Below are 70993 nucleotides of genomic sequence, written 5' to 3' on the forward strand. Positions count from 1 at the left end.
CGGATTATAAGGCGCACTGTCGATGAACCGGTCCATTTTCATACATGAGGCGCAGGCGCATTAACTGAAAAAAAAAACAAAAAACAGTCAGATAAGTCAAACTTTGCTCAACTCATTCTTCTTGCTTCCTCCACTTCTGTACCACTGATTCATTAATGTTGAATTCTCTTGCAGCTGCTCTATTCCCATGTTGTTGCAGTATATTAATGACTAACCTTGTATGGATTATCTCAGTTGTTCTCCTGACTGACATTTGGTCCGTTTACAGCATCCTGCCATGCGATTGCATTTGTCCCTCACCCTTGGGAACCCTCGCGTTAACTTTTATTGTGTGGAAAAAAGTTAGCGTTCATCCTCCAGCTCCACTGTGTTTATGTTATGCTAACATAGCGACTAACGATCACGTAGCACATCATTATATGCCAGCTAGCCCAACTTCAGTAACCTTACAAATGTCACTGCTGTTTAGTTTCCTGACTTCATTTATGTCAGAAGTGATAGCAGAGCTGTACGTTTTAATTTTTTCAGAAATCTCTAAGTCAGAACATGGTATATCATGTTTAGTTGGAAACTAGCGAGCTAACTTCCTGCTAACTTCTCTGTTAAATTTAATAAATTCTGTTTTCATGGATGCCTGGATGTTAAACTTAATTGTTACACCTGGTAAAGCAGCAACGCTGATCATTTTATTAAAAATGAAAGAATTTAGACAGTTTTTAACTCTCAGTGACGCCGCAGTGTTCGTTTGACTTTGGGACCTGAAGCGGACAGTTTTGGCCCCAGGTTACTCTGCGAGGCTCCTGACTACAGCAGCCGTAATGCTCCGACAATCCATCAAGAGTAGTTTACCAAAGTCATACTAAGATGTTTTTTGACAGATTTTTGAGCGCTGTGTACCACATAAAATCAATTTGAGGTCAGTAAGCACAACCAGAATTCATACATAAGGCACACCGGATGCACTGTCAATTTTTGAGTAAATTAAAGGATTTTAAGTGCGCCTTATGGTATATAGTGGCACATTAGATGTTTTCTGGCCTTGGGGTCTACTATTTATTTTGGCCTGTGTAGGCTGACCATCTTTGGCTAAATTAACCTCTGATTGGTTCTTTGATTGAGTCAATGCCTCCGTCTTTTTTAAAAGACCGTTTCTTTTCTTTTAAATTTTTTAATGGCTCAGGTTAAATCACTGAGCTGCCATAAATATCTAAATTACCATATATAACAAAACTTAACGTTCATACATGCAAGCACAGGTCTTAAGTTTTTACCCCAAATTTAACAAACATATCTCTACTCTGGGCTACAGAAAGTGTTTCCTTTATTCTCTACAAAGAACGTGGGTTCATTTACCAGTGAGAATAAATTATTTGTAATTATCACCACAGGAGCATCGTGCCGAGAGAGAAAGAGAGGGAGATAAAATCTTGCGTGTTAATCAAGCCATGATGAATTGTCCATGTTCGTACAAACACAGCCTCTTCATGAGTCCCCTGTGCATTCTTCACACACACACGTAACCAGTACAACAGAGTGGGCGGAGAGGACAGAATTAATTCTATGAAGTGAACTGGCAAAGAGACAGTGTATGTAGATAAGTGGCAGGAGTGTAGACTGCGTGTATACGCTTCTATATGTGTGTTCAAATGCAAAGAAAGTAAGGGATTAACTGAGCTCTGAGTGTGTGTCTGTGTGCGAGTGGGGAGAATGCCAAGCAGAACTGTGGCTGTGGACGATATATTCGGCAATATGTTACGTTCGGTCTGTGACTGTGTGTGTGTCTGAGAACATAAGGAGATGTACTATTGTCATCCTGGTCGCGGTGGCAATGACATATCTTAATCTACTTAGTTAGCGGCCAGGGGTCTTTAGCTAACGGATTATCAGCCAGATTTGAGTAATAGACTCCTCATTTAGCTTTAATGCGTTTTGCATAGAGAGCAACCTTCCCTCATCACTCTTTAAGATGAATCGGCTTCCTGGCTACAAGATTAAGGAAAAAAAAAACTTCTAAAGATATTAGTCTGCCAGCAACTGCATAAATCATAACATTTTGCTAATGCAGACAAAGTTAAAACTCTTACATAGCTTTTGTAGTGTACAAGCAATACAATATGGGAATTTAGGTATTTCCCAACCATAGAGTTCTGCCCTTATATACAGTTAAATATAGCAGCAATGCTGGTTTTAAACTGTAATCTCTCTCTTAAGCTCTCACTGACCTTCCAGGTGAAAACCTCTCCAGAATCTAGCCTTCACTCCACAACTGTAATTATAAACTCTGAAATGAATAATTTGATATTTTTAGCTATATATATTTTTCCACTTTGATGCTCAGAAGATGCATATTAATTTGATATCTGTACAATTAATATACCGTAGGTCAAGGTTTAGCAGTAAGACTTCACCAAGGAGAAATAGCTAGCCTTACACTATCCTCTGTTTTTCCTTCATAGGAATCTACTGTAACGGAATTTTTTTAATTCTTTTTTTTAAATTGACAGCATTTTGTGCATTGAAAATATAAAATCTTAAGATTAAATGGCACAACTGGCAAAATAGTACTAAGCTAACAGGGGGTTTAATTCTGGCACCTTGTGTTGTGTTTGTCTTTTGAGGGGGATCGCCTGTGTTTCAGGGGAAAAACATGACTATGGCAATATTACACATATTAGAATCAAAGAAAAGAAACAAAATACAATATTCTTGTAAATGTTGTGATCACATGTTTAACTTTTGAGCTTGTTTAGCTGATGTTTCTGATAAATCTATTAATGATACACAGCAGGAATTCAGGCTTGAGAGCCTGTAGGACGACTCTGGTTCCTGAATTATTCTAAGCAGGGATGCTACAACATAAAATGCACTAATGTAACTCTTGATATGAAAAAGCACTATCAAAACTAGAATAAGAATAAAGAGAAACAGGAACACTACGATTCACTATAGTGAATTGGTCAAATTCATTTCAGTTGATTATCTTAAATAAATAGTCTAATTTTGGAGGATTTTTTTTTCTTCTTTTGATTATGTTTAGTCTTTGTGGGGTTAAACAGTATTTAATACTCCCAACACAAACACACACACACACACACAGCTGGACATCCGATAAATGATGAAGATTCCCCATATGACGGCGGTATATATATACATCTATGTCGACTGCCCACAGGAGAGAGGTTTCCTTTTTCTCATGATTTATCATCAGATACTCTTTTAGACTTCAGTAGGAGAGTTTTGAGTTCATACTTTTGCTTTCTTATGTTTTTCAGTTGGGCAAAATTTACAGACTGTAATGTAAGCATTACTGCTTATGTCCCATATGGAAAAAAAATATAAATATAAATCTTATAAAGTTTGTATCTGTCTTGTGTGAAACTTGTATGAAAAGCATACAAGAGTGAGAACAGATATAAGATCCCTTGAAAAATTACATAAATGAAACTTGTATGTTTTGGATTCAGATGAGTAAATCGTAAAAGCCTTATATGATATGAAGTAGGCCAAATCTTATGCAAGTCTTTTATCATTTTTTTCTATTTCTTTTCCACATGGGGTATCAAAAATAAACTGCTGGTTATTTATGCAAAACATCATCCTTTAGCAGCCTGAGGTCAAAATGTGTACACGTATTTTACACTCTAGTTTCATAGTATCGTATATATTTTTCTTTTTAGATACATCAGCATCCTCAACCGCAGTAAAGTATGTATGTATTTGTTTACTGCAAACAAGCAAAATATTTATGTAAAAAAAAAAAAAAAAACTACTGCAAAATCCCAGTCTTTCTTTCTCATGTATATGAACACACACACACACACACACACACACACACACACACACACACACACACACACACACACACACAGACTTTCACCCACCACACAGACAAACACAGACAAAGCAGCCCTAGGCCTACCACTGTCATCATACATGGGACTTGGCCTGTCTGTGTGAGACGCACAGTTTGTTTGGTAGTTTTAATTTGACAGGGCTCTGAATAGAGCCTCTGAAACACACACTAACGCTTGCACACACAGACCTACACACACACACCTTTAATTTGACAGCGCTCTAACAAGAGCCTGCTGCTTGTCAAATGTTCTCCAGTGGCAGCAGGGATGCGCAAAGCCGAGGGGTTTCTGTTCAAGGACATCTGTGAAGAAGCACACACACGCCTTCAGTAGCACACACTCGCTTTGAATAGGCTGAGAGAGGCAGCCCGCTGTACGGCGTGATGGGAGAGAGGCTGCACACACGCTGAGGGGTTTCTACACTGCTGTTCCTCTCACTCTCCATCTTCCTCTCCCTCTATGTCTCCCTGTCCTTTTTTTCCCTCTTTATCTAACATTCCATCGTTCTTTTTTTTTTTTTACTCTTTAGGTCTTAAGTAGAGGGCTGAGGAGCTGAGATAGACCAGGGGAGATTTTGATGACGGCTCCCCGTATGGTCCAACAACCGCTTCCCTTCTTTAACCACACGCACGCACTTACACACAGACACACACAATATTCTCTTCATTCTTCAATCCAAACACCATGAGACCTTTTAAAGTTACTCAAAGGCAGATGGGACTTTGGTCCTGATCCTCTGGATTTCATCCTATTGAAGGTGTTTGTTCGCACACATGACGCACTCCTTCTTGCCGTGTGCATGTGTGGGAGCTCCCATGCTGTCTCGGACTTGGCGTCCACAGGATGCTTTGCTCATTAGAGGGAAGAGAGGGTGACTTGAGTGACTTCTATTCGGCTCCCCCGCTCAACTTGATCACAAGGCTGGTCCCGCGGAGCGAGAGAAAAAAGCAAGGTTTCAGCACCACATGCGTTACACGGCGAAGACAGCACAACCCAGCGGAGAACGGTGTGAGGAAGATGCAATAATCACTGATCAAATTAATACAAAATCTGGCACAAGCTCCTATTAGTGGAAACATTTAACTTTCTCTTTGTGCTACTTCACTAAAAGGGAACACCACCCCCACCCCAGAGAATAAAAATCACTGTTATCAACTGGAAAGATAGTATGTCAGACGTAAAATCAAAATGTCAAACATTATATAAAATCAGTCCAAATCACCAGAGAGGAAGCCACAAAGATTTGCCATTAGATGATATCTCAAACAACGTGTATCTGTGGGTGTACGTGTTCCTGTCAGATAAAATACTGCACATCCCCATCCAATGATCTAGAAAGCGGGTTCACAGGGTTGCATCCAAAATGTCAACATGTACATAAATACAAACATTTCCTTTCGATTCAGAGTGACATTAAACGGATGGGAAATTGTTGCCGAGAATAAACCGAATCACCGAGACAAAGTTCAATGTTTGGCTTTGCATGATAACCAGCAATCCAAAGTGCAGAAGGGAAGCATTCGATTGCATTTTCTGATAAAACCGGCACTAATGTGACTCCATACCGGAGATGCTCGCAGGTTTTTTTCCAATGATGAAAAGCCGCTAGGATTATTTGAATCCTGTAAATCACAGCTAAAAGTCAACGTGTAAAGCCAAGGTCTATGAAACTATCAGCCCAGAATAGAGAACACAGACGATATGTTACCGCATTGCCAAGTGCTACCACTTAATACCATTAATCTTGGTGCTCTCCCCCTCATCTCTCACTTCATTTCTGCGTTGGAGTGCTCGACGTCCTCTAAAAGTATGGATCTTGACCGCAGCCATTTTCCTCGGAAGAAGGAAAGGCTAAAGAGAAAGCGCTGACCCCTCTTCACTGCAATTTTCCCCTCATCAACTTGTGAGACTTCATTAACTTCCTTGGGGTAATTTCGTCTTTCAGTGCGTTTCTGAAAGGGTAGCATGACGTTTTCCTCTCACCCTCTAGCTATTCTCTTTTCTTGCTTTTATCTTCCACCCTTACCACAAGCGATTTCTCTTGAGAGTCAATTGTAATCTCTGAAAAAATTTAGAAAAGAAAGGGGGTAGTAGTGTTTCAGGGATCTGATGTTGCCGTTCACCTGCAGAGGTCATTCCAGCACCAACAGTATCCACTTTTATTCAACTCAAAGCAGTCCCAACATGAACTGAAGTAGCTTCTGAAGATAATGTTCCCCTCAGGAACCAAGAATAATATATCCACTGTACTCTAGTTGGCTTAGTGCAAAATTCAGGCTTTACTGAGAAGCTGCAGCATGGAAATTGTGAGACAATGCTGCCCTCTTCAGGAATATTTGTGTCACTCCATGGAACAAAAGGCCTGCAGGTTTGCCTTATGAATATTGCGAGTTTCCAATTGTCATTAATGCATCATTTACATTCTGTTGATATTTTTTTTTGTTAGTTTTTATTTTTATACTAAAACAAATGCTAATCTTAACCTCAGCTAATCAGTATATGCCATGTTTCCTTTTATTAAATTGTTCTACTAATACCAAGCAGTGGTGGTTTATGTTGGTAAATGTCATTTTAAAATTGGTATGAAGATTCTTAACTGCCAATGTGGTGGCTGACAGCAGCTGTGGTTATTCATGTTAGGAAGGTTTAGACTGCTATGATAGCACAGAAGAGTTGGAAATAAAGGCAAATACTCCCTTGGTTTTTTTTTTTTTTCTTAAACCAAAGGGGGTATAAGCATGCCATGAAAATTATTTTTTCTTATATTTTTATGCCATCCAGTAAGAAGGTTATGTCACAGATGGCTCAAAAAGTTATGAGTGGGTTTGTGGGTTCAATTGTGGATTCTTTACCATTAAAAAACTGGGACATTTTTTAACGTGTCAAGTCATATCCTCACAATTACATAACAGAAAAAAATGGTCCACATTATCCTGACATTCTCAAGAAAGTATCTCAAACTAATCTTATAGTATATTGTTGCTAAATGGCTAAAAAAAAAAAAGTTAAAAAAAAGAGTAATAATAAGACAGCATCCTCCTTGCAACTTGTCATCAGAGTAGAGGTTAAGCATGCAAGACCCTCAACCTCAAGCAAGCACTTTCAATTTCCTGGTGAGAGGCCACCTGTTTCCAAACAACTGTGGTTTGACTCCAACTGACTTCAATCACTCTCAGACAGACTCATTTGCAAATACATGCTGTCTAATTTTTGAAGGCAGGCAGATTGCCAATAGGTTGCAATCAGTTTGAGTCAGTCTGCACCACTGAGCGCAACTCATCTGCGCTATGTCTCTTTGTAATATCGGACTCGACTGGTTGTCTTCTATACTTTTATATAAAAGCATTGCTGCTGAGCCCCAGTTTCATTTTGCAGTTAAATTGCTGGCCTGCAGCAACTACATCACTATTTTGGAAGGATTATCTTTTCACATCTATAAGATTTTGGCTGAACGCTGAATGTAAATAGTTCATGTTAATTTTTATCAATGTAGATGTCATTCAATTTGCAGTTTTTGCAGATTTATTATATTTAAATGCTATATTAACACAAACAGATTATAAGTAATGTCCAACTTAACCCAGGTCAGTTGCGAACTGATAGTCGACTAATTGTGTCTTATTGCAGTCTTGATGCATCAAAGTTGTTTAAAGGTGGCGACTGACTGTGAGTGGTTGTGGACCAGGTCTCTGTCTTTAAGACAACCAATTTAAAGGCAACGAGATTGCCAGTTTAATGCACATGGTTGCATTCTTTTTGGAATCGGTACTATCAGAATAGCTCTACCATTCTCAAATCTTCTTGTCAATGTTTCTGAGGTCATAGAAATACAGTCTACGACTGGTGTTGATGTAACTTTGAGAAAGAGAAAGTGAAAATTAAATATCACAGCATTTTGACTCAGAGTTATCGAGGCAGCCATTGCAGGACATCAGAGAGAGACTAACAGCGGATCAGAGCGGCCTGTCTCACAACGTGCACTCCAGTAAGCGATGTTCATCTGTCTGTGCCGATATGTAAACTTTCCTCTTTCTCCCTTTCCTCCAAGCAGTTCTTCATGATACATGAAGTGCCAGAGCCTGGCCTGGCGCAGAGACAAATGCCAGCCACTTGCTCTTTCAAATGTCAAATCTGACATGTCGTAGACATTCAATAACCATCCCTGCCGGACCATTTCAGAGCCGTGCTCTTCAAACAGGCCCTGATGTCTCGTGACAGCAGTGCAGGTGAAATGGTTGGATTGCATCTGATGTCCTCCCTTCAGTAAGCCCTGCTGATAAAGTTTATTAAAGTAGGTTATCTGTTCTTCACCAAGTACAAGAGGTGAAGGAATCTGCAACTGACATAAGACAGCCATCTGAACCACTCAAAGAACGGTTTCTCCAAATTAAAATCCCCTATAATAATCAGTTTTGATAACACTGCGATTAGGATAACATTTTACATGAATAATTCAATCAGAGGATGTGATTTATAGGTGACAGGAAGGACTCATCGAGGGCCTGGGTGCAGACAAAAAAGCCGACCACCTTCCTGTAGAGGACTAAAACACAGAGTGTAAAATGACCACTGACCATGCAGCTGTGGTGTGTGTAGCCATTTCATGTTTCCAGTTAGGGGCCTTGCAGATTCTTTGGATCTCTTTGTTTTATATTCAGCCACTTTTCTTGCCCAGTGCCTTCTCTTTATTCAATGCTTTCCTAAAAAGTGGCCATGCCACAGAGAAGTATTCAGGCTGGTGGTGAATTTCTGTACATTTAAATTGGATTTATATTCCTCAATTTGGGCTGGTGCTCTAGAGGGCCAACATTGAACGTCGTTAACCCATCAGCAGAACCATTATCTGCTCCTTTGTGCAAAGAGGAACTGGATGAGCACTGTCAGAGCTACAAAATGACCTCCAGCAGGACACTGGTGTTAATGTCTCTGACCAAACAATTAGTAACAGTCATGAGGGGGGCCTCAGGGCCCAACATCCTCTAGTAGGCCCTGTGCTCACTGCCCAGATTCAAATTATTGATTCAAATTCAAATTATTATTATAGAAGAGAGAGAGAGAGGGAGAGAGAGAGAGAGAGAGAGAGAGAGAGAGAGAGAGAGAGAGAGTGTGTGTGTGTGTGTGTGTGTGTGTGTGTGTGTGTGTGTGTGTGTGTGTGTGTGTGTGTGTGTGTGTGTGTGTGTGTGTGTGTGTGTCAAACAGGAAGTCTGAATACAGCTGGTGAGCTGGTGACAGACGTTGCAACATGAAAACAGAGGAATTAGAGACTGAATGTCTTAGAAAGTAACAAAATGATATTAATTACATGTTTTAGTGTGTCAATACAGGTGGACTCTTCTCAACCTAAAAACATGAGTGCAGTGGCAAAAGGATAGATTAACAGAATTGGGAGGAGAAACAGGCCAGGCTTTGGCTTGAAATTTTACAGCTTGACCTCTCGTTCTGTCCTTATCCTGAGAAGAAGCTTAAAGGACAGTCGATCTCCTGATGAAGACAGAAGACAGACAGAACATCGTGGACTTGAAGAGTTGGCAACTGACCTAAAATTTCAAATTCAAATTTTATTTGTCACATACACAGTCATACACAGTACGATATGCAGTGAAATGCTTAGACAACTGCTCGTGACCTAAAGAAAAAAGAAAGGACTATGAATAAGATAGGAAATAAATATGAAAATTAAAAAGGGTAAATTTAACTAGGAAGGAATAAAATAAAATATAAAAATTAAAGTTAAAAATGAAATAACTGTACAACACAAATTAGAATGAAGGGTAAATTTAACTGGGAAAGAATAAGATAAAATATATAAATTAAAGTTGAAAATAAAATAACTGTACAACAAAATACACAATACACAGTATAGAAATATATAAGAATGTATGAAGAAATATAAATATATATATATACACAATAACAGCAGCTGTACAAGTATTAACTGGAAATGAAGAATACAGTTACCAGTGTTGTGCAATCCACATTATGTCTTGTGCAGTGCAAATATGCTTAAAGTGATTTAAGTGATGAAGTGAAAACAATGTCCAGAATGTCCAGTGTGTGTGTAAGAACTGTATGTGTGGGTCAGTACTGTGTGGTGGTGTGATTGAGTATCGCCTGCGGGAAGAAGCTCCTCCTCAGTCTCTCTGTGTTGGTCTTCAGGGAGCGGAATCGCTTTCCTGACCTCGACAGAGAGAACAGTCTGTTGTTGGGATGGCTGAGGTCCTTCACGATCTTCCTGGCCTTGGTCCAGCACCGCCTGCTGTAGATTGAGTGCAGGTCAGGGAGCTCGGAGCGGATGGTGCACTCAGCTGACCGCACAACCCTCTGTAGAGCTCGTCTGTCCTGCATGGTGCTGTTCCCGAACCAGGTTAAGATGTTTCCCGTCAGGATGCTCTCTATGGTGCACGAGTAAAAGTTCCTGAGCACCTTGGAGGGCAGTTGGAAGTCTCTCAAGCATCTGAGGTGGTAGAGACGCTGTCGGGCCTTTTTCACCATGGTGTTGATGTGACAGGACCATGACAGGTCCTGCGTGATGTGAACTCCGAGGTATTTGAAGCTGTCCACTCTCTCCACTGGGCACTCATTGATGACGGGGGTCTGGTAGTTCCTCTCCTGCTTAGTGCTGAAGTCCACTATCAGCTCCTTTGTCTTACTGACGTTTAGAAGGAGGTTGTTCCTCTGGCACCAGTTCTCCAGATTCCTAATCTCCTTCAGGTAGGCCGTCTCGTTGTTATCAGAGATCAGGCCCACCACGACGGTGTCGTCAGCAAACTTGATGATGGTGGTGGAGCTGGTAGTGGCCACACAGTCATATGTGTACAAAAAGTACAGCAGGGGGCTCAGAACAAACCCCTGGGGGGCTCTAGTGCTGAGAGTGGTGGAGGCTGAGACATGTCCGCCCATCCTTACCGCCTGTGGTCTGCCAGTTAGGAAGTTGGAGATCCACTGACACATAGATGAGCTGAGTCCCAGATGCTCCAGCTTGGTGGTGAGTGTGGAGGGAATTATGGTATTAAATGCAGAGCTGTAGTCTATGAAGAGCATTTTAACATAATTCCCCCTTCTAGTGTCCAAGTGAGTAAGTGATGTGTGGAGGAGATGAGAGATGGCATCGTCTGTGGAACGATTTGGACGGTAAGCGAACTGTAGTGGGTCCAGTGTGTCTGGTAGTGAAGAAATGATGAAGTCTCTGACCAGGCGTTCAAAGCACTTCATCACTACTGAGGTGAGGGCTACAGGGCGATAGTCATTGAGAGAAGCAGGGTGGGGTTTCTTCGGGACAGGAACAATGATGGACTCTTTGAAGCATGTGGGGATCACCGACTGAGATAAAGAGATGTTGAATATCTCAGTGAACACAGGAGCTAGCTGGTATGAGCAGTCTCTGAGGATACGACCTGGGATGCCGTCTGGTCCTGCTGCTTTCCTGGTGTTCACTTTCTTGAAGGCTCTCCTTCAAGACCTATAACACTGAAGGGTCAAGCAGCAGCATGTATGAATACCACTGATGGAAAATGAGCTTTGAATTACAAGCTGGAAACTTGACGAGTGACATGACTGTTTGAAGGCACTGGACGTGATATTTGCCATGCTGGGAGTTAACCTACAAGAAAAGACTGAAAGATCAACAGAGAAGAAACAGAGAAGAAGAAACAGCTGAGTGGGACTGTGTTTGCTGGAGATTTGAAGGCCACACAGGACACTGTGAGAAGAGGGACAGGGACCAGTGAGAGGTCAAGCCCGGACGAGTTCGAGTGAGAGAGTACAGGATATAATTGGATTGAAAATGGAAGCTGAAATCATGGAGGTTTAGAAATGTCCACCACATCACAACAAAAAAAAAAGAAAAGAAAAAAGAAAAGACAGAGAAAAATAAATACATGAATTAACAATTACGTGAATGAATAGAAAACACACATACACAAATTGTTACATGTGAAATTATTTTTGGAAATAATCAGAAGTGAGACAGTTTGAATCCACAGCTCAGTGCAAAGAGGCATGAATTAAACCTGATTAGAAAATACACATGCAATGAAGAAGCAGCTTACACTCGACATTAATATGACCACATAACATAAATGCAATGAAGAACACGCTTACACTTAGGAATGAGAATACTTCTCGGTGCAAAGCAGACCTGGATCAATTTTCCACATGCAGCAGTCGGAAGAAAGTTATAGGTTAACATCACTGGAAACGTTCAGGCAAGTTTCTGGTTGAAGTGTTTACAGCGCAGTGTGTCACTAAACCTCACCAGTGAGCTCTAACTCCTGGCTGAACACAGAGGAATGCTGTTATTTAATGTGGGAAATCAAAATTTGGGTTAGCAAATTTGGGAAAGAGAAAACTGACTGTTTAGTCTGAAACACTGCGAAAAGAAACATATACACAATCACACACAAACAGAAAGTGCATTAACCTCATGAAGCTCATGAAGATTAGACAGCATCTTTAGCACGTGAGAAATAAAAATAATTTAATAAGGTGGTAATGTTTAAACATGCATTTCTTTTGACACGGCAACTTCTTGAGAGATGACTTAGTATGCAAAGTAGTTGAATGACTCGGGACAGGAAAAGAAAAAGAGGAACTTGAGTTTCCTGTCTGACTGTAGGCGTGAAGCTTGCACTGGAAGAGACACTGTGACTGTGTGGCGTTTAACAAGATTTTCTGTGTATTGAGCAGGTGAACATGTGGCAGGTGATTTTGTTTTGTGCTTTGATGAGCTAATAATCAGCTCTCTTTTTTCTCATTTTTGTTCTAAGCAGGCCTGCAAGATTGAATTAACAGCGCTGTAAAAATTTCCGGGAGAACAAATATAAGGTGACCTTTTCCAGATTACAACTGGCTGAGGAGAAGGCTACCTGTGGGAACCTGATCAGGTTGTAAGTCCTTGTCTAAAAGGATTGCGGTCAATCCAGTCCAAGAGCATAAAGAACTCTTTTCCTAAAAAACAAAATAAAACAAATGAATGAGCTCATGTTGCTGAGGGTGGAGAATCTGATTATTTGCGCGGGAGTCTCCACTATCAGCAATATCTCGTGTGAATGCGTGTGAGTGAATGTGTGTGACTGGACCAAGGTTAGGATGAATAAATGTGGACAAACAATTTACCATGCCAGCAAGAGAAAGGGGATGCTTTGCTTTGTTTTGCTTTTGCCATGAGGAGTGGAAGACTTAATTCTGGGGATGCTGGTGTTTGCTTTGAGAAAATTTCTGGGGTTAGATTATGGTATTACATTATATTGTTGGGAGAATGCCAAATGCTAAAGGGGAAACATTTTTTGAATATAACTCATGTTACCATTAACTGAAGAAACACATGACTGATAACTGTCCTGTTTTAGGTTTTCTTTCTTATAACACAGATTGGATCATAAGTGGGGAAAACTGAGTATGAAATGTGAAGATCAGGTTAACACACAGGTTTTGTTTCTAGGAAGTTCCAAGGATGCTGGCTCTGGATGGAGCCAGGAGTTCGAAAAGATTTGACATGATGATTAAATTGATTTCATCCCTTAAACACATGTTTGCAGGCCTGGAGCAGATATACCTGAGAGGAGGATCGCTGATGTGTTTAGTCAAATAATATGACTAACCTTTTTTCTTTTAATTTCCTAAGCTCTGGTGAAGCATTTTCAGTTTGTGACACATAAGAGGTGTCAAAAGGGGGGAATTTCAGGTTTAATTTGAAATAATGGGTTTTTATGATTCAGGTGCGGTAAAACTTATGCATAAGTGATTGCTTATATGCTTAAGCTTAACTGATTGAAAATCTCTGACTTGGGTTGGATGTATTTTAGTAGATTAAGCATTTATAATCATTGTATACATACATTGCATGATTGTGCTCATTAACAGAGTTGATGTTCAGTCCATTTAAGGTCATAAGCTTCAATGAGCGCGATGTCTCAGTCGATATATTGTGTAAGTGACTTGGAGCATAGAAGGATAAACTGCGTACACGCTTACAAACACACGATTTAAACATAGGCCAGGCCAAAGGCCTGGAATTCATTAAGCTTTTAACTGTACAGCTTTTAACTTGCAGGTATGGCGTGGAGTGTAGTGAATGAATGCATAACAGGCTTACATACACAAACATCACATAGGTTTATTTTCTAGGGTAAAGGTGGAACACATCTTGCTTTGTCTTTGCTTAGCAACTAGTGATGTAGAAGGTGTTAAAGATAAGCATGCCATGAATAAGTCAACAGCAAACGTGTGGGGGTGAGACGGCTGAAACAAAAATGTTGCAGAAACTTGTCTAACTGTCTTAACTGTAACTTTTGCACGTTATGTATCTGCTGGAAGCAAAAAGAGGCGTAAATCCTGATAGACAAAATTTTGGAGTGTGCTTTCTAGCGGAGATTTATGCTGATATGAGGATGGTGTATATTTTACCCTAGGTGTGTTTAATAAAATTAAAAGTGTTGCTCACACACATAAAGAGCATTGAGATTAAGTAAATTAAGATTAAGTAAAGTTAATATAAAGGATAGAGCCCAGAACATGATATTGTGAACTGTGGAGCAGGGAAATTATTTTACTGCTATTGTTGAATAATTGTCATCAGTACCATTGCATTAATAATATAATCTGGAGTTTATATTGCATTCAGATGTTGAAACAGTGTGTGTCTTTCAGAAAGACTAAGTTGCAGGCTGACAGGAAGTTGCAGGTTTGCAGAGTGTGCCTTTTGCAGAACTGAAACCGAAAGCAGAGTCTAAGTGCAGGTTATTTTGAGGAGCATTTGAGGACGAGACACAGACAGTTAAGAGGTGACACAAAGAGCATGTGAGGTCAACACATACACACACATTAGTTAGATTCTTAGAGGAGAGATTAGTTATGTCTCGACAAGAAAGAGGAACAATTCACTTTAAGATAACGGAAAGTACCAGCCATGAAAATAGAAGATGATCTTCTAGGTGAAAAGTCATTCTGGTGTTGATCTGATCTATGTATAAAATGTATCTGTGACGCATGAAGGGGCGTCAGTAAATCAAACCCTGATGCTATAAAATATCTGTTCATGCTTTGATTAAGTCGAGGACTACTGGCTGTCTGCGTACAGAGTGTCTTCCCACACGTGTGTTCATTAAAATCATTGTTTGACCAAGACCTTCTGGACCATGGGTGGTTTGTACTCTCCTTCCTCAATTTTGAACCTTAACATTTGGGGGCTTCGTCCGGTGGTTGAGGAGGGAGGATTGGAGGTGTAGACGGTGATGTATGGTCCGTTGTGGTCAGACAGGCAGGCGTGACCCGGCAACCAAACTGAGGGGACAGGCGCCTTTAAAAAGAGGTAGGCACAGGCCTGTTGATTTTATCCGAAGTGTGCTGAATTGGATGATAAAATTAAATGTCTATTCAGTAAAAGTTGCCGGTAAATGTCTGCTTTGATTTTGATGAGAATCTCATGACAGTACTGAGGATTTAAAAGCAGTTGGACTGCTGGTAATGATTGAACGCGGTTGGACCGCTAAAAGGATTTAATACGGTTAGGACCGTGGTAAGCAGTTGGACTGCTCAATGATTTTACTATCTTAGGGAATTTGGTTATTTTTTGGTTATAAGGTTGGACCTGCTTCAGTCTTACACTTTGTTGGGTGTTTTACTGTTGTTTCAAAGTATTATAAATTACTCAAGAACGCCAGTTGGACTGGTAGGAAGCGCAGTTCTCGGAGGTAATGCTCCCTCCCGGCCAAGGACGCTTGGCCCTGACCTATCGGCGAATAGGGTTAGTACGGTTGGCAACCGGGGAGAACTTGGGAACCTCCAAAATAGCTAGGAGTTAGAGTCTCCTTACCGTTTGGAACAGTATCTGCGCTTTTTTGGGCAGCAAAGGTTGGACCTTGGGTGTTGGACACTTTTAAATTGAGTTAGGGACTTTAGAGATGAGGCCAGAAACTGTTGGACAGATACTGGTTAATTGATTACAAAAAAGTTGGACTTTTATCGGTTAGACCGTTAACTTAAATTTTTCGAAATTCGGTAGGTGTTAAAAGGCATAAAATCTGTGCAGTTGTAAATATAAGACGTCTTTGTGAATATAAAATAATAGATCTCTGTGTGAAAGGAGTCTGAGGCAATGCTGGAGCTATTTTCAGACGGTGTGTGTGTGAGTGAAAATGCAAATGAGTAAGCAGTGAACTGTTTAAACCACGGTTGGTTTTACAAATACTGCTGCAAACATTGCTGAGTGTGTGTTTAAAATGCCATTTATGTTTATTAGAGGACTATAAATAAAGTTTTGAGTTGCCGTAGTGGATGTATAGTAATTGACTGGGTTTGGATGCAGATATATAAATATATTGAGTGCACTGTATATACTTAAGACTAACACATCACTTTCAGTAGTAACTTTTCTCCAGCATTAGTTGCTGGTGTGTTTTATTTTTAATTTCTTGTGTGTGCGGTGAGAATTAATGGAGGTTTCAATTTTTTGTTTGTTTGTTTTTTACTTGCTCTTTTTGATTCCTCAACTCTGGTCACACTTTAGGTGTGTGAATGCGGTGACTAGAAGGTTTTGAATGATGAATAAAGGTGTGAGAGGTATTTCTTTGGTGATGTAAAGTAGGATGTTTTAAAGTTTGAAAGTGTTTTTAATTTAAGAGATGCATGAGTGATGTTATAAGAGTTTAGTTTATTTAAAAGGTGTGTGTGAGAGGATTATGAAATCATTGTGTGAATGATGCTACATTTTAGATCAAAAGTTAGTAGAATTACAGAGGGTTTGTAGATTGTAAATACAAAATAAGTTTGATTAGCCTGGAGAAACAGCAGAGCAGCTGCGTGCTGTGTGTGTGTAACAGGAAATGGTGTGGGTGACAGGAAGTTTGCATGCCCATATAAGGTGACGAGTGAGCACCCAGAGAGAGAATCAGATGAGCTAAACTCTAGGCAGATTAAGTATGGAGGTTTTGAAAAAAGAAATGAAAAGGATATTAATTGTATGTTTTAGTGTGTTAACACAGATTACAGATAAATAAAGGTGGACTTCTCTCAACCTGGAATTTTGAGTACGGCGCCAAAACCAGTAGAGTAGCATAATTGGGAGAAAACAGGCCAGATTTTGGCTTAAAATTTTACAGCTTGACCTCGCACTTGTCCCCATCCTGAGAAGAAGCTCAAAGGACAGTTAATCTCCTGATGAAGACCAACAGAACATCGTGGACTTGAGAAGAATTAATAGCAGGCAAAAGACAGTGCAACTGAAACCACACTGACGACACCAGCAGCAGCATGTAAGGAACCACGAGGTGGAAACATGTACTGTAAATTACAGGCTGGGCAGTTGAACAGTGGGATAATGAACGGTGGTAAAGCACTGGACATTGATTGTCAGATTTGCCATGCTTGGAGTAATCTTGAAAGAGATGACTGAGAGGATCAACAGGAAAGAAGAAACCACGTGATGAAACATGCACGGTGGACAGCAGGCTGGTAAGAACAGTGTGACATGACTGTTTAAAGGCACTGAATGTGGTATTTTGCCAGGCTGGGACTTGATCCAAAAGGAAAATACTGAAGAGAAACAGAGAAGAAACAGACTGTGTTTGCTGGAATTCAAGACAACAAAAGGACACTGAGAGAAGAGGACAGTGACCAGTGAGAGGTGAAGCCGGACGAGTTCGACTGTGAGAATACAGGGTGTAATTGGATTGAAATGAAAGCCTGAACTCATGATGGTTTAGAGATGTCCACCGTCACAAACAAAGAGGTAAACAAGAATAGAAAACACACATAGACAAAGTGTTACATGTGAAATTATTTCTGGAAAGGATCAGAAGTGAGATAGTTTTGAATTAAGAAATCAGGGAAAAGATGCATGAATTAAACCTGACTATAACATATAGAGGCAATGAAGAAAGCAGCTTACACTTACTGAACATTAACAAAATACATAGGAAAAGCAATGAAGACCTGCTTACACGTATATACATGACATAAGTTGGGATCTCTGACCAGAGAGAGGGAAACGGGTAGTTTAAGTACATATGATAATAATGAAAATGTCTCAGTTGTGTTTCTATAGGGGCGAAACAGATCTGGATCAATTCTCCCCATGCAGCGGTCGGAAGAAACCTGTAGGTTAACTTGACTGGACATGCCAAGGCAAGTTTCTGGTTGAATTGTTTACAGCGCCATGTCTCCATAAACCTGACAAGTGGGCCCTAACTTCTGCCTGAGGAGCAGGGACGCTGTTAATAAGGTGGGAACTTAAAATTTGGGTTAGCAAATTTGGGAAAGACAACTGACGGCTTAAGTGGAGAATTGTGCAGGAGTCTGACACACTGCAAAAGCAACATATGCAAATTCACATACACAAACAGAAAATGCACTAACCTTATAAAGACAAGACAAGCTCATGGAGTTTAATGCATAGACACTGATTAAGCCTGGCTAAGAACACAAACATGTGCAATGAAGAACAGCTTGCTATTTTGTATGAATGATACAATGGTGTGAATGTTTAATAAAATGCATTTGAGTTTGTAATTGAGGAATAGAAGAAGCCATATGACAAAGGGAGTGAGTTATGAAAACAAAAAAGTGATTAAAGTAGTTTTAAAAAGAGTGACTTAGGAGTGCTCTCGTACTGAGTGATCAATACTAGTGGTAACTGTAGAAAGAAATAAAATAATTTAATAAGGTAATAATGTTTAAACATATGTTTCTCTTGTTGTGGCAACTTCTTGAGAGATGACTCAGTATGCACATTAGCTGGAGTGAGTGGTGACGTAGGAGCTTCCTGTATGTGTGTGACTGAGGAAGTGACTTTCAGAAGAGGAAGCATGGCAGACGAGAAGTGCAGATTGGGGTAGGGAATTTATAGTTTAGTGATTATATGATGTCGTAAGGGGTCTTATGCTGAATTTAAGAGCATAAGGGGGTGATTTTTGTGTGCAAATTGTGTGGTTTTAATGAGACTTTCGGTGTATTGAGGAGGCGAAATTATGTGGTGGCAAAACTTTTGTGCGTTTAAGGTTGTTGAGGTTGTTGTGGTGATGGGTTGATTTTGTCAGTTAGGTTTGGGTTGGTGTTTTTGTTTTTAATAGAGGGAGTTTTAGGAAACATGGACATGTCTGGGAGGGGCCCATTATCTTGTAACAGTGCACTTAAAGAAAACCTGTCAGGTGATTTTGTTTTGTTTTTATGAGCTAACAATCAGCTCTATTTTTTCATTTCTGTTTTAAGCAGGCCTGCAACAGTGAATAACGGCGCTGAAAATTCTCGGGAAGAGCAAATATAAGGTGGGCTTTCCAGATTACAATTGGCTGAGGAGAGCTACCTGTGGGGACTGATCAAGGTCGTAAGTCCCTGTAAAAAGGATTTTATGCGAGTCAATCCAGTCCAAAAGCATAAAGAAATATTTTCCTATGGAAAATAAAAAATGACTGAGCTCATTTTGCTGAGGGTGGAGTATCTGATCATGCGGGAAGCTCCACTATCAGCAAATACATGGTGTGACTGCATGTGAGTGAATGTGTGACTGCATGTGAGTGAGGATGAATTAATGTGGACAAACAATTGTTTTTACCAGAGAAAATTTGTTGACTGGGGTTAGATTATGGGATTATAGTATATTGTTGGGAGAATGCCAAATGCTAAAGGGGAAATATTTTTGATGTAACTCAGTTATCATTAATTGAAGAAACACATGACTGATAACTGTTCTGTTTTAAGTTTATTTTTATGACATAGATTGGATCATGAGTGGGGAAAACTGAGCATTTTTAAGTTTTGTATAGTATCTTGACACATGAAATGTATCAAGATAAAGGGGGGTTTAGGGTTTAATAATTTAATTGTTTAATAATTTAGGATCATTTCAGGACCTTTTGGGTTTTTGATCATTTGGATATGGTAAAACTGAAACTGTTATTTTTAAGTTAAGGTTAAAGGATTAAAGTGAACTTGTCACGGTTTGCGGGGCAAGCCGTGTGGAGTTGTAGAAAAGGACCCAAAAGGCGGCAGCTCTGGTGCAGGTGAATATTTATTTACAACGGTGGGCACAAAACAGCACTGGTGGAAAAACAAGAAACCGGAAACCTAAACTGGGTAAGCTAATAACACAAACCAGAAACGAGGATGCAGGGAGGTCCGGGGAAATACACAAGACACGCAGGGAGACCGAGGGGAAACAACACAGACGAACCAGCAACTACCATAACAGAAGACACAACTTAAATACACCCAGAGAACACAGGGAGATTACACACAGGTGGGGAACACAGGTGACACTGATAAACATAACGAGACAGGGCAGGAGTGAACACAACATTACGCATACTGACGAGAGACTGTCAAAGTAAAACAGGAAGTACACAGAGGTTCAGACAGGAGGAGAGAAAGCACGGGGAGAACACAGACATAACAGGCTGGGGGAAACATGGAATAAACACAAAGAGAGACGAGAGCTCATAAATACACAGAGGGGCACAAGGGGGTAAGAGTCACAAAGGGAAAAAAAAAAAAAAAAAACACTTAGGGAACACCACAACAGGACACCTCAGAAAACCTGGCCTAAATAAGGAGCGAAAATACAAGGAACCAAGAATACTGGGCCAACATGGCCCAGGACCATGACAGAACTGAATCCTGTTTAGAAGATACAATGCCGGTTTTTCAAAGCTGTGGATAATTCTTAGAGGGAAAATTAGTGAGGGTTGAAGGGGTAGAACAGCTTTGATTTCTTTTTGATTTCTAGAAGTAGTGGTTATAATGTAGGCTTACACATACAGATATTACATAGGAGGTATTTTTAGGATAAAGGGGGAGCTTCTACGTAGAAATGATTTTTATACATATTGCATTTTGTGCTTTTAAAGGAGTTGTGGCTCAAATTTGTCTCTGGAGGGTCACGAGCCTTTGGCTAGCGCTATGATTAGCCAATCTACTGTGAGGATAATATGAGTTCATGAAGGATTGCACACGCTTACAGACACAGAGTTAAGAAACACACAGGACCGTATTGATTCCAGGCAAAAGGCCTTAAATTCATTTAGCTTTTAACTGAACTTAAAGAAGGACCAAAGAGGAAGGAAAGCATATATTTTGGTTAAGTCTGATAAACTAGAATTAGGAGGTATTGTTACATTAAAGGAGCAAAATGAAATAAAAAGGCTATACCAAAAACAGGTGATAACATAGGAAATGTGAGGTTTTAAAATGAAGTTAGTGTTAACACACAGGAGTTGTTTCAAGGCAGCATTCAGCTATGATGAAATGTATACAGGAGTAATTGCTTATATGCTTAAACTTAATTGATTAAAGTGGTTGTTTTCTTTTGGATCTTTTAGAGTAGAGGAACTTGCAGCAGCGACAATTTGTGCACAGGATGTTGATGATCAGATAAGGGAAAAATAGAGCGAGCAACCGGACGTGAAAGCAGGGCTTAAAGAGTTTTAAAGGGATGAGTAACGTTGAAGAGTATACATAAATACAAGTCAATAAGTTAAGAAGATAATTAGGATCAGGCTTTTGATTAAAGAAACCCAGATAGGATGAGTTAGGGAGGTGCAGGAAAAGGTGTTTTGTTTCCTTTACAGAAGATCTCGGCGACCACAGGAGGGGCGAGGATCCTGGAGATCTCGAGGTCCGAGACCACCAGAGAGGGTCTGAGCGAGGACACAATGTATTGCGACCTCTGGTGTTCCAGAGGTCGAGAGAGGGAGTGTGGAGCAGGGAAATTATTTTACTGCTATTGTTGAATAATTGTCATCAGTACCATTGCATTAATAATATAATCTGGAGTTTATATTGCATTCAGATGTTGAAACAGTGTGTGTCTTTCAGAAAGACTAAGTTGCAGGCTGACAGGAAGTTGCAGGTTTGCAGAGTGTGCCTTTTGCAGAACTGAAACCGAAAGCAGAGTCTAAGTGCAGGTTATTTTGAGGAGCATTTGAGGACGAGACACAGACAGTTAAGAGGTGACACAAAGAGCATGTGAGGTCAACACATACACACACATTAGTTAGATTCTTAGAGGAGAGATTAGTTATGTCTCGACAAGAAAGAGGAACAATTCACTTTAAGATAACGGAAAGTACCAGCCATGAAAATAGAAGATGATCTTCTAGGTGAAAAGTCATTCTGGTGTTGATCTGATCTATGTATAAAATGTATCTGTGACGCATGAAGGGGCGTCAGTAAATCAAACCCTGATGCTATAAAATATCTGTTCATGCTTTGATTAAGTCGAGGACTACTGGCTGTCTGCGTACAGAGTGTCTTCCCACACGTGTGTTCATTAAAATCATTGTTTGACCAAGATCTTCTGGACCATGGGTGGTTTGTACTCTCCTTCCTCAATTTTGAACCTTAACAGAACCAACTTTGAATAATTAAAGGACCTTAGATGAACACAGTAGATTAGTGAGGTGTAGCAGAGAGAGGCGTTTTGTTTTCTATCCTTTACAGGAGAAGATTTCAGGACCACAGCGACACAGGGGTGGCGAGAATCCTGGAAGCCCGAGACCGAACGGAACCAACCAGAGAAAGGGGAACCCCAAAAAGAAGAACAGAGCACAAAGACACCTAGTTGTTTACATTGCAAAGAAGATCAAAAGCTTGTTAGACACAGGTTATAATGGGAGCATAAAAGTAATGAGAGGGACTCTAGGAATTGTTGCAGGATTTTTATATTATGTAAATTGCCCAAACACAGTGTTCAGGCCGGATAGGTGCTACCCGTTAAAGGGGGCGAAGAAACCAGGCCTAAGTTTAAAGAAGAAACGAGGTAAATTTTTAAAGAGGAAGCAGGTTAACTTTATAGAGGCTGTTTCCAAACCAGTGACGAAAGTAAAGTAGGACCTTTTACCAGAAAAAGCTAATTGTATCTTTTGGAGTTTACAGTGTGCACTGAGGGAAGTCAGGAGTGGTTTTAAACTGGCATTGAAAGAAATTTAAACTGGGATTCTAGTTGAAAAGGGGGTGTCGGAAGTAGGTTTAGGACAGCTCACAGCCCGGCGTAAATGCAAGGTGCTGTCTCACACCCTGATTTATTTGTTTGATTTATTAATTGTGGATAGAAGTAATTATGACAAAATAATAAGGAAACATTGAACACATACAACCCGTTGAGGGGACAGATAGGGTTGGGCAATTGAAAGGTTTCATTTTGTTTAGCATAATCACTTATGTTATACCCTAGGCTTTTAACATGTAAGTAAACTTAATGGGATAAATAAGGAATTAGTTCATTTCTCAAGAGAAAAATGAAAAAGGAGGACTGTTAAGAATTAAACAGATATTTTTTAAGGCTTATCTGCTCATTAGAGTGTTTTATGAGAGGCCCAGACTTGACTAGGTCACAGGCTGACCAGAAACTGCATGTTTTTTGTAGAATATGAGGAACAGAGTGAGACTAAGTCTAGACAGGTTGCCCTGGCAACAGACCTTAGAAAGGGGAAGTTATTGCAAGCTGCACAGGAAGTTTTAGTGCACAGGCATACTAATAAATCAGACACAGAAAAGAGGAACTGAGTAGAAGGAGTTCGTTTGTAATGAAACTGTGTGTGACGTGTGAAGTACCGAAATAACACCATATAAGACACATGTGGAGCTTCAAATGTTAGAGATCCTGCAACTGGCGTTTGGGCTGTGCAGGGGTCTCTCTCTTCCGGAAGATGATTGAATAAAAAGAAATATAAAATGTTTTGACCACTATTAGTCGGGTTTTCTCTGTTCTATCATGGGGACAAATAAATCGGGGCTAATTACCTAATGATGTTCTTGGGGATTGTGGCTGATCCACCACTTTTTCCATCATCATCTCACTCCATGAGAAAAGATCTTGCATGGAGCTCCAGGATGAGGTTAACTGATGGTCATTTTATATTTCTTCCAATTGCACAAGCAATTCTCACCTTCTTGCTGATGATCTCGAGCCCATTCTGGCCTTGTTAGGGTCTACAACTTTATCTCCAACATCCTTTGACATCCTTGGTCCTAAAAATGGATTCTGTGGACAGGTGTGCTTTAGACACAGAGAGGTGAGACTAAGAGTTCGTGTAATTGATTGATTTTAATGTGTGCATCATATGGACACAACCAATTTGGGGTAGCAAGAATTCTGGCTTGGTTGTAGGGGATCAAATACATTGCTTTGCATCATTGGGAGAAATAGCTTTTATGTAATGTGTCTTTCTGGACTTTTGGTGGATGTTTTGTCTCTCACTGTTAAAATGAAACAAAAACAAGTGAACAGAGACTTTTCATTTCTTCGTGGGCAAAGTAAAATAGTCTGCAGGGGGATCAAATTATTTTCCCCACTGTAGAGGTTTCATTGCCGGCTTTTGTTCAATGGAACATGCTGCACTATGGCCACCATGTTGCTCAAGAGGAATCAGGCTTCATAATGGTTTGTAACATGTAACAACATCGTTATGTCATGAGACCTATTATTTGGCAAAAATAAACGAGGCATCTTACCAAAATAAATTTACAACATGTTCTGAGCATTCAGGTTTATTGAAGGCACGTCAGTTAAAAAGAACACATTAGTTGCAGAGGACATATACATTCATTGTTAATCAGCTTTGTCCTTCAATTAAATTCATGTTAAAACTCACATATTAGGGCTGGGTATTTACTTTTTTTTCTTGCACAGGAAAATAAAAGGAATTTACTCTACGTGGCAACAATTTTCAAAGTTCCATTAATGAAGAAAACATTCAATCACGTTTAAAATCTGCCTTCCTTGAAGCACCCTTGCATTCTCATTCAATATAAAACCATTAGAATATAACCACGTATATATTAAATTTAATAAATCGGAGATACAGATCAACCAGATTTTTCATTTTCAAAACTGCTTACCACTACCGCTAATCTACAATAAAATCACATTTCACATCAATATTAAATATATTTAAATTATCCTAAAGGATAGAGTTCAAATTCTCCAGTGTATAGCTACTGATTGGATTGTATTCATCATCAGGTTCATGTGGTATATAACTGCTTCACATACTTCATCAGCATGTGAGTTAGTGTTTGATAAACTGGCAGGATTTCACACCCTAGTGTCACACTGACTGACTCAGCAGTCTGGTTTTCTTCCCTTTGTCATCTGCATACGACAGCTTTGCAGAAATTTCAATGACTTTGAATGTGTTGTCTCTTTTTTGTTTCGGTCCCTTCCAACTCCTTCATGCAGGCAACCAGGAAGTCATGGCACTTAAGAGTATACTCTTCAGGAAAATACCGGAAATGGCCAACATGGGAGCTGGAGACAAAATCAAAACTGTCCACAGGGACACCTTTCTGCTTCAAAGTCTCCAAAAAGCCCTCAATATCTTTGTGCCTAATCACCTGGTCATCCCTGGAGTACAGGAAGAAATGAGGCCAGGCGGGCGGCCTGTCCTGCACGGCATCGTAGTGGTTCTTGTGAATGTACTTGGTCAACGGGTACAGCACGATTCTCAGAAGGAAAACAGTCACAGCAAAGAGAACTAGGAGGATGTACCTTAAAACAGGACTTATTTTTGGACCCAAGGTGGCCGTCAGTGCACGCAGGGCCCCACGGACGTTCCCGCTACCTGGAGCACTGTCCACGATGGCCCCGACAACAGACAGCGAACTGAACTGTTTGTCACTGTGTAGCAGTTCTACAATGTAGCGGTAAAGCATGAAGCCACCATTGCTGAACGTGTGAAAGAAAATAGGACTGTTCTCCACCTCGTAGTCATAGAGGATCTCCAGCAGTTTGAGAGCCGTGTTTCTCAGCTCCTTGTATCCAAACGACTCAGAGATAAAGACAGTCTTCAAAGGAGCCGTGTAGCGGATGGTGACGCAGCCCTGCAAGCATGGAAAACAAAGACAATGAGCATGAATGAGAGAAGTGGATGTATAAAAAACTGGCCAGTCCTGTGCAACATTTATAATGGCACAATCCTCATGAAGGGATGAGAGCAGGTGATTTGCTCGTGTCATATAGTTTGAACCTGTTCATTATAGATGGAGCTGTATTTCGAGAGGTGCTTGTCTTTGCATCCAGCCCAGCCCAACAGTATCACAACTGGCTCCTTTGTCCCCTGCCAGTGTCTCTCTGAAAACAAGGCACACGATTAAAACACACACAAAACAAAGAAATAAAGAAAATAAATGAGGCAAACAGTTACAGAAAGCTAGGCTAAATTAGCTCCAACTGTCCAAACAGTTGGAGCTAATTTGGGGGGGGGAAAAACACATTTTTAACGCGGCTTTGTAATTCACAGCTAGCGTGTAGGCTAAGCTAACAGAGGCATGAGCATACAGTACAATGAAATGTTGCTCACCCGACGTCCCTGCATCTGGAAACACGATGTTGTAGTCTATTTCATCGGCTGCCATTTCTGATTGCTAGAGTATCAGCTGCGGTTCTCTGACGTTAACGTTATCTCGCTCATTTGGCCGTTACAGAAAAATAACTGTAACTGTGCCACAGAGCGCTGAGGTGAAGCCTGTGTGAACCAAAGGAGACACGCACACTAAAGGTCCGCTGACTGTCACCAGCTTCTCCACTACACACACTCCTTCCTCCCGAACAGTGTTTCTTCTTCGTTGCTTTTTTTTCAGCAGCGTCAAGATGACCTTACTGCCCGTTACCGCCCTCTTCTGCATGCCAGGCGCAATTGCGTCTACAATTTTGCTTCTGCTCGTTCAGCTCGTCTTTCATGTCATTTCTCAGTGTGTGTCCCATAAACGAAAAACTACTTGAAAAAGAAAGAAAAAAGTAACAATTGTGCATAAAATACTGTTTTTTTTTTTTCAGATAACTTGTCATTGTAATAGGTTTTCAAATCCCCTTATAATTTCTGAGGAAAAAAAATCTAAGAAGTAACACAATCATTTGAAATATTAATTTTAAATTAAGCTAAGTTCAGTTCCTAACTACTGATTGTTCAATATTTCATTATCATTCATTCATTTATCAAACTTAACTCTCTATGTGTGTTTAACTGAATGGCGAAGTCCATATATGTTATCATTAAGTAGAACCTAAATGCATAATTTATCAGTTCACTTATCACATTTCAAATTGTTCATAGATAATCACCCACAGGATGTTATAACTTCAATTATTTAAAGTAGTAAAAATCTGATTAGATGATTTGGGGCCTGTCTTATTGTAGCTCAGCTAATAGCACTTAAGAAACCCAACAGATTTTCTTCTTCTGACAACTCCTTTAGGATTGCTACAGTACGTTTGCTTCCGTATCACCCTATCCTTCTCATACCAACCTTCTGCATGTCCTCCTTCCCTGCATGCATAGATCCTCTCTGTGAGCTTCCAATGTTCCTCCTGCCTGGCAGCTCCATATTCAAAATCCTTTGTTCACTGTATCCACTATTCCTCCCCTGTACCTCCAAACTTCCCTTTTAATTATAAATCACACACCCATGGATTGTTTTTATCTTAATTACTGACGATTGCCAACTCACATTTTAAGAGCAGAAAAACACATTTAATCTTTTAATCAACTGTAAGCATAATATGGGATATTTTTTCAAACGCAAAGCTGCATTGATTTTAAGAAACTGGGTGCTCATTCACCATTGTTGTTATAATTCCTCGATACTCAAGGGATCTTAAATGTAATATTTGACAAATGGATTAATGATTGCATTAGAAGGTGGTGCTCTATGAGAGTTTGGTCAGTGGTATCAATTCCTCCATCCTCCAGGAACATTTCCCCATTAGGATAAAATGATGATTACACCAGAACTGTCCTCTCATTCACAGTCAGGAGTCAACCTGCCGTCCACTCACAGCTTAGTGCTGCTGTGTTTAGGGCTAAATGCTAACTGCATATGCCTAAATGCTGACAATGACTTAGCATGCCAACACTGAAATAACACAAATTAAGCTGAGGCTGAAGGAAAAACTAATATATTGACACTGGTTTCATTTGATCTGGACAAAGGTTTTGACCAAGTATGGAGACCACGTGATTTGGGTGAACCATGGCATTTACAGAAGGTCAATTACAAGCAAATATATTTCAAACAATAAACATCCCCAATGGTCACTGGATTCAAGTCCAAGTCTGTGGGATTTATTCCTTACAAACCAAGAGAGACAAAATTTAACACCTTCTGCCCCACACCATCTCCATCTTCTGCATGTGGGCCTTGGACGACTTGGAGAAGGTACTCTTTACCACATTGAGAGGCGCTACCTTGCCGCTCAGATAGACCTTGTTAAGACAGGTAGGAAGCCACGACTGCTCCTCCTCCTCCTGCTCCTTGTCTGCTTCTCCAGCTTCTTCCTTCCTGATGACGGTACAGGAGTAGGCGAAGATGTATCCTGTCATAAAGGCGTCAAATCCTGCCCGATGTGTCCCTGCGTCAGCATTCTTCTTCTGGGTTTCAATCCCAGCTGAGCGGTCATTCGTCTTTTCTCTCCCTGCTCCTGTCCCACTCACTTCGCCACTTTTTCCATCATTTGTGTTGTTTTTTGTGTTCCGGCTGTCATCAATTGAGGCTGTTGTTATGTTCTCATCACACACACTGTTCCCCTTGCTGTCAGTCGCCAAGCTCTTTCCTTCACTCTGTGGGGTGTTTCCATCACTGTCCATTGCTGGCAAACCATCTGGGCACATCTCAGCAACTGTCCCTCGCTGGTTTCCTGGCGGATCTTCTGGATCCACTTCCATGTTGGGGATTTTATTTTCCGGAGAACCATCAAAGATGGAGGAGCCCTCTCCTTCACTTCTCTTCTTCTCTCTCTGTCTCTTCCTTTTCTTCCTCTTGTCATCCTTATTTTTCTCGTCCTGGAAAATGATGCGGTCTGTGTCATGGGATAACGGACACTTTGTGCCATTCGGACACCAACCAAATGCCTGGCAGACAAACAAACAAACACAAAGTTAGGTAAATTAGTAAAAACACACACAATTTCATGATAGCTATTTGGCTCCTGCATTATAACAGACATACAAAAATAAAAAATAAAACACACACACAGGAGAGAAAAGAGCACTTTAGTTTTCCACAACTGTACAACTGAAGATCCAAGGTTGAAACTTACAGAGAAGCGCTGACAGATGTCAGTCTGTTCCTCAACAGAAGCGACAGCTGGAGACTCCCTGTAGTCCACATAGGTGGACATGTGACCAGCATACTGACAGAACTCTATGTGAACATGAGGTCCATTTGTTCCGGAGTCCACACTGCGACCATTATCCAGCTTACTGGGAAAAAGAGAACATGATATGAAAGAAGAGGGACAGATAGCTGATTTTGTTTGGCTTTAAAGGACAAACAGGGTTAATGTTTCAAAGACAACGTACACTGACATAATTATGGACACCAGACTTTTCTGCTCTACTCCAAATCTTAGCACCTTCATCATCGACTTAGCCAACAGGTTACAAAAAAAATGAGTTATCAATTATTTTAAGAGGTGTTAAAGGGCTTTGTTCTTTGGTTTTACATACTGGTAACTGCTGCATTACATCACAGAGGACACACGTGGAACTGTCCTGTTTACCTTTTAGAGAACTTAATTAGCGTCAAGTTGTGCAAATTATATCAGTGGCAAATTAATGTCCACTATAAAATTCAATCAAAACACAAAAAATAAATAAATAAATAAAAATTACTCACCATTTCTTGTAGGCGTACTCAAGATAGGAGGCAGAGAGTCGAAGCTCAAATTCTGTGACATATTTGGTGTCGTATATCCCAGCGGGAAACATCTCTGACAGGTCAGCAGTGAAGGTGGCCAGGCGCTCGGGCAGGTGAGCATAGAAACTCTAACAGAAAAAAAACACAAACATTCGTCAATCTTCTCAAACATCTCTTTGACCAGGAAGTCATTAGAAATGTTGAATCAGTTTTGTAAAACATATCCAGGCCCAAGACAGGCAGCATTAACCTTGGAGTTTTTCCTTTTATTGTAAATGTACACTACACAGACGTGCTCTGGCTGTGAACCCAGGACCATCTTGATGTGAAACAACAGTGCTAAACATCAGTCTTATAGAGTAAAAATAAGAGTTCTATTATTATAAATACTTTATAAATGTTAAAGGTATTTAGAAAATGTCATAAACAGATTTCACATCTTAGGAAAGTGAAAACAAGACAACAACTTGCACCTGGTACAGAAAAGCCATGTCAATGAGACCATTGTGTAGCACCAGGGGCTTCCGAGCACGCAGCAGCTCAGTGAACAGTGCTCGGATGTGAACGCCGCGGTCATCTGCACCTCCCTTACGAAGAACAAAGAACAGAGAGGAAAATGAACTGACATCAGAGGCAAACCTACTACTCCTCCCTGGCGTGATAAGTTAGACACCTTTTATTTTATTTATTTATTTTTTAAGAAAAAGGTCAGCAGATGTAATATTATTTGAAAAAGTAAGTACACCTTTTGACTGAGCAAGCTCTACATCCTTGTAGAGCTTTTGCATAAGTGCGTGTTAGTCACTGTACATGTGATGAGCTGGACAGAACATAGTCGTGGTAAATAACAGAGAAAAGCAGCAGAGTGAACACAGCGGGTACAGAACACTCAGAATGGACGACACAACTCAAAGCAGCAGGAAACTTTACCTTATTGTTGCCCTTGCAGTACGGGATTCCGTGGCCGTACTGCTTGTTGAAGTCAAATCCGTGCTGCACCAGGAAATGCACTGACTGGGGCTCTATGATGTACTCCTCTGAACATAGAAGGGTGAGGTTATACACCTGCACCAGGTACGAGTCTGCAGGCTGGGGGAAGAGAAGGAAGGATGAATCACCTGTGGCATTTGTGAAATCTGCAGTGGCAGTTTCTGTAATTTGATACAGATCTAATAGCGTTATTTAAATGTGTATAACAGTCTAACTGGCACTGCTGTACAAACATGTTACACTTATGAGTACGGTGTAATAACTGGTTTAATGTGTAGTACATGACAACATTTAAGCCACTCTAAAAGGATCATTTTGCACCTTTTGATCAAGTTTCTTGTAGCAGGCGATTCCCAACGAGAGGATGGAGCGGGACCGAGCTGCATGACATATAGCTTTGTATCTGTCCTCAATGGATCTGAAATATTACAAGAGCCAGAAAAAATACAAGCATCTACTTCCCAAGGCTTCTTGCACAACCTACTAATACTATTTCAGCTCAGAAAGACCTTTACTCACTCAGCCAGCAAGGACTTCCTGTTCCCAAGACCGCTCAGCTCCTAAAAAAACAGGAATGTGAATTTTCTGCAAACTCCCACATTACCATCTGTGCATCTAAAGTGGCGAGAAACCTGGAAGAAACCAAATTCTTTCAACACGTAAGAACTTGTAATTACCGTGTCCAGTGCAACGAAGGACGCCGTTTTAATAGCCACGACCATAGCAGGCCAAAGCTCTTTAAAGTTTTCATTCTGGACATCAATGACAGGAACTACCAGCGAAGATGCCATGCTTGTCTTAAACTGCAAAGTTGCTGACGACTACCTGAAACATGAGCTAGTTTATCTCAGGAAGAGTTTTAATTAACAGCTGCTGGATTTCCGAGACATTACTCGTCGCTTACTTGTTACAGTGTCTTTAAAATCGCAGTGTTTACTTTAACTACTGTTGTTTTTGGGAGTATTTAAATGTATCAACCGCTAACAACTTCCAAAAACATTTCAACGTGCTTCTTTGGGTCCTGTGACAAAATATCTCACAGCAGTTCGACTGTTTCCTGACTCCAAATAAAGAGCACTTGCCACTAAATACTTGCAAAACAAAAATTAAAATTAGTTAGCGTAAAACGTTATCAAGCGTGTGTGCTTTATGTTTTCATTTGACCGCTTCTGTTTCGCTTTTTGCGCGGTACGTGGTATTTTCAATCAGGCATTCCCGACAGACGCATACAAACAGTGCGTCACTATACTTGACCACCGTGGGGAAGTACGCCATTTTGGCTCAAACAAAGTCAGCTATATTTTATCCCCGTTAAGATGATATAAGTTGTTTTCGTGGGGTTTTTTTCTGTTAAAAATCTACAGGGCATGACTTTGCTTTCCACAAGTTAACGTTTGATGCAAGTGTAACATTTTCTCGTTTTTAGAGCGTGCACGCAGTTAGTAATGATTAAAAGTCACAGCTGAGCTGTACTGTAAGCCAAGCTAACTTAACATTTAGCTGTGCTGTTGCTGTTTGTTGTGACTGTGTGTGCAATGGGTGGCTGCTCCGCTCCAAACTGCTCCAATTCAACCAGCATAGGCAAGCAGCTGTTTCGGTTCCCCAAAGACCCTGTGCGGAAGAAGAAATGGGTGGTGAACTGTCGACGGGACTTTGAACCAACTCCTCACTCCAGACTCTGTCAAGTAAGTTTACAACATAGTAATAGAAAAAAAGTAGAACCAAATCTAAACAGACTAGAATCATGGATTAATTGAATAAATAGAATTAGGATTTATATATTTATTCACCGGATAATTATCTTCTGAGTTCAGCTAATTGTCAATCTTTAACCTTTTGTCATAATATCTATAATTCATGTCTTTTGGTTTTTCATTATTTTGATTCAGTGTATGTCTTCTTTGCACTTGCTTCATTTCTTTAAGGACCATTTTGAGCAGAGCCAGTTTGAGGAAATAGCCAGGTCTCCAGCTGGGGGGAAGAAGCTGAAACCTAATGCTATCCCCACTCTGTTCAATGTTGGAGAACCTCCCTACCCCGCATTCACGGTTCCCTACATCCTGCACCCTTTGAAACCTGAGCCAGGTACTGGAAATCTAAGGTGTAAAGTTGCTCTGGATCCTTTTTACTCTGATTAGAATTGAATTCAATGGATGGATTTTTGGTGAACTACAAAATGCTTGCTGTGTATGAAAGGTCACGACACTTACTGTATAGTTGTCTGTTATCTCTTACTTTTCACATCATGAACTGCTGTAGAAAGCATTTCTATTGGAAAATACAGTAAAAACAGCCCAACAACACATTGCACATAAGCAGTGTTGTCTGGTTGCTCGTAAATGTAGATGAGCATTTTGCAGAAAAAATAGAAATGTTTGTCTCAACAGAAAAACCCAGAAGTTCTATGTACAGTTATTGCTCCATGTCTGCAGAAATATTTAAGAAGATATCTTCTTGTTTGGATGTTTTTCTACTCTAGTTCTCAGAAATTTAATTGCACTTTTTTCCCTTGTGTTTTGGTGTAGTGGAGAAGGAGCTGAATTTCGGGGATCATGGCTATGCCAGACGCACCCCTTTGCCTGGCTTAGAGGAGGAAGATGCGGACAGAACATCTGAAGATCAGCAGCCCTGCACACATTGCCAGCTGCTTAGGAAACAGCTGGAGCAGGAGATGCAACACACTGCAAGGCTACAGAAAGAGGTAGGACAGCTGATGACTTCCCCTGCAAATCAAAGCCTGGTCTGTTGGGCTTCTTTTTTTTTTTTTGGAGAGCATTGTAAGGTTTTATTGCGTTATGCAAATTATTATGAAAGTTGTTACAAAATAATGAGTGTTATGTGCAATAAAATGGCCCAAACTAACCATATACTCCTGTTTCTGTCAGGCTGAAGAGATGAAGAAGCGTCTTTATCGACTTGACCGGCTTGAAAAGGGTCTTCAGAATTTTCTGTATGAGGATCAGATCCGAGCCCTGTCACTCACCAAACGCTCCCGACGTGCTGTCTGGTCTCCGGAGACAATCCTGAAAGCCCGGAATATCCGCTGTGCAGTTGGCACCAAGGGGTACGAGTACCTGAGAGAGATTGGTTACCCGTTACCCTCCTATAGGACTCTGTGTAACCGTTTGGAGACTAAGATCATGGTGACGACTGATATGAGCTGCGAGGAGCTGGCAGAGCTAGGCCTGGGGCTCATGGCCACCTGCGACAGTCCCCCTGAAGTTGGAGATAATGATGAGGAAGAACTGATAGGTGTTTTGTCTTCTTAGCAGTTTGTGTGAATTGCTAAAGACTAAAGCTGAATTATTGTGCTTTGTATCTCCTCCTTGAATGACTTGACGTGAATTTGCTTTTGTTATGTCAACTGGTTGCACTCTCAAATGCTTATATGCGTGTGATCAGCTGATAAGAGATGCTCAGGCTAGCCTACAGTTTTACTTGTAGTATTTTCTCCCCACCCTGCTGTTATCCCATCTAGAATCAGATACAGATTTTTTTTTTTTCAGGTCCCTGATGCCAAAGAGGTATTGATAAAAATATAAGCTTTGGTGTTGGTGCGTGGCATTAAGAGAATCTATTTGAAACAGCTTAAATCTCAGCTTCCTTTAGCTTGACTAAAATGCAGAATAGGTGCTCGGCAAAATCCAACTACCATCATGAGACCAGAGGTGGTAGGGGAAACAGTGAAGCTTATTACAAGTGAAACAAGACTTTCCACCAGAAGACTGCATTTCCTGCTTTGGAGCTAGATGTTTACTAATGAGTTCAACATAGGGGAAGATTGGGTTAAAATCAAGTGAGCCCTTAACAATGATAAGCATACACATTGAGACGTGGGGCTAAGAGTATAGTGTGCATTAAAATCTGATATGTCATGAGTTGTTAAACAATTCTCGATATAAAAGCAACTGAGAGCAACGAGCACCAAAAGCAAAGGACACTGATACGGCAGAACAGCAGGAAACAGGGATGGACCTCTGAAAATGCTGACCCACTGTGAGCTTGAACATGTGCAGAGCATGTGTACCATGTAGCTTGTTACTGATTGTAGTTGAGAATTGTTTAGAGGAGTCATTTGCGCAAACCCTGACAAGTTTGATGCTTGTGTTTTTAAAGTCAAGTGTCTCTGAGCTTGGCTGATATTTCCTGGCTCTGTTTACATGTATAATAAAATTAGCATTTGGAATATTTAACTTTATTTAAGTTTCATATAGACACATCTCATTACAGAGTGTTCCCTCGACATTGTGATTTTTTTTTTCTTATTTATTTTCAATCTTTTTGTTTTGGTTTGTTTTTTGTTTTTTTGGGTGGGATGTAAAGCACATGATTTATGTCTTTAACCATAACATGGGTTTAGTATCAAACTATATTGTTCAATCATACCTCTCCAGTTTAAGCATTAATAAAACTGAATTTCTGTACCTTATTTTGGTCACATGTACACAACTGAGACCCTCGCTGTTTTTCAAGAAGGTTCCAAAAACGATGTATGGAAAAGGAAATAAGAGTAAATCCTGCACTGGTGAATAACCTAATTTTGCACTACAGTGTAAATTTCACTCTGAGAATTTCCCCTTTGCTCTGTTTTGAAGTGTTCAAATTTTCTGGATAGTTTAAGTCAACCTCAAAATTTATACAGAAGCTTGAATATATACATACTTCAACTAATATTTTATTAAATGTCCCTTAGCAAGTTGTACCTCAACCAGACAGCTTTGGTAGCTGTTTCCATTGGTACGGACATGACTTTTAATCCACAAATTGTCGATACTGTTGAGTGTTTTGGGAAGGCCATTCTGGCAGCTTAATGTTGGCCTGCTTTGTGTGTTTGAGATCATGTCATGTTGGAACAACCAATTATGTCCATGTTTCAACCGTCTAGCTGTTAATTTGTGATGTTGAGACTCCAATACATTTGGGTCCATTTGGAGGCAGTCCTCTCTCATTATTCGGTCCACTTTGTGCAAAGTACCAGTACCACTGGCAGTAAAACAAACCCAGAGGATGATGCTACCATCACCATACTTCACCACTGGTACAATGTTCTTAAGTTGAAAGTCTCTCCTTTACTCCTCCAAACATACCTCTTGTCACTGAGGCCAACAGGCTCAGCCTTTGTCTTGTCTTACCATAAAACCTTTCTGCAGAAAGCCTCCATTTCTCATTCATGAGTGAGGCTCAAGTTGCTGATTTTGAAGCAGAGGCTTCTTTCTTGGTTGGCATCCACTCCCATGGCAATGTAAAAATCTCTCCTCTGTGCACAGTGACCCCGGTGTTCCAGCAGTTCCCAGTTCATAGCAAATGCGAACATTAGTGGTTCTTAACCAGTTTCCTCTCATTTGAGGGGGACAGTTTAGGTCTACTATCAGACCTTAACAAAGCAGTCGACCAACTTCTACTTTTGATAGTTGTTTGCGAGGTTATTATAGTTCACTTAAACTAGATGTGGAAACACACTTAACAATTTTATTAACTGAAACAGAAATAAAAACTTGCAAAAAAAGATTAAAGTAACATGATTTTGTGAATTTGGAAAACTAGCTAAAATATAAATAAAAAAACAGGAAAATACTTAGTTTTGGTACGTTACTGGTAAAACTCGACTATTGAGGTATTGGATGGAGGTCTGTGGGTTTTTTTGTGATACTCATTTTCCTAAATCTTGCCTCTGATATATACCCTTTATACAATAATAACAAAAAAGACTACAAAAACTAATAAAAACTCAATTAAATTAAAAGCGAAAAGTTAAAATAAAAATAAAACCTAATTTATAAAATACATAACTATAATACCTGAGTTCCTGAGACCTTCTGGCCAATACAGTAAACATTACCTTTGTACACCGGCAAAGAGAAACTCCCAGTTGTGCTCAATTATGATCCCCAACAAGAAGTCGAAAGACATTGTAGAACCTTGAGCAATACTTATTAAAAGATTTAAATGAATGCATGTATCTATTTGAGCCTGTATGTATAATTTTGATCCTGTGTGGATCAGAGAAAATCCAATAAATTTAAACTTGTGCACCGGAATCTTTTTTTTCTAAAAGTCATTAAGGTAATGCTGTAACTGTAAGATCATCCGTATAACAGTTCAAAGAAGTCGTTAAAAGCCCCAAATGACTATGACATTCATGCTCATGAGTGGATGGAAACTTCTGACTGCAGCTATACACGTTCTCCATGTCAGGCAGCTCACAGTAACAGTTAACATTGGATGCTAGAATAAAAATGAAAGCATATTAATTTACTAGTGATAAAACTTAAACCCAAGTCTCATTAAATCCCACTGTTGTAACTTAATCTCAGGTCATGTGTGTTACTTTTCCCCACATAAGTTGGACTTTGAGCAAATCGGTAACATAAAAGCCAATATATTTATTTACATTGCAACTGGCTTGTTAACCTTCAATGGCAAGAAAACTTTAAGTCAGTGTAAACAGATGATCTTGTATTTTTCTACATTTTTGAAGATTAACCATCAACTTTGCAAAGTTCACACAAAGCATGGTCTTCGTGCTCATCCCTATTTATTGATCAAACAGCTCTTTTTAGTAAATTTTTTCAAGTTGAGTCTTTCATGTTGATTATCACTGATTTTTGGCCTTTGAGCTCTTTCTTAAATGGTGCCCTGTGTTTGTTTGTCATGGTGGCATTCACCTTTGCACACTCTAAAGCTTGGCTCGCATAGGTAGGTAACTATGATTGAGCAGCTGAAAAACTGCATGTTTACTGTGTTCACCAGCTTTTTATAGTGTAATGTGGAGTTAACATCTGATATTTAACACCACACACAAAGTACAACAGAGGTGGGTGGTAATGTTTTCGGTTTTAAAGAGTAAGAGTGGGCTCAGTAAAAACCTTTGGATACCCTTGTAGCACCAAGGGTAGATTTCATTCTCAAGGAAAGTCTGCACTAAATCTCACTCATCGTAACTAAATCTAAATTATCCAAATATTATTTTTACATTTTTTCTCAAAACCACATGATCTTCACATAGTGCTACAGCCTAGATGAGTCCGTGCTATAGCCTAGAAGTCGAATTACCAAAAATGTGCAGGGAATCGAGGAACCATGAATATCATGTTTCATATCGGTCCACTCAATAGTTATAACCACCTAATCAATAACTGCTTGTTCAGTCAACAAGGTAACCAGAATTTTGTGGTAGTCCATTAAATTAATAAAGAGTGTGATTTTACTCAAATTTACTTGCATTCAAATAAAGTCCTTTGTTTAGTTTCTCTCTCTCACACATACACTCTCTCTCTCTCCCCCCTCTCCTTCTGTCTCTGTCTCTGTTTGATTTGGGGGAAGTGCTAGTCAGCCTCAAAGGCTTTAAAAACAACAGGGGTTTACTGTCTGCATGTGTGGGTCGCAGAACAGAGAAAGAGAAAAGGTAAGATCATCTTTTTGGGCTTAAAGTGTTTGTTTTTAAGGCTTTAAGTCTTTTGTTCTGAAGGTCAAACATATTAACTATTGTAGGGGTGTATTTTGTGGAATTCCAACTAATGCAGTTTAACCACAGAGATCTGTTCCTGTCTTGTACACTTTAATACTTGTTATACATCTAAACATTTAAATTAGGAGAGGAAAAGAAATGGCGACCCGAAAAGGCTTTAATTATCTAACAAAAGTGATCCAGATCACGTTGAAACAGAGAGACAGTACACTCTGAGTCTGTCTCTGTCTGTCTTTGCTTTGATGCTTGCATGTTCTCCATGTGCCCCAAAATACCTCTGTGCCCGCTGTTTACCCCGGCTCTTTTTGCAGATTATCTTCGCATGTAAAGACAGACACAATGATGTTTTGCCCTTTTAATTATTTTTGGATCAGACTGAGCGCTACTGATTGAACCCCAGACTGCCTAGTCTGCATGTGCTATCTCCTTTTCCCTGACTTTGTGCCACAAAGCCTTGGAAAAGATTTTTTCTCTTCACTTCTTCACATCAGGTGCAAAAAATTTGTTGTTTTTTCAATTATTGCACAATGTCTTTCTTGTCAGGTAGATACAGTCCAGGCTGCCAGGGAGAGACAATGGGCTCTCTCTTGATGTTGTGGCTGTTCGCAGCATTGCCAGGCCTGCTGTGGGCCTCACACAGCACTCTGATTGTGGAGGGGGACAATGATGCCTCCAGGATCTGCAAACCTGCCCCCCAGTGGGACATTAAGGGATATGCACCCATGCGAGACCTGTTGGGAAACGTGGCTGTGGTGGCGCTGCTGAAGGCTGCCTGACAGTTCTGCCTCAGGCAGGCATCCAAGTAAGAAAGTTGTAATAGTTAAAACTCCTATTTTTAAGTTTTATTTTGAAGAGTAAACCCATTAACCAGTTGTATGTATTTTTTTATTGGCTTCTTAATAATACAATTTTCTCTATAGTCTTGTTATTTTCTGAAACACTATTTCCCGATAGTCCTCAAATTTGTATTTTAGTTTAAAAAAAGTCATTTTAAATAGACTTCTAGATAGCATGTTGTTAAAGGAAAAACAGAAAAGGAATCCACACCATCTTTATACAGACCTTAAATCTCTCATGTGTTTACTGAAATTGCTCGGATACAACATTACAGTATACCAATATTAACAATATAAGAAGAATTATGTATTATTAGACCATATAATCCGAGCTGATTTTTTTGTCTTATTTTGAAGAGTAAAATTAAGAAAAATGTAAAACAAACATGATCTTTGTACAAAAGGTGTTCTTGTGGAGAGACAGTTGCTCAGAATTCCTCTTATAAGCCTCTGAACATGATTCTGCTGCACAATTAGTGTAGTAAAGATTTATCATCCTTTTATTTTTTTCTCTTAAAACTTGAAGACAGACAAGCCCTCCGTGTTCCTTGAGTCGAGGCTTTGACGTCCTGTGATTCTAGAAAAACCTTTTCCAACTGTCCAGATTAACAGCGATGTGAGATTATACCCAGCTCTCTATCTTCTCTTCCATCTGTTCATCCGTAGAATTGGAGGCCTGCGTGATAGGCTGAATCGCAGCAACATGACTGAGGTGTCTTTCATAATAGTAAATGAGCGTGACGCTCATTCCAGAGCAATGTATTGGGAGCTGAAGAGAAGTGCTCCCACCGGGGTCCCCGTGTTTCAGCAGCAACCTCTTCAAAATGACGTGTGGGAGGCTCTGGACGGAGACAAAGATGACTTCCTGGTTTATGACAGGTGAGATGAACCTGCCCTCATGACATTTACCTCATATTTTTGATTTTATTTAGGGCAAAACACTTTAAATGTTTGAACTTTGCTTTAAATCATGCATGTGAACGGTTACATAGATAGCAGGACTTAAAACAGGGTAATGTGGATAATGGTATGATGTGTACATGAAGGAGTAGAGGAGAGAACATGTATAAAACCCCATGCAGACGGAAAAAGTTGTTCTTCCTTTAGTTCCACACACATTTCATATTTATATGCATCATGTGGACGTTATGAATTTGAGTTTCAATTCTCCCTCTCTTTCTGCTTCATTTTCTCCAGGTGTGGTCTCCTCACCTTTCATATAGTGATGCCTTACAGTTTTCTGCATCACCCATTCGTAGAGGCTGCAATCAGAGCAACTTATCAGAAAAATATCTGTAACTGCACTGTGAGTGATCAGTGGAAAAATGTGTGCGAAATGAATGAAGTCCAATGTTATAGTTCACAGAACTAATCAACAGACCTGGGCGTACCCCGTCATTTATCCTATGACATCTGGGATGAATGGATGCATGGAAGGATGGATGGATGAAGGAATGGAAGGATAGATGGATGAAGGAATGGAAGGATGGATGGATGAAGGAATGGAAGGATAGATGGATGAAGGAATGGAAGGATGGATGGATGGAAAGATGGGTAGATGGTTGGATGAATGGATGGATGAATGAATTCATGGAACAATAGATAGATGTATGAATGAAAGTATGGATGGATGGATGGATGGATGGATGGATGGATGGATGGATGGATGGATGGATGGATGGTTTAATGAATGAATGGATGGATGGATGGTTTAATGAATGGATGGATGGATGGATGGATGGATGGATGGATGGATGGATGGATGGATGGATGGATGGATGGATGAACTGAAGGATGAATGGATGGATGGTTGGACGGATGGATGGATCGTTGGATGAATGGAGGAATGAATGAATGAATGGAAGGATAGATAGATGGATCAATGGATGGATAGATGGATGACTGGATGGGTGGATGACTAGATGGATGGATGAATGGATGGAAGGATGGATGAATGGATGGAAAGATGGGTGGATGGTTGGATGAAAGGATGGAAGGATGGATGGATGACTAGATTGGTGGATGAATGAATGAATGGATGGAGGGATGGATAAACTACACAATATTTTTATGTTCTGTAATGTTTCCTTTTCATAGTGAGGAACTGGCAAGGAATTGTTGGTCAGCTTCACATTAACTTGACTGGGATTTATTGGTAGATTGGCCTCTTGTAGTTAGTTGAGTTGTCTTGAGTTGGCCCTAAATATTGGGAATAAAACTGGTTTGATTGAAAAAAAAAACAGGAAAAAGTAGAAATTGGGTTTTAAGAACAGCAGAGCATTTCACAGAAATGAGGCTGACTAAAAACAAGGTAGAAATTATTAATCAGAAACATTAGCTAATGTTAATGATAGCTAATAGCAAGTTGATAACATTTTACTACATCAGTGTTGTGCCATTACTTCAATATGCTGCCGCCAAGTGGCCGAAATAAATGTGACAATTGTGAGTGTGATGCAGCTTTAACTCAAGAATAATGAGTTAAAGCGTGTGTGTGACTGTGTATTCCTCTTTTCCAGCATAATTCTACTTCATCTGTCGGTGGTAACAACATCAGAAAGAATGGCACAGCTCAGCTTGTTGACGAAGGTTCAGAAGTGGCAGACACAGCTTCTGGAGGGACTCACCACCACCACCACCACGACCATCATCATGATGACCCCCCCTCTCATCAACACCACCACGATCAACATTCCAGTCACCAGAATCAGTCGCTACATCAGCAGGATCAGGGTGATTCTACTTCTCATCACCACCACCACCATTCCCCCCATCAGCAGCACCAACATGATCATTAATCTGGCAGCAGCACTGATAACTAACATTTGTAATTTGCTTTAGTGTAGTTTGATTAGAATCTGAATGTTTTTTGTGCATTTTTATTTTATTGTATTGTCTAATTAAGCAGTGATTATACTGTGGTTTGTCTCCTGGCATTTCCACACTCCACATCTCTGTGTGGATAAAGTAACCATTCTCCACCATCTCCTCACATTAATGAAGTCCGCAGTGTAAAAGCTGCTTGCAGAAAACTGTGGATGGATGTGTGTGGTGAGATGGGATGGATCAAGAGTTACTGTCACCCACACAGAGCCAGGGGAGGGTGTGCAATGCTGCTGAGCAAACCTCTGTCAGATTACTGTTTAAAGGGGATATTACTACCATTAATAGCATGATTCATGATGAATATTTGTAGTGATTTGTGTGTGCTAATTGTTCTTTGCTGCAACTTTTCATTTAAGGAATACAGGAGGTTATTTAAAACTGAGTATACTAATCATATGTAATTATTAGACACTGTGTTGCATGTAGAAGACATTCATAGTATTCGCTTCTGTTTGACCCACCTTATCCACTACAGGCTTAGCCCACACTGTTATTCACTGCATGTTTGCTGTGTGACTCATGTTTCTTCTTATGAATTCAGAGTGTGGAAAGAAACTATAAATTGTTTTGTTTAAAAAAGCAGATATAGAGACCAAGTGATTTTTATTAAAAATTAACATTAAAATTGACTCTTCTGTCTTACGTCTATGGTATGTGTCCTTTTTAACTTTAGTAATTACAAAAACCTGGCAGTAGCAAGGCAGTGTTAAATGGATTCAATTAATTTAGTTTAACTTCTTCTTTTCCCTTAAACCAATGGTCTGTTGCTAGTTATGTAGACACCGAGTGATTTATTATTTTATCTATTAAGTGAAAATTCAAGCTGTATATTGAATTTATTTGACATTTTGTATCATATGATTTTGAATTTTCTTCAGTCACACTTGCAGTAGCATTTTCAGATAGGATTTAGCTGGCAGTTACACACCGTAGTACACACACTGATTGACTCAGTCCTGCTTAGGACTTGACTGAGATGCCGCATGCTCTGACAGGACAGAGCTGAAGAGAGAAATCACAGCTATAGACCATCACAATGAAGGTAAAGTGAATGTTATTTTGAATGTGAATGTTATTTTCAGCTGTGTTTACTGTAGATTCTCCTCACATTGTTGGAGGCTGCTGTGGTTAAAAGCTGTTATCTTAATGATAACTGCTGCATAAATGAAGATGCATAGGCTCATGCTGTTATTTTGAAATACTGTATATTTCTGGTCTTGAAAGTATCTTCTTGTAACTTTCCCTTCAGTACTACTCTACACGTTAAACCTTAGCACATAGGAGTTCTGTTCAGCTCTGTTAGGGATTGTTTTCCGTAAATCCTTATGAGGACACAGGTAAGGCTTAACTGCTTAGCCTAGCTTTGGCCACACAGCCTGCTGCTTCTAAATAGTGCTTTAACTTACATGAAGTAGCAGAGTGCATTTAATATTAACAGACTGTTAAAGAACAAATTTATCTCCTCACCGCTGCATATTATTGGTTATTGATGAACAGTGTTGGTCAAGTTACTTGAAAAAAGTAATCAGTAACTAATTACTGATTACTTCCCCAAAAAAGTAATCCTGTTACTTTACTGATTACTTATTTTCAAAAGTACTTACTTAGTTACTTAGTTACTTTTTAAAAGCAGGATTTACAACCTGAATAGGTGATAAAGCGATAGATCTTTCAGTCCAATTCTACTTTTTCTGCATAATCCATCATACAAAATGTAATCAAATGGAAAAGTCTCTTTTTTTAACTTGTTTTATCAGTTCTAATCTTTTAACTTTATGCATCAAGCAAAAATTTAATTATATGCAACATTCTCTGACTTGAAGACATTAGTTTAACATTTAAACCTATTTTCTGCACATTCCAGCACATAAAATAAAATATTTTTTGTGTTTACACTCAGTCTTTCAAATAGATGCAAGTAAAACACAGCAGAAAATAAATAAAGTCAAAGACTAGCGGTCCTTTTGCTCTATTTTCACCTGTAAAGCAGGAGTAGGGTAGGCGGAGGTTTACCCTGGTGCAGGTGTGCTACAGCGGTCAGTGGAAGAATCCGCGAGTTTCTCTGTGAATTTCCCATTACGTCGTTGCGCACTCGGTGCTTGTTTAGGGGTTTTTTTCGCTGTAAAAATAAGTTTTCTTCCCACGCACAACGGACACTAATCGTTTTGTCACTTTTTATGGAATCAAACTCAAAGTAAGGTCAGTACTTCCACGCTTTAAACGCTGCATGCTCATACTCTCTCCCGTACTCCATATATCATCCATTGTTGATCTTCACACAGCTGTTGTCACAAACGTTGCACTCACTTATGTCACTGTCATGAGACATTCTCGCAAAAAATCACGGTTTTAGTAACGCAGTAACGCAGCGTTCCTACGGGAAAGTAACGGTAATCTAATTAAGGTTCAAGGTTCAAGGTTCTTTATTATTTGTCACATGCATAGTTATACAAGTATAACACACAGTGAAATGTAGCCTGACACGCTCCTCGACATGTGCAAAAATTGAGGGGGGGGGGGGGTGTAGAGGAAGAACATTATATATATATATATATATATATATATATATATATATATATATATATATATATATATATATATATATATATATATATATATATACACACATATAGTATATACATTGGGTGAATGTGCAGTAGTAGCAGCAGCAGGTGAATTCTGTACATTAATATGAATAGATATCTGACTATTTTACAGGATAGACAATATAAACATATTTAAAATTAAAGGAATTGAAATGTACATGGTGCCTTGCTCCTGTGTTGATGGTGATGCTGTTGGAGAAGCACCTGCCCACCCATTACCGTTTTTGCAATAGTAATCCCTTACTCCCCACTCCCATGAGAGTGCCATGCAAAGTCATCAGCTAAGGCTAGCAAGCTTGGCTAACAAGCTGCATCCATCAGCAGTATAGGTGCAACACAAAGACATGAAAACTGGAGCACCAACTTGCTGTAGCCACATTATTTAGCTTAGAATTCCAGTAAAAATACTATTAAAGGCACCAACACTACATACATGCTCAAATTCAATACCAGTATAGTTGCCAGGCTGGATACCTGTTATTTTAATGAGTGACATTTTAACATGGTAGTCTAATGGGACTGATACTCTTTGGAAGTCATTAGAAGAACTGCACTTTCGGACTCTTCGGCATTGGCTTCATTGATGGTGGATGAAGCATGTGTTAGCCTGGAAAAAGAAGGGTTGTTAATTTATTTCCATTCTTTGATCCCATGGCAAAGTCCAGTAGGAGGTTTATACAGATTTCCCCCTTCTTGTATTTTTTTTCCCTTTTTTATATATATAATAGTGAAACTAATGAATCAATTCTTCTGAGACATAGCAGTTCAGAGTAGTAGTGATCCAGTTTATCTGTAAAAAGACTGTATATTTCTTAAGTTCTACCCAAGCCTGAGGCAAACATGCGCAACACCACAAGAGGAGTCTGATGGTGAAGTAAAGAGAAACACACCTGCTGTGCACGCAACTTTCATCTTCAGACACTAGATGGCAGCACTGTAATACACACCAGGACACGTGTCACCCTGTCGTCCACATCAGTCAGCCAGTCATCAAGAGGATACGTTTGGATTAGTGCACATAATCCTTAAATTGTAATCCAGATTATCTCCTGGTAGTTTAATCAATTTTGCAGCGAGGTGTTGTTTGTTGCAAAGTACTTTTTGAGAAGAGTACTATTTATGAGCGTGCAAAGTGCTGGGAACAGTTAGTTGTACTGATATAAAAAAGTTTATATGAGTACATTTTGTGGTTTGTACCAAAAAACCGGCAAATGACTTTATGTGTAGTCATCATCTTATGATGAGGGTTTTGAAACCAGACCTCGTCCAGTCCAATACAACAAAATGAAACTTTAATGCAGTGACAAATCATGTTTGGCCTTTGCAGAATGAACACAATATTAGAAAAATCAATAATGTAGAACATTATAAATGCCATATAAGCAGGTGTGATCATTATACCAAAAAAGGTGTTTGATGTTTTCTGTTTTTTTGTGAGAGACTTATATTATTTCATTTTAAAACGTTAGTGTTTGCTTCAGCTTTGCAAAGTTTCTCTCGTTTTTTTCTGTTTCAGGATTTTCAAGCGCTCACTGTGTGGCAGAAAGTCCAGTTATTTTACCATGGGATTTTGGAAAAAGGAGGCATGTAAATTAATTTACCCATTTTTTTTCTCAGAGATTAGCAGTTTATTTTTTTCTAAAGGTCTTTCTGCTTTTCTCTCACCTTCTTGTCATTTAGACAAAAGGACAGACAACTGGCTTCTGGTCTATTCTCCTGTGCCAATTAGCTGTGTCTTCCTGTGTTACTTGATCATTATATGGGTGGGGTCAAAGCTAATGGCAAGGAGGCAGCCAGTCAACCTCAGACCTGTCTTGATAGTTTACAACTTTGCCATGGTCTGCCTGTCTGCCTACATGTTCTATGAGGTAAATACCATACTGCTTGAAGGAACTATCGGAAAAGACAACGGGGAGCGGGAATTCAGAGCAGCTAAAAGGAAGTCAGTATAGGATAATACAACTTCCAATGACACTAAAACCACCTGCTTAATGTTGTTTAGATGTTACTCATGGGACCAAAAGAGCTCTGATGTTTTGGGGGATGGACACAGAACCACTGGGGGTGTCCTTCAATCCCTGCTGTATCTCTTCTGGGTCCAGTTATACATAAATGCCAACAGAACCTTCCACTCTTCTGAGATAATCACTGTAACTCACTTCACTTCCCAGTGGTTTCAGTTTGTAGCAGTTTGTAGCTGGTGGATTCTAGTACTTGCATGTCAACTCTCTTAAAACAGTTATTGGCATATAAAACACACAGAGCAAATAGATCATAAAAAAAAATAAACCGTCCAAATGGCTGTCAAAGTTTGTGAATCTGTAAAATCCTAATGTGAGCTATAAAATAGTTTAATATAGGTAATTTTGGACAGAAACACTGCCTAAAGCAATCCACATCTGTCGGAGTGTAAACAGACATGTTACCATCGGCTCTGTTTGGGAGTCTGTGCTGCGCATCAGTGGCTACATTTTCACCGTGTACAGCATGATTTAAAGATCAAATAGTCCCGCATGGTTCATGTGTCCTATTCCTTCACGGAATATTTGGTAAAGGATTTTTACCTATTTAATGAAACGTCATTTTGCTAAATGAAAGAAAAAACAAGCAGTGATGAGAGCATCTTTTCTCTTTACAGTTTACAACCTCTTCCTGGTTGGCAGGATACAGTCTGCTGTGCCAGCCAGTGGACTACAGTGACAGCCCATTGGCCATGAGGGTAAATGTTTTTCACTAAATTAATTTTGACATGTACACTACTGTGAAAAAACTGTCGAGCCATTTCTTTGGATTTTGTTTCTGAGCAGCCAGACTGTTTTGCAGAGCAATAGCTCTCCAGGCTTTCTGAAGTTTATCTTTGAACATTGGCTGCTTTTTCACTTATTTTCAGTCCAGTCCTTGTACCTGACCATTTTCAAAAGAAAGTTTTTTTGTTTTTTTAACCCACTTAACGCCAACTGATGAGACAGAGTTTTGTCTACACATAATAGACAATTTAGCAAAGAGCCAATTTTAAATTGGATCCTTTGTTACTGACATCATGTCATAATAGAAGAGGTGGCAGGCCTAAAAAGCTGTCTACATCAGATAAACAGCATTTGACAGTCCTGTCTTTGAGAAGTAGGAAACATTATAAGAAAGTATCCTAAGAGAGTTGAGGCTGTGTTTAAGAATAAAGGTATTCATAAAGTTGGACTTTGCAGCTCATTGGAATTGTACAGAATTGTTTCCATTTATGTTTGCATATTTCAGTAAATCTCTGCATTTCCAATTTTCATAGAGAACTGTAAAGAATGCTCATGGCTCAATATTTTTTACAGAACTGTGTATATATATATATATATATATATATATATATATATATATATATATATATATATATTTAAAATTGTTTGAACTGCAGTGCACGAAGGTTAATAATGTACTTTTTATAATTTTGGACAGATGGCCAGAGTGTGCTGGTGGTTCTACTTCTCCAAAGTTATAGAGCTCTGTGACACTGTGAGTTTCAAGCAAGCTTATACGAGCATGTGTTTTCATGGCTGCAAGATGCTTCTGCCTAACTGTCTTTGTGTGATTCTGTGATTCAGATATTTTTTATCCTAAGGAAGAAGAACAGTCAACTGACCTTCCTCCATGTCTACCACCACGCCACAATGATCTTCAACTGGTGGGCTGGGGTTAAATATGTGGCTGGTGGACAGTGTGAGTACAACCCACTAGTCCAGTTTTACAAAATGTTGTGAATAAGAGTCTTTGAGCAGCAAACAGAAATATTCAAGAAGATAATATATGGTTCTCATTCAGAGTGTCTGTCTACAGCTTTCCTGATAGGTCTGATTAACTCCCTCGTCCATATAGTGATGTACATGTATTACGGCCTGGCAGCTGTGGGACCAAGCATGACCAAATACTTGTGGTGGAAACGTTACCTCACCACCCTACAGCTGGTCTGTATGCATCTCATTCACATTCATTTTACAGTGATCATCCTCTAACTTAAAAATGATCTCCTCTTAATTTTTAGCTCCCTTTTATGTTTTTGGATAGTTCATTATGGTTCATTAAGCCGTCAGTCTGTATTTCTATCTGTAGCATAAAGGCAGTCACCTTTCTGATTCTGCTATGTGTACTTTAGAAGCTTGTACAATAACAACAACTACTAAGCCATCAAAGGTGATAATCCTGAAAAAGCCAGAACTGGCTTTATGGGGAAAAAATATAAAAAGTGGTGGATGTTTGTCAGTTAGAAATATTTTCTTTGTTCTCTCACACTTAAATAAGACCAAAAAGTCCTTATTCTGATAGGCTTAGTCATCACCAACGACGACTTAGATCTCAGAGGCTTAATAATTTGGTTTTGATGAGCTTAACGTGTAGGCTTCCTGATTAGTTTGTCATTGTTCTGACTGACTGCTGGCAAAACGAAACAGATTAGCAGCACTGATGCTCCTCAGCTAACTACTGGACCATCTGTTTTCTACTTATAGTCTAATGAAAAGACAATGCATCCTGTATTTTTTTTCTTTCCCTTATGGCTTCAGCTTATATAGGTCAGTATGGTGCCTGACTGCCATTCTGTGACATGAATTGCACTGACCTTCAAAACGACCCCCAAGCCATCATTAACACTTGTCTTTACAATTTAGTTAACTGAAGCTGAGGTAGTTCACTCGTGACTAGCTTTATGAATCCAATGGACACCTTCACATGGTGACTTATTTTCTTTTTTTAATGAGTACTTTTGCCCGTGTTACTCTCTGCTGACAACCCTACTCTGTTTTTATAAAAGAGAAAGAAAAAAACAGTCATATTGCATAGTATCTAAATGATATGTATATGGTTACACAAGAAATATCAACATATGTTACTGAGAAACGACCAAAAAATCACCACATACTGCAAGATAACTAATCTTTACTATTTTTGTTTCCATGTGAGCATCACTGGGTGTAAGATTAATAATGACATTATCAATATTACATATAATTTCATTCCTTTTTGCGAGTAACTAAAGAATAACTTTGGAGTCATTTCCATAGACTGTATGTAAAAGATGGGCTTAAGTAAGCATTCTTTTTAATGGCCAGCAGAGGGCAAACTTCTCTGGTTTCTGTAAAGGTCAGTGGGAAAATAACTCTTGCTTGTCTTTTCTGGGACAGTTTATGGTCTTAACCACTGATTTCCAGTCACACTGAAGACAACTCAATTTTAACTCAGGTTTTTTTTTTATATAAAATATAATATTATATATAAAATTGTAACTTATGGTCCAGTGAGAGAGTAAGCTTGCCCATGTGTCTGGCATGTCACTACCCTATAAGCAAGTAGTGCCCCTCTGTTTCACTCCTTTCTTGTCGTTTGAAAACAGAAAGGTAAAAGAGCCCCTTCAAGACAACCATTCACTAATTCATTATTCATTATTCACTAATAACTTGGTAACATCAACATGGCTTTGTCCATTTTCTATATACAAGACTGTGGATATTTCTCCAACCACTCTACACCAAATATACAGAGGAACTTGCTGAAAGTGTTCAAGCCTTATAGCTCATATAGCAAGTATGAAAATTGCCTAACTGTTATCCCCTACTGCTTTCATCTCTTACGTGACCATCCTCTTGTAATTTTCTTGTACTCAGTGCCCTGGAAGTCTACCATCATGCTATTGTTTCTCTTTACAGCTCCAGTTTTTCATAGTGACTATCCATACCAGCTACAATCTGTTTGCTGACTGTGACTTCCCTGACTATATGAACATCACTGTTTTGGCATATTCTCTCAGCCTCATCATTCTCTTCAGTAACTTCTACTACAGAAGCTACCTCGTCAAAAAGAACAAGAAAACTTAACTCAAACTCAAAACTGTTATGAGAGAGGGAAAAAAGTAAATAAAAAGAAACAAAAATCCATCTCTGTTTGTTTGCTATCCTGATCATTTAATTTTAGCGACTGTTTGGATGGTAATTCTTATTATGTATGAAAAACGGGATATAAACTTACAATATAATGTAACACCAGACAGGTGAAGCATATTTACCCCCATAAAGAGATGTTTGCTTCACAACAGTGCTGGTTACATTCATGTGCAGTGAATAGTCCTATTTTTTCATCTAGCAAGATCCCAAACACACTTAATACACGTTAACTGTGTTTCCTCCCCCAGCTGCTATTAGAAAAATACTTTTAATCTCCATTCGAGGTTTTACACCCACTGGATGGCAGTCCATATAGTTGTTGTCCATACAGAATGGCACTCCATGCTCTCTATATATTTATTCTACTTGTGTTTGCCTCCAAAGTTCCCAGCACATAATCCTCTCTTACCGATGGGGAGACACCACACCCACCACCTACTTATCCACCCCATCTGTCATGATGTAAAAATATAACTGGGCAGACAAGCGAGACAGTTCCATTCTCCAACCTTTGCAGACAGTAATGAAAGGACCATTAAAGGAAGAAATAGATTAGCCAAATATGCAATACCTTATAATAAATTCTCAGACTAGCATATCAGTTTTGACTCTCCTATGTTTAAACTCAATAGAGATGACAATGAACATGAAAAAGTTGCTAAATCAACATTACAAAGGCAACATCTTAGCTTGTTATTAGTGATATAGAATCTCACATTTTTTGTGTTTTTCAAAGGAATATAACAGAAAAGAAGCAGAAGGGAAACAATTGCTTGCTACAAAGGAGAGTTTTAAAATGCAAAGCTGATCCCCGATCAATATTAAAAATTAGAAATTATTATAGCCACAAAATTGCATTAGGCAGCAATTGATCACAGGCTTTTTAAAAATGATCTAGCCGCAGCTCTAAACACTTTAATGAAAGAACAAATGATGCTTTTAGTTGCACCATCGTTTCTCCACATGCCTCTGTTATCAGCTTTACATTTTCACAATTAAACGCCTATTTATGTCCAAGTATGGTGCAGTTTCAGTACATATATTACCATCTGATGATGGTATCATTCCTACAAAAACTACCAAAAACTAAGGTGGTGATGCAGACTGTTGATCATACTCTTAACTGTACACCAGCAGCATGAATTCAAACTTTTCACTTGGCCCACTGAAACGTTGCTGCAGCATTATGGTAAGTGCTGCAGATAACCCCTTGATCCTTCAAAGAACAACAGGCTTTTCCATCTGATTAAACATGCATGCACACATTTCTAGAAGGATGGGGAGAGGTGGCTCCTTGGCAAGGTCCTGCACCTGTTACATTAATTGTGAATGCATGATTAGATTGCCAAAAGTATTAGTGTAAAGTGCATTAATGTGGAGCATTTTGCTGAAGTTCTTATGGTGTATTTCTACGGTTCCTCTGAGAGGCCAAACGGACTGCAACTTAAGAAAACACCAGCAATAAGAAAAACGCTGCCAAAGCACACAAAACACAACGGAAATAGGAAAAATGACAACGGAAATAGGAAAAAACAGATTCCCAAGAGCACAAGGGAAGTGTTTCTGGGGAGACAATAACCCAACGGATCAGTTGCAGGAACCAAAATATGCTAAGAATTGCGCTGGGAGACACTTAAAAGAAGTGGAGGATCTATCGGTTTTGTGAGGAAAGAAAAGATGGGAGGTAAGTGTGTTAGCCTAACTATTAGCCTAAAAATCCGTCATCAGTATTATATGAATCATGATAAAACACACCTAGGTCGTGTCCAAATTCATGGGCTGCATCCTCCTGAGGACCCAGCCTTCGCGGTCTACGTGGGTTCCTCAGAAGGTCGGGTAGACCGGAAGTAAACGGCTGTGAAATTGGACAGTCTAGCCTTCAGATTTGCGTCAGCGCTGTCTCGGTGGGGTTTAATAAACTCGGCTGTCTGCTCCTTGCTATCTAAAATATAACAGGACACTGGCGTAAATTCTCGACCCTCTCACACTTCTGTTTAATCAGTTTTCTGTTTGACGTTTATTCAGCTGTGTGAAAATCCCGGAGGAACCCACCCAATGGATTAATTAAGTTCTATTTAATCTAATAATCTAATTATTTTAATCTCAGCCAAACTGATTTACTCACGAACAAATAAAACACTGAAAAAGCCAAACAATAACATTTTTAGGTTATCTAAGTGACTTATATATTACGTTTAACCTGAGTAGTGAAAGACCGCGGTGATCTGAAAATGATGTGCTGGGAGTTGTGCCGTTCTCGGCGGCTCCAGTGACCCTCGAGCTCCTGGGTAGCTATCGAGCTGGTGGATTCCTATTTCCGTTGTTGTGTTGTGTTTAGTGTGCTTTTGCAGCATTTTGCTTATTACTGGTGTTTTCTTAAGTTGCAGTCCGTTTGGCCTCTCAGGGCCACTGTATATTTCACTGGAACTGTCAAAAACCTGTGCTTATGTTCAAAGCAGAGCCCAATAAGTCAAGTTCAAATGTCAATAAGTTTACACGAAATTAAAACACTACATAATCGTTTCAGAAATCCTAAATAATCACAGTGGCGATCATTGTGTGCTTCAAAGGTAGGAGCTTTTAAAATGCAGAAGTCTTATGGGGCATTGTTTGTGTGATGCACGTGCAATGCATTTGTTCCTACACTGATTGACCGAAGCTGAAAAGAAGACTACAGACAGAAAGCACACATTCAAATTGGGTGGTATTAAAGACACTGGAAAAAAACAAAAACAAAACATAATTCTCACAATGGCACCAGTACCACCAGTGGTGAAAGTAAGTATGCTGCAAAGGGTAAATAACATTGCTGTTCATCCCTACAAGATGCAAACTGAAGCAGGTCGAGAGGATGTTTCACTTGTAAGTTAAGTCTGGCAAGAACCAGTCTCTTGACCTTCATGACCTTTGACATCAAGGTAACTGGTGGGGTGGTTTTCTTTGGTACCGGCACTAAACATGATGTCTTCCATACCTGTGCTGCCCAGCTGTCTGGCATCCTGCAGCATCTGCCAGACAGCTGGGCAACTTCAGCACCCGGGGACTGATGTGACCAGGACCTCCAGACTTTGCCCTGATGTAGTTGCTCCATCTTCTTTGCTAGCTTAAGCGGTGACAAGACAAGTGGCGACTTCCATCACTCGTCTTGCAGTGGTATGCTTTTAATTTAGCCAAGAACATGAAAGTTAAAATAAGTCAGTGGAAAGTTTAGAACTAAGAGCTAATGGCAAATGGCTGTTAATAAATCACCTGCATTTAAACAATAAATTATGGAAAATTGGTTTTGCTATTGTTTGATCGGGAAGAAAATGTGTTTCAAGACATCTGAAGATATAACAGACTAATCTCACCTACTTAAGAGTGTATCACCAAAACTATTCTAATGACAAATGTTTTAAGTTTGTATAACCTTTCAACAGTTGTATGATTTCTAATATCTGACAAGCACAGTACTGAACTGAGTGTGGTTCTCCATTGGCAGTTGGCAGACTATAGTGGACTGCAGAGAGCATCTGTTGCCAGATAGAAACAGCGTCCAAAGTATATGGTACAACCGTTCTGTGGGCTACGTTTGCTTGTGTTGTCATTGGTCCTTCAGACAACCACAGAAAGAACACACAAAGAACTGAAGTGAAGCCAAGTGTGAAAAACAATGAAAAGTATCCACTGCAGCAACAGTCTGTGCTTTTCATGCTCTTCTGCTGTCACTGCCTTTCTGTTCCGGCCCACTTGTCAAGCAATCAGCATTCAGCCTATGCAGAGGGTCATCCATGTTGAGCTACATGCTGATGTATTTATTGGACGACTGCATAGAAGCACGTTTGTGTAGGCTGAAAAGCCCTCTCTGTAGGCCCTCTGAAGGCAAATACCTATGTAAAGTGACACAACCACGGTATCATAAAACACGCAGGTTTTGTTTTCTGAACAATCAAACCAATGCTTTAAGAAAAACTAATGAATCTACTGAAAATATAGACTGTGAAACAGAAACTTGATGCTGGAGGTCTGCAATAAGGTTTCATGTGGAAAAAGGTCTCCACAGGAATTTAAAAAAACTGGAAAAGGATAGGCAAAAGCTGCAGTACCACTAATCAGAGTCACAGCAGTTTTAAAATCACAACACTGGCAGTTCTCTACATGCACAATCTTGCAGATGGACGAGTGCTGCAGACTTGGCACAGGGGTTATCATTGGAAATCAGAGTTTGTCTGAGAGCTCAGATTGTCTGAAGGACATTGCAATATATCAATGATTTGGACAATGTCCAAGAAAAAAAAACCTGTGGTTGCTCCACAAAACCTGAAGGTTAAACTTTGCAAAATAACATGAAGAGAAGCCTGGTGAATATCAGGAGCACATTCTTGGGTCTTATGACCCAAATGAGAAATCAGGGAAAGAGAAATCCCCATTTCTTCCAGTGGTTAATGTTTTTGTTTCATATATGACTTATGTCTCATACAATCACTTACTCATGGAAGTGGGCCCAGGTCAGAGGGAGCTCAGCATGTTCAGCATGAACCTGAACAAGTCCATAGTGAAAGGGAATAGTCAAGAGCACAGTACCAATGAAAATGGGAAACTGGTGTGTAATGAGGCTTGAGAGCAGAAACTTCTGGGCAAATGACATTCATAACTGTTGCCTGTGGATATACCGAATACTGGGTGATGAGACGACTCCCAGTAGCAGATGCCTGGAAGAAGGGGAATAGTGAGACATTACAATGAGCCATAGCCAAAGCTACAGAAGAAAAAAGTGAAACTATGACCTGGCCAAGTATATCGCTGATTTGAATCCCATACAACACCTTCAGTGTAATTTAAAGAGAGCAGATATAAAAGGTTTTTGAAGAATTTGCACAATTTCTCTTCCATTCTGACAAAGATCGATTCTATCATTAAATTTGCACATATTAAGTATTGGGAGAAAAAGCATATTTGGATCTCACTATGAATAGGCTGCTTTTGCTGCATTGAAATGTTACTGTGGAGCCTGTGTATTGTATTTGGCAGACTTTACTGTAGATTCTTTATTCTTATTTCAGACAGTAGCAAATGCTCTGTTCTGTGACTTAGAAAGGACGGAGTAGCCTGCGAGCTAGTTCAGGCAGACAATTTGAGATGCATTACATCATGCACACTAACATGTCTCACTCTCCCAATTTGGCATTTTCTTTAAGCTGCAAAATCTCTTCCTCTGACATGCCAGTACTTCTGCTACCCAGCATTGCTGTCTGCTATTCCAGCCCCTCCACCACCACAACGTCCACTAGCAGGGTCCAAAGGGACGTTTACTCGCCGCTCCCTAATTTTACACGCATCATATTTGCGGTATGAAGTTGCAGGCTGGAGATCAAACTCTGTTTGCACACAGGTATGCTAACTTCTTGGTGTTATATGTTTGATTTAATTTTCATTGCACATTTTGTCTACTACGGTGTGACAGACTATAAGCATGTTATTGATGTGCATATGCACGTGAATATGAGTGTCAACAGCACTGTATGACCAGTACTAAAATAACAACACACTTGTGTAACATTATAAGCCATATTTTGCTGCTAGCAAGCACTTAATCTGCTCTCCATCTCACCATAAGTGTGTTACAAGCACACACACACACACACACACACACACACACACACACACACACACACGCACACACTCAGCTGATTGCCAGCACCCCATTTAAAGACTGATGTCCCCCGGCCTCGCTGCAGGCATAGCTCCAGGTTGATTACTGCTGAGTGCTGTACAGCTCAGGCATGACTGACTTTCTGGCATGCAGTCGCTTTGATCAACTTGCAGTTTTGCGAGCAGATGATGGGTTTCATCTTGAGTGTTTCAGGAGTTATGGCACTTCTGAGATTATGCCAAACTAAAATAAGAGGTGTCAACTGGTCGTTAACACTTTTCACTTATATATGGCCTGATTGCATAACTTTTGATCGGCATGGCTCTTAATTAAAATACTTTAACCGCCACCGTTCAGAAAGACGCGAATAGACAGGAGGACTGTGAAACCGCATTGCCGTGAATGCACTCAAATGTGTTTTTGCTGAATCTTGTTTGTGAATGACTTTGTCTCCTTGGTAACTGTGCCAGACAGTGTTTGGGCCGCGGTCAGCTAGAGGCAGACTGTAATTAATAATCAGGTTACAGTGAGAGGATATTGAAGCGCTCTCAGAGTGGCTGCTGCTAACTTCCTAGCTAGTGAGAGGGACTAAGACACACACAGTCACAGACACACAAATACACTGTTGTGCACGCACACACATGCTGACATAATTGTTGGTAGCAAGAGTGGTTTGGGAAGAGGAGGCTGGTAAGTGTGCTTGAAGGTGGGCCACTGGGTAGTTTCATACAACGAGGGTTAACAAGAGGCTGTAGCAATCTCAGCTTGATGGGAACACACTCAGCTACAAGCAAGATAGCCTTAATCAGCCAACCAACCAGCTAATAGCCCTGTGTTAAGAGTGTGCATGTAATGAGCAACCGTGAAAATCTTAAAAAGTAGATTTTTGAGAAAAGAAGCTGTTTTTCCTCCAAATTTTGAACCTCTAGAATAAACCCTGTCTTTTAAAAGGCGCTGGATGGACAGCTTGTGTGTGTACACATCTTTTTTAACAACAAGAGAAACCCCACTTGTGGCGTTACGACTACAGTCGTGTTTGTTTCATTATGTGTTTCCTGCCATGAAGACGTCTGTATTGTGGGGAGAAAGCATGCTAATTGCACTGTGCAGGTGGCCACCTGGATGGAAAGACTACAGCGTACACATGACTGGCTCCAGCTCAAGGACTACAGCCTATATAAGGAGCCAAGATGGCTCCTTATATACCTGCTGAGGATCATTTGCTTCCCTTTCAACCAAACAGCCACATAAGTGCTTGTATTAGCTGAATTTTGATCTGTATTTAGAATGAGTAAGTAGAGATGAGTTGCCGCTTCCTTCTGTAACCACTTTCTCCTGTTTTTTTATATGTTTAGGGAGGTAAACTCTTGTGTTGTGTGTCCATTACTTTTGGGCAGGTTATCTAAGCCTAACTGCCAAAAAGAACCCTCCTTTGTATACTGGGCCTGCTCATTTCATCCACAGTTGAACATGAGCTGCTTTAATGTCCATCCATATTTTTGTCTTTCACATTGGCTGCCCCTCAAAAACAAAAGGTTTGAACAGCAAGTGGATGGGGCATCTTGACTTTTATATACATGTATTATAGTTCTGGTCTATAAAATCAATGCATATACAAGTCCTTTAACATTTAAGATGAGGCAATACACACACATATACACACAACTAGGCGGCTGGGTCAAAACATCTCCAAAATGCAGCTCTTGTGGGGTGCACCAGGTCTGCAGTGATCAGGATTTATCAAAAGCAGTGCAAGGAAGGAACAGTGGTGAACCAGAGACAAGGTCATGGATGGCCGAGGATCACTGATGCACATGGGGAGTGAAGACTGCTCTGAGTGGTCCGATCCAACAGATGAGATATTGAAGCTTAAGTTGTGGAATAAATGAATGCTGGTTCTGATAAAAAAAAGTCTCAAAACACACAGTGCATCACACTTTGTTGTGTATGGGGCTGAATAGCTGCAGACCAGCTAGGGTGCCCATGCTGAACCTCTGTCCACTGCAGAAAGCGCCAACAACGGGCAAGTGAGCATCAGAACTAAACCACAGGGAAAAGGAAGATGGTGGCCTGGTCAGAATCATGTTTTCTTTTGGATTGCATGGATGGCCAGGTGTGTGCATCCTGATGCACTATAGGAAGAATGCAAACCGAATGCAAAACTTTGAGTCCTGCCATTCATGTGGATGTTGCATCGACATGTACCACCTACCAAAGCATTTGAGTATCATATAGATCCTTTCATGGAAATGGTATTCCCTGATGTCTGTGGTCTCTTCCAGCCCTGCCACAAAGCAAAAATGTTTCAGGAAGGGTTTGAGGAGTGCAACAGTGAGTTAGAGGTGTTGACTTGGCCTCCAGATTCACACAAATCTCAGTTCAATCAAGCATCCGTGGGATTTCCAGACAAACAAGTCTGATTCACGGAGGCCCCGCCTCACAACTTACAGGATTTAAAGGATCTGTTGCTAACATCTTGGTGCAGATACACAGCACAGCTTCAGGAATCTAGTGGAGTCCATGCCTGGATGGGTCAGGGCTGTTATGGCAGCAAAAAGGGGACCAACACAATATTAGCTGGTGTTTATAATATTATGCCTGAGTGTGTGTGTGTCTACTCGTTACATGCTGTTTCCCATTTTCAAAACTGGAGAGAACAAACAGAAGGCATAATGGTGAAATGAATGACAGGTGATGTGAACTCACATTAATCATGGATAAGGGATTCAGCTCTGCAGTTTGATTGCAAATTCAAACTGATTTGAGCACCTTCACTGTTTACTCTGTTTCATTCATAGTTGATTATTTTAAGATGGGCAACACAATAGCCAAGGTTAGGGTGTGTACCACCTTAAGCACAAATTACATTTACATTTACGCCTGAGGTTTGATATTAGGTATTTGAAGCATTTCATATTTTATTTTTTTCTTTGTACTTTTTCAGTAAATGTTGGAGGTCAAACAAGTTAAATTTAGTACATATGACACTGAAAACTATGAAGTGCAAGACATTTTAGAAGAAAGCCTTGAATCAATCACCAGTCCAATTACTCTTCCAAACTTGTGATATGATTCTTTAATCACATCTATCCACATTCAAAAAAGGGGAGGTGGAAACAGGTGTCACACACAGTTGCAACACACAAACCATACTTACACAAACCATACTGACTATAAAACAAACTGTGGTTTGTCACCAACCAAAGAAGAGTTCACATCTCTGAGGCCTCTCGCATTAAACTTGAGTTAGATGATTCATTAAGCCATAATTCATTAATTCTGCAAGACACAAAAGCCAATGAGCTACATCATTGCTGCATTTGTCACAGCAATGGTGTGTAAAGGGTTTCAGTAATTATGGCAATAACTGAATCAAACCGTTAGGATGAAAATATTGTTTTTACTCAAAATTAGATTTTAAAATGAAATTTTTGGTTTGTACTGAAAAATGGCCCGCGTGCAACCACACTTCCATTGTAAAACTAGCTTCTTGGATCCATATCAACCCTCATCACGTGGTATTGTGTGAGATTTGCAAGAATCTAATTGGGAAATTTGAACATTTGAAAGGTATTTGCTGGATAAAACTATTATGAAGCAAATGAGGGGGGAGTTACTGTTGTAAACTTCCAAATTAATATTTTTAATACTCGTTTCTGTGCATGCTTGACATTGTATTTCAAAGGCATTCCTTCTACTATGGAGACAAAATGTCAAATTAGGCTCTTTGTCCATTGGCAAAGCCTGGCTTACTTCTTCACCTCTCTGCATTATTTAAAGCACAAAGGTATTTCCCTTACCCCCTTTCTTCTCCTCCCTTCTCCTCTTTCCCTTTACTTTTTCCTTCCTCTCCTGTACTTTCATCTATTCTCCTAATCCCTTATCTCCAGACTCTCCACCACTTTCATGTCTTCTTGCTCCTCTTCCTGCCTCATCTTTGTTGGCATCCACATATCCTCCCTTCCCCATCCCTTTGCTCATCTCACCTGGTCTCGCCTCATCTTTTCCCTCGGCTCTCCGCTTCTTGCCTGACTTCCCTCACTTCTTGTCCTCCTCCTTCTCCCTCATCTCCTCCTTTTCTCCTCCTCTTCCTCTCCTGCTCTCACCCCTCCTCCCTCCACGTCGGTTCGCCCTCTGATGATTGCCAAGCACATTTCATTTGACATAAAGACAAAGGGCTGAGTACACATGTGGTTTCTCTTGTGTAATATGAAATATTAATGCAGGCATAATTTGGCTCCCTGGGTGAGGGGTGGAGGTGGGGGTGGTGGGCTATCCATAATCACCAGTGACTGCTGTTTCCTTCCCCAAAGGATGGTAAGGCTGTCAGGAAGGATTGAGAAACAGCAAAGATAACAACAACAGAATGCTAAGTGTTGGCGGCTACTGTGGCCTATTTCTGTCCTGGTGTTTAATGGTTATATTGGCTCATTGCCTGAGTTACTGAGGCAGCTCTCCCTCTCAGGCTTTTCAGAGTTAAAGGTGCCATGTGCAGCATTTTCAACCATCAGTGGTCATGCTCAAATTAGTGGTGATAGACTGGTATAATTACCATAAACAATTGGTAGTCTCTCTTGCGCACCAGTGATATTGCTAGTCCTGCTTCTCACAAACACGTTTGCTTCAGAGAAGCTGTTTCTGCTTGTTCCTCACTCCCTTCTGTTTGCTTCACTTGTTTTCCTGAGGATAAAAAAACTTTATTGACTAAATCTACCCTGTGTCCTTGTGAGATGCTGTTCTGTTATATAAAGCAGTAGAAGGTGGAAAACATATAAGTATATTTAGTGCTACACTAGAATATAAACTACTACACAAATGCATTTCAAATGGAAATATTGTACCTTTTTACCCCTCTATATTACATATAGTTATATATTAGGATTGCAACGATACACAAAATTCACGGTTCGGTTCGGTTCGATACTTTGGTGTCACGGTTCGATATTTTTTCGATACAAAAAAAATGTTCATGCCCTTTTAATTTGTCATTTATTAAAATTATAAATATATATTTTAACTCAAAAGTACAGTTTTTAAATTTAACCCTAACCCTTGTGCGTGTTTTTTATTTTGACAGCGAATGCGCACCTGTGGACCACTTATGTGCAGCCCTGGTTATTTAGCTCGTCATATTGCAGCCACAGAAATTCTTTTGTCCATGAAACCATAAAGCTGCACTTTCTTTTTGCCTTATAGTCTGATTTGTCATAACTTCTCCGTTTTGTGGTAAGCTTTTCTTTGGCTGTCACTTCTTCACCCTGACCTGTCATATTTGGCTCAGCAGAACTAAAATATATATCTGTCTGTGAAGGTTCTCAGTCATCCAGGTCATCGTAGTCAAATATATATCCTGCTGCTTTTACACACGCACTCACATAAGCTCAGCGATTCTCTGCGCGATCAACCTCTCACATGTTTAAGCTTGCTGCGGGAGATTTCACTTGTCATGTTTGCATAGTAAGCTAACGATTAATAAGACGATGTCAGAGGAATTGGTGCGCAAATTATCATCACTCACCAATCAGTGCTGTCGCTCTCTATACACAGTTCGCACGATTGCAAAGTGAAAGCAAAAAAACAAGCGCAAATTCAAACGCGACTTCAATATGTCACATATTGACAGTGGCTCACCGATGCCAATGACATAATTACCCAGCTACATTTCTGAAAGAATGCAAAAGCATTGACATATATTTTTCCTTCCTACAATAGCCCGACGGGCAGGGCAGAGATCGATTTTGGTAGCCCGACTGGAAAAAATCACTAGCCCCAGGACGTCGGGCTAGCGATATTGCGAGCCCTGTATCTGATTGAGGAATCACTCATCTTTGGAAAAGAGAGTTCATTACAGAGAAATGTCTCTTTCCAAAATAAAAGCTATACTATCCGCTTCTTCTGGGCTATATTCTCAGCAGCATATTAAACATATAAGGAGAATCATGTGCTAACAGCTGTCTAAATGACTCGGCTAAAGTTAGTAGCATGCTTGCTTGTTTTTTTTTTCTGCTTCCACTTGTCTTTGCACTAGGATGATGTCGGCGTAAATGTGCAGTCATATTCGTTGTGTTCCCACTAGTGCTTTCAGGTTAATCTCGTTGAAATGACCTTAAAGCCACAACACGGCAAATCTCCGTTAACGAGCTACCGCCGATCGCCCCGTGCATGGGGCTAGACGGCCAACACGTTAACGAGCTAACTGCGCTAACACACTAGTTCCCACCCATGTAATTGAGCATTGCATGGCACATCCAACACACTGTTTTACTTTAGTCCATGACTCGCTTACCTTCAGGGTCATACGTCACATGAAAACCAAAATAATTCCAAACGCCAGATCTGAATGAGGGTGGGGGAGGTCCATGTTGCAAGGAGAGCTTAACTTCTGTCTCGCTAGCTTGCCCTGCGCTCTTCCTTCTGACGATGCTGTCTGTGTTGAGCGCTCAGTGAATCTGCATTCGACTACTCCGCCTAGGCTGCACTGTCGAGCCTAGGCAGGAAGCGGTGTCTGAAAAGGGCTGGGAAAATCATCAAAGACCCCAGTCACCCATCACATGGACTCTTCACCCTCCTGCCCTCTGGGAGGCGCCACAGGAGCCTCCGGACTAAGACCACCAGGTACCGGAACAGCTTCTTCCCCACAGCTGTCAGACTCCTGAACTCTGCCTCCTGACATCTGACCCACGTTAAACTCATGGACTGAACATACACACACCCACAATGGACAACTGTACCCTCAAACACAATAATAACATGGACTGAACCACCACTCACAACCACTAGCACTTTATATAGCCTCTGTAGAAACTATCTACACCCTCACTTATCTTAACTGCACTACTGTATAGCTCTGTGTAAATAATCATTCTGTACATTCGATAATTTTTAATCCTACAACTGTTTACAACTTGCATAGTTCCCATTTCTGTATAGCTGTATATCCCAGATTCTGTAAAGTTATTTATTTCATATTCTGTATAGTTTTTCATATTTATATTCATATCCTGTACATAGCTTGTACTCACTACAGCCTGTACATACTTATAGTTATAGAATATTCACAACATACTTCATACCGTGTACATTATAACATACCATAATAGACCCATTTCTGTAATATACTCACATATCTATATTATTGCTAATATATATTGTAATATATCTATATCACTAAAGCACTTCTGGATGGATGCAAACTGCATTTCGTTGCCCTGTACCTGTGCATGTGCAATGACAATAAAGTTGAATTCTATTCTATTCTATTCTATTCTATTCTAATGACATTACATTTTTGGCTTATATACAGTGGGGCAAAAAAGTATTTAGTCAGCCACCGATTGTGCAAGTTCCCCCACTTAAAATGATGACAGAGGTCAGTAATTTGCACCAGAGGTACACTTCAACTGTGAGAGACAGAATGTGAAAAAAAAATCCATGAATCCACATGGTAGGATTTGTAAAGAATTTATTCGTAAATCAGGGTGGAAAATAAGTATTTGGTCAATAACAAAAATACAACTCAATACTTTGTAACATAACCTTTGTTGGCAATAACAGAGGTCAAACGTTTACTATAGGTCTTTACCAGGTTTGCACACACAGTAGCTGGTATTTTGGCCCATTCCTCCATGCAGATCTTCTTGAGAGCAGTGATGTTTTGGGGCTGTCGCCGAGCAACACGGACTTTCAACTCCCGCCACAGATTTTCTATGGGGTTGAGGTCTGGAGACTGGCTAGGCCACTCCAGGACTTTCAAATGCTTCTTACGGAGCCACTCCTTTGTTGCCCGGGCGGTGTGTTTTGGATCATTGTCATGTTGGAAGACCCAGCCTCGTTTCATCTTCAAAGTTCTCACTGATGGAAGGAGGTTTTGGCTCAAAATCTCACGATACATGGCCCCATTCATTCTGTCCTTAACACGGATCAGTCGTCCTGTCCCCTTGGCAGAAAAACAGCCCCATAGCATGATGTTTCCACCCCCATGCTTCACAGTAGGTATGGTGTTCTTGGGATGCAACTCAGTATTCTTCTTCCTCCAAACACGACGAGTTGAGTTTATACCAAAAAGTTCTACTTTGGTTTCATCTGACCACATGACATTCTCCCAATCCTCTGCTGTATCATCCATGTGCTCTCTGGCAAACTTCAGACGGGCCTGGACATGCACTGGCTTCAGCAGCGGAACACGTCTGGCACTGCGGGATTTGATTCCCTGCCGTTGTAGTGTGTTACTGATGGTGACCTTTGTTACTTTGGTCCCAGCTCTCTGCAGGTCATTCACCAGGTCCCCCCGTGTGGTTCTGAGATCTTTGCTCACCGTTCTCATGATCATTTTGACCCCACGGGATGAGCTCTTGCGTGGAGCCCCAGATCGAGGGAGATTATCAGTGGTCTTGTATGTCTTCCATTTTCTGATGATTGCTCCCACAGTTGATTTTTTTCACACCAAGCTGCTTGCCTATTGTAGATTCACTCTTCCCAGTCTGGTGCAGGTCTACAATACTTTTCCTGGTGTCCTTCGAAAGCTCTTTGGTCTTGGCCATGGCGGAGTTTGGAGTCTGACTGTTTGAGGCTGTGGACAGGTGTCTTTTATACAGATGATGAGTTCAAACAGGTGCCATTCATACAGGTAACGAGTGGGGGACAGAAAAGCTTCTTACAGAAGACGTTACAGGTCTGTGGGAGCCAGAGATTTTCCTTGTTTGAGGTGACCAAATACTTATTTTCCACCCTAATTTACGAATAAATTCTTTACAAATCCTACCATGTGAATTCATGGATTTTTTTTTCACATTCTGTCTCTCACAGTTGAAGTGTACCTCTGGTGCAAATTACTGACCTCTGTCATCATTTTAAGTGGGGGAACTTGCACAATCGGTGGCTGACTAAATACTTTTTTGCCCCACTGTAACATAAATTCGGTCATGTTTTTGCACGACACGACACGACATCTCAAAAAGTTTTGCATAAATTCTGATAAAACTTTGTAGGGCTGTAGAGTGCAGTACAGTGCCAGGTTATAACCATTTAAATAAATAACAATTTGAACACGTGTGAAATGTTCCTCGATAACCTGAACACGAGTTATAATCACTAAACATTTGGACGAATTGAACTAAAAGATGAAATCAATGCTCCACATGTACTACACCATGTACACATTTAAAAAAATATTCAAGATTATTTCATGTATAATAAAATGGGTTTCAGTCCAAGTACTGCCCAGAGAGTGAGCTGCATTGGTGGAGTTTTGCACTCTCACAGCGCTTCTTGTTTATTGTGTAAATACCATATTGACATGTTACCATGTGATATCATACAAACAGCATCCTATTTGCACATCTATCAACTCAATATTCCCTCTCCAATTGGGCTGTTTTGATTTTCACCAACTCCTGGGAGAGCTTGTAAGCTTCCACATGCTCTACTAGTTAGAGACTGCTGGTTGGTAACTGCAAAACACATCTCACATTTTTGTTTATGTGCATTTTATAACCAAATATTCCTCCTGCTGCAGCAGTGAGCAAACCTTATGCTATAGTCACACTGTGGTTTGAGAAAGCAGACATTATTTTGGCAGTGTGTACGTTGGGATGGGATTCTGGGTAAAGCGTTGCACTCCTTCTTTGAGTAAATGTGTACCTGATCAAACCACGTGGCTCAGTGTTATCTGATAATGTGTGAGCATACACCAGTGTTCCTCTACAGAAGCATTTTTCACAGAGTTTTCATTTCCCTGTACAACATAGCACAAAACTTTAGCATCAAAGCCAAGCACACGCACGCACTCACACACTTTCTCCTCTCATGCCTGCCGCATTTACTCTTCCTATTCATCTCACACTGGATGACATGCAGACAAGTTCATGAATTGTCTTTCAAAAGTTTAATTCTCTCTCTCTCTCTATATATATATATATATATATATGCATATATATCTATATAACCATCTTTGTCTATTTTTCCTATTTTCACATCGAACAATTGCAGACCGCCACTTTACTCGCATTACACATAAACGCACACACTCACGCACATAGGCTCCAGTTGCATCACTAGTGAATTACCATGCCGTTCCGCGTTATTAAACATGACACTCGGCCCAGATAATGGAGCCTTTCTTCATCTCAATTTGGAAGGCTAATCTTATTGCTTTGATTAGCAGGGGCTTCATTTGCATATCAAGGCCTCCCCTCCTTTAATTCCTCCATCGCAAATCCCCTCTTTAGAGCTGTAGATAAAAGGAATCTATCTATATGTATCTTTCTTTAGAATCTTTTCTTCCTTTCCTCCCCTCCCCCTTCTTGTTCTTCATTAACTACTTGTTCGTTTGTTCATATCCTTGTTTTTTTCTCTTCTTGCATTTAGTATTCATCATTTCCTTTAAGTCGCCTTTATATGTGCCCCTTTCTTGTGTATATCGAAAGATGCCTTTCATAAGACAAGAGGAGAGGGAAAAAGTAAAGCATGACTTCATCGACATGTGATTGGACATAATAACGTAATGGCCAGTAATCCTAGTTACTTATTATCTAGTTGGAATCGCACTTGGGGGAATTAGGGAGGAGAGTGGAAAAAAAAGTTTAGGCAAAAGTTGAAATTACAGCCAACTATTAAAATGTAACCAACACAATTGCAACACTGACAATAAACTCGAGAGACAAGTGCACTTTGCTCACTATTCACTGTGAATTGAGAATAAGTTTGACCTCGAGACAGACGGGCAGAAACCGGCTGAAATCTTTGTTTTGTCTGGCATGTTCTGCATAACATCAGATTTTAGTGGCAGGAAAAATTAGTACCTGACATTGCAGTTTCTCACTGCTCGCCACACTGAATCACTGCGATGACTCAAAAATATATTTAAGATTTATGTGTCTAGCACGGCGTCTGCAGATAATAAATGGCTATATCTAATGCTACACCATGTAATGTATTCAGTATAATAATGTGAACATCGTGATGGTTTATTTCTTTATTTGAATTTTTGTGTGTGAATTTAAATCCAAAGAAAATCCAGAGACTTTGATCTGATAGCAGTTATCCAAAATCAGAGAACTTAACAACTTCTCACAGATTTCTAGTCCTTTTCCACCAACGTGCTGCTGGTTCTCAATCTGGAACTATTTACACACATTTCCATCACCAGTGCGCCACCAAAAAAACTACTTTACCAAAGTTGGAACCATTCTTGCTAGTGGCTATTAGAGGGGCTAAAGTAGAGAAACTCATCGTGATTTTCTTTGTTTCTTAATAGTTGTCTAAAGAGCGACAGTTTCATGAAGACGTTTCACCTCTCATCCAAGAGGCTTCTTCAGTTCTAAAACTAAATGGTGGAGAGTCCCAGCAATTGGTAGAGTCCCCGGGACTCTTCACCGTTTGGTTTTAGAACTGAAGAAGCCTCTTCGGCGAGAGGTGAAACTTACTAAAGAAGTCCAGTTGCTTTCTTTCCAAGCTCCATAGACTACCATGACCTTGATGACTGAGAACCTACACAGACATATTTCTTAATAGTTGGTTCTTAAAGACTTGAGCTGGTTCTCAGAAAGCACCAGGGTAGAACTGGATCCACACCAGCACTTACACAGTGTTACATGGTGGTACATGTTCAGCTTATGACCAAGCCATATATTCTATATTGTAAAATCTTCCACACTGATACTAAAACCCCGAATTCAAGTGTATTGTAGGCTATTAAAACGCCTATCAAAGACCATGGAGTGCAGTCCCATTGTGCAGTGCTTAGGGTGCAGATTAGTGCAATCGGGCAGGGAGGGACTGAACTGCCACTTTCTCCGTTTCCTGAACTCATATTTTTTTTCTTTCTAATGTCACACTTATAAGTCAAAGCAAGCTCTCGATCATGCCTCCTCTTCAGTGTGTTTAAAGTGTGTAATGATGTTATACATTTATGATGACTATTCACTTATAAATATGCATTTGTAATGATAAAGATTCAGCAGGTTAAATTCTCATGACAAATATCGACACGTGTGTGTTTTCCCTTTTTTTTTTATCTGGATTTGATCTGCTTTTGCACACTGATTAGTGTGTGTGTGTGTGTGTGTGTGTGTGTGTGTGTGTGTGTGTGTGTGTGTGTGTGTGTGTGTGTGTGTGTGTGTGTGTGTGTGTGTGTGTGAGAAAGGGCAGAGAGTGACAGTGAAATAAAAGAAAGAGATAGTGGGTGTCTTTTATAGGATGTTGGCCAATATGATGTTTTATGTATCTATAAAGAGCTCCAAGGCCAAGTTGACTTTTCATGGTTTAAAAAACGCTATCAGCGATCTGTGGAAATGGCTGCATTGTGTGAGATCAAAGTGCAGCGTCAAAAGCTTTTACCTATTCAGTTTGTCAGAACTGAAAGCCCAGTGTGCTTCAGTCATATAGTCACCATAATGGACAATTTTCAGCCACCAACAGCATAAGCAACACTTTACTGTAATTGTGTTAGCACTGTGGCTATGTACTTTTTTTTCTTTAAGAAAGATTCAGGAAGTGTTTTTTGTCACTGGTTTACTGCTTTCATCTGTTTTGCTGTCACACATCTGTCAGAAGCCTTTCAGTCATCTATATGGAGTAATATTCCACTAATAAATCAACATATCTCCTATAATGAGATTAAGTCACATCCTACACTGACAACGAGATGACATTTTTATGACTAAATATGTTTTTCTTTTTGTTTTTCTTATCCAAAAAAGCAAAGATGCATCACATATTTATCAATAATTCATCAAAAAAATAAAAACAAATTAAATGCACTTATTTACACAAAAGTATTTGATAACTACATGGAAATTAGCTTCCATACTGTACAGCTTCCTTATTAACACAAGATGATTCAAATCTTACCTTTAAGTCAAGATGCTATACTTGGTGACTAGGTTTTATTCACAAGAACAGGTTAATAACTACATCATTAACTGTGTTTATTGCGTGTTTTGTCTGTACTTTGGTAGCCCTGGGTTTGGGTCTGAATTACAAAGAAAGGAACTGAGGAAATGTGCTGATACATTTTACATTTGGTAAAGGAGCTCATCTGCTAGATGAAAGGATTACAGTATAAAGCATTTGAATTTACATGCAAGATGTTATAATTGATTGTGTGTAAAATTCTGTCTTAATGTCTTCAGACTTTATACTAATGCGATGACTCTGTAAAAATGACACCTTTAAAATAGTGAAATGGCTCCAGTTACATTAGATCATCTCGAGCCTTCCCGGTGCCAGACAATGATTATAGCCTTTTTATAGGTAAATGATGACCTGATTACACCCCAGACAGTTTCCATTTTGGACATAACAGTGTACTCTGAAAAAGATGGATCGTATCTTGAAATGGAGCCTTTATTGTCTTTTTATTTACTTTTCGAATCAGCAGCAGTAAAAGTGGAGGGTATGTCCGTAAAGCCATTGCAGGTGAGTTCACTGACCTAGAGGTGAGCTTGCAGCTCACCCAGAGAGCAGTCAGCGTTTTACTCCCTGCCTGTGAACTCCATGAACACCTGTTTATGCTTTTTATTGGCCTCTCCCTCGTAGCCTGTTGAACTCATCCTATTCAGTTGTAATTGCTCTCTTGTGTCATCACATGCAAATGAAGGAGGTGGCAAGAGATCTAAAGTATATAAACGGGGAATATTCTTGGTCTCAGTACCTTGCTCTTTCCTCAGCTTGCCTCAGCATCTCTGATCTCACTCCTCTACCCTCAACATTACCAAAATGGCATTCGCTGGAAGATGGGAAACCGAGACCCAGGAGGGATACGACGCCTTCTGCAAGGTGCTAGGTGAGAACGCAGGCTCAAATTTTCCACTTCCTCTGCTTCTGAACTCCATTGTTTTCTGCACATCTTTGGCCTTTTTTGACCTTGCATCCTCTTCCCGTCCCACTATAGGCATTCCAGATGATGTCATCGAGAGGGGCCGTGACTACAAGTTGATCACAGAGGTCACCCAGGATGGCAAAGATTTCACCTGGACCCTCTTATATCCTGCCAATGCCAAGGTCACCAACAAGTTCACTATCGGAAAGGAGGCCGACATGGAGACCATTGGAGGAAAGAAATTCAAGGTTGGGAGGAAATGATCCAAAGCTTCACTTTAGCTATAGCTAGCAGAAGCATAAAGCTATGAATGCTACTCTCCTAACTGGTTATATCACAATTTTGTTTACAGGCTACAGTACAAATGGAAGGAGGCAAGCTAAGTGTGACCTTCCCCAACTACCACCACACCTCTGAGATCAGTGGTGGCAAACTCATTGAGGTAAACACACTCACTTAGGCTTTTAGAGGTGCGAACGTTGGGCAGTGACAGCAGTTATTACACTCAACTCCCCGCAGGGATCATTAGAGTCATCAAAGTTATACTTCTGCAGCTGGAGACCAGGAACAGCTAATAAGAAAAAAACTCTCTGAAACACAGAGTATTGCTACTGAATGCACTTTAACAACCAATTCATTCCCATATTTAACCTTTTAATCCTGAGAATTTATACGAGACACTTCTCTCTTTGCAGGTTATCTCTTTTTGGTTTCCATTTTATAGTCTGCTTTTCAGAAATTTTCAACACTTCACACTTTCATTTTGAGAAAAACAGCAAAAATGTATCCAGTTAAAAGGAAGCCAAACACAGTGGAAAATTCAAAATGAAGACTGTTTCAGCTGACTGACACAATTGCTTAATTTATAATTACTTAATTTGCTAAAGTCTGCAGTTTTCAGGTGTCAGGGTTGGTCAGAAGCGGACAAGTATAAAGTTACTGTTACAGTGGTATTTTTTCATTTGTCTGACACTTCAAAAAAAAAATTTTACAGCATAAAACCAGATGTAAAGAAGCACTGCAAAAGCTAATTGAAGTCATTTCCTGTCTTTCTGCAGACCTCCAAAGCCGGCTCTGTAGTGCTGAAGAGAATCAGCAAGAAGATCTAACTCTCATCTTTAACAGTTACAATGGAGACCTCGGAACAATATTTGTGTTAATTAATAAACTATGGTGATCGTGCCAACTTGAACCTGTGTTTCTGTCTATGTTTTCTACTCTGGGGATACGATGTGACTTCTAGATTATATAAGTTTAAACTCATGCTTTTTTTTTTCAAACTACAAGAGTTGATGACAAAGAATCAGGGTACGATAAAGACACAACTGTGGCTTCAGACTTTGCAGGGGATAGCAGCGGCG

The 70993-nt window shown here is 39.9% G+C and overlaps 6 protein-coding genes and 1 long non-coding RNA gene across 8 annotated transcripts; 5 read left to right on the top strand and 2 right to left on the bottom strand.

Annotated features, from left to right (window-relative positions):
• Positions 1-13601: 13601 nt before the first annotated feature.
• Positions 13602-22136, top strand: LOC146648674 (uncharacterized). The gene is made up of 2 exons (XR_014908504.1): positions 13602-19962; positions 19994-22136. It is a non-coding gene; the product is annotated as an uncharacterized LOC146648674 (long non-coding RNA).
• Positions 22137-24316: 2180 nt separating this feature from the next.
• On the bottom strand, positions 24317-26405 carry tmem53 (transmembrane protein 53). Its single transcript, XM_085388609.1, has 3 exons — positions 26144-26405; positions 25811-25914; positions 24317-25664 (listed from the first exon to the last, which is right to left on the bottom strand). Exons 1-3 carry the CDS (start codon positions 26196-26198, stop codon positions 24963-24965), a joined length of 861 nt encoding a protein of 286 aa, XP_085244735.1. The 5' UTR covers positions 26199-26405; the 3' UTR covers positions 24317-24962.
• Positions 26406-27291: 886 nt separating this feature from the next.
• On the bottom strand, positions 27292-31492 carry toe1 (target of EGR1, exonuclease). Its single transcript, XM_085388605.1, has 9 exons — positions 31372-31492; positions 31145-31292; positions 30987-31027; positions 30789-30885; positions 30408-30566; positions 29951-30064; positions 29457-29605; positions 28879-29041; positions 27292-28690 (listed from the first exon to the last, which is right to left on the bottom strand). The coding sequence occupies exons 2-9, from the start codon at positions 31256-31258 to the stop codon at positions 27935-27937; spliced, it is 1593 nt and encodes a 530-aa protein (XP_085244731.1). The 5' UTR covers positions 31259-31292; positions 31372-31492; the 3' UTR covers positions 27292-27934.
• A 132-nt stretch (positions 31493-31624) lies between these two features.
• Positions 31625-34848, top strand: LOC146648677 (uncharacterized). Its single transcript, XM_085388606.1, has 4 exons — positions 31625-32152; positions 32393-32552; positions 32993-33168; positions 33353-34848. Exons 1-4 carry the CDS (start codon positions 32003-32005, stop codon positions 33734-33736), a joined length of 870 nt encoding a protein of 289 aa, XP_085244732.1. The 5' UTR covers positions 31625-32002; the 3' UTR covers positions 33737-34848.
• A 2925-nt stretch (positions 34849-37773) lies between these two features.
• Positions 37774-42286, top strand: selenop2 (selenoprotein P2). 2 transcript variants are annotated; one of them, XM_085388524.1, is made up of 5 exons: positions 37774-37872; positions 38479-38737; positions 39438-39650; positions 39969-40077; positions 41291-42286. In XM_085388524.1, the coding sequence occupies exons 2-5, from the start codon at positions 38511-38513 to the stop codon at positions 41567-41569; spliced, it is 828 nt and encodes a 275-aa protein (XP_085244650.1). In that variant the 5' UTR covers positions 37774-37872; positions 38479-38510; the 3' UTR covers positions 41570-42286. The 2 variants fall into 2 exon arrangements, with proteins under 2 accessions (XP_085244650.1, XP_085244651.1); XM_085388525.1 differs by having other exon boundaries at positions 37792-37872; positions 38483-38737.
• On the top strand, positions 41951-50115 carry elovl8a (ELOVL fatty acid elongase 8a). The gene is made up of 8 exons (XM_085388526.1): positions 41951-41963; positions 45790-45846; positions 45944-46131; positions 46902-46982; positions 47708-47764; positions 47854-47968; positions 48086-48213; positions 49948-50115. Exons 1-8 carry the CDS (start codon positions 41951-41953, stop codon positions 50113-50115), a joined length of 807 nt encoding a protein of 268 aa, XP_085244652.1.
• A 19283-nt stretch (positions 50116-69398) lies between these two features.
• On the top strand, positions 69399-70741 carry LOC146648680 (gastrotropin-like). The gene is made up of 4 exons (XM_085388527.1): positions 69399-69596; positions 69705-69880; positions 69985-70074; positions 70691-70741. Exons 1-4 carry the CDS (start codon positions 69530-69532, stop codon positions 70739-70741), a joined length of 384 nt encoding a protein of 127 aa, XP_085244653.1. The 5' UTR covers positions 69399-69529.
• Positions 70742-70993: the final 252 nt, after the last annotated feature.

The sequence above is a fragment of the Rhamphochromis longiceps genome, linkage group LG18 (genome assembly GCF_057381845.1).
Source record: "Rhamphochromis longiceps isolate RC_006_pf linkage group LG18, R_longiceps_female_GT1.1, whole genome shotgun sequence".
Classification (NCBI taxonomy): Eukaryota; Metazoa; Chordata; class Actinopteri; order Cichliformes; family Cichlidae; genus Rhamphochromis; species Rhamphochromis longiceps.

Bases quoted from the DNA above. Each gene is read 5' to 3' on its own strand.
- LOC146648677 (XM_085388606.1), top strand. From the start codon at position 32,003: ATGGGTGGCTGCTCCGCTCCAAACTGCTCCAATTCAACCAGCATAGGC. The intron at 32,553-32,992 runs GTACTGGAAATC...GTTTTGGTGTAG, and splicing joins CCCTTTGAAACCTGAGCCAG to TGGAGAAGGAGCTGAATTTC. The intron at 33,169-33,352 runs GTAGGACAGCTG...TGTTTCTGTCAG, and splicing joins CTGCAAGGCTACAGAAAGAG to GCTGAAGAGATGAAGAAGCG.
- tmem53 (XM_085388609.1), bottom strand. From the start codon at position 26,198: ATGGCAGCCGATGAAATAGACTACAACATCGTGTTTCCAGATGCAGGG. The intron at 25,915-26,143 runs GTGAGCAACATT...CCTTGTTTTCAG, and splicing joins TCCAGATGCAGGGACGTCGG to AGAGACACTGGCAGGGGACA. The intron at 25,665-25,810 runs GTTCAAACTATA...CCATGCTTGCAG, and splicing joins GCTCCATCTATAATGAACAG to GGCTGCGTCACCATCCGCTA.
- LOC146648680 (XM_085388527.1), top strand. From the start codon at position 69,530: ATGGCATTCGCTGGAAGATGGGAAACCGAGACCCAGGAGGGATACGAC. The intron at 69,881-69,984 runs GTTGGGAGGAAA...TTTTGTTTACAG, and splicing joins TTGGAGGAAAGAAATTCAAG to GCTACAGTACAAATGGAAGG. The intron at 70,075-70,690 runs GTAAACACACTC...GTCTTTCTGCAG, and splicing joins GTGGTGGCAAACTCATTGAG to ACCTCCAAAGCCGGCTCTGT.
- toe1 (XM_085388605.1), bottom strand. From the start codon at position 31,258: ATGGCATCTTCGCTGGTAGTTCCTGTCATTGATGTCCAGAATGAAAAC. The intron at 31,028-31,144 runs GTAATTACAAGT...CTGTTTTTTTAG, and splicing joins CCTTCGTTGCACTGGACACG to GAGCTGAGCGGTCTTGGGAA. The intron at 28,691-28,878 runs GTAAGTTTCAAC...TTTGTCTGCCAG, and splicing joins ACATCTGTCAGCGCTTCTCT to GCATTTGGTTGGTGTCCGAA.
- elovl8a (XM_085388526.1), top strand. The intron at 45,847-45,943 runs GCATGTAAATTA...CTTGTCATTTAG, and splicing joins TGGGATTTTGGAAAAAGGAG to ACAAAAGGACAGACAACTGG. The intron at 48,214-49,947 runs GTCTGTATGCAT...TTCTCTTTACAG, and splicing joins ACCTCACCACCCTACAGCTG to CTCCAGTTTTTCATAGTGAC.